Raw genomic sequence first — 50728 nt, 5'->3', positions numbered from 1 at the left:
TGAGACGGATAATAGCAATCCAAAGTGCTATTAAGAAATAATTTAGCTTAACTGCAAACCAAACTCTTTCACCCAGAACGTGTTTTTCTCTCTCTAAGATAAAAACCTTCTGAGACCTACATTCACACATCCAAATACCAAGTTTTAATACCAACGCTTTTATAAATTGTCATTTATGAATCGTCCTTTAAATTGTCATCTTTAAATTGTTGGTAATAAATTCTTAACTTTTTAAACCTGACTCTTCTTTGAAATAAAACACAGAGTGGTGCATTTGGTCACTGAATGAGCAAAGATCTCTTTAGATCTTCTGAATTAATAAATAAACCTTTGCTGTTAATTTAAATCTCTTAAGTTAAATATTTATCTTTTGATTAAATATAGACCAAGCCAGTTGGTGTATGAACTTCCATCAATTATATAAATATTCGTGGATATATATATATATATATATATATATATATATATATATATATATATATATATAAGTTTCATTGCTAATTCGTTTGATCTTTCTCAGAAATTAACAAAGCTGAAATAGCAACAGCGTTAAATTCTAGTTATGTAGATTAACAACGCTACAACCATTTTCATCTTTTGCAAAAGCTTTACATTCCTCCCTAAGCATCATCCTCACTCCCGACAGTTGCGCACTTGTTAGGTGGTCTAAAACTACCGGAGCAAGTACCGCTTTTGTCACTGGTGGAGACTAATGGGACTTCAACTGTGGCTGTTTTGTTTTTTTGTTGGGTTTCTACAGGTTGTAGGGCAGCTGTGTAAATTGCTTTGACACCTCCAATGTGCCCCAGGATAACACGCGGACCTACAGTAATGCTATGGCATGTGGTGTTAGTGACAGACACCGGGACCGTGGCTAATTTGCTTTTTTTTTGCCTTAAACATTACTTCCTGCAAATGAAGCCCCTCAGGACGGCTGGGGTTCAGGACGGGACAAAACAACATAACGGTGTCCTCGTCAGCCTGTATGCGTGTGCGACAGTGAATGGTAGTAGCTTCACTAGGACCCAATACAACTTTACCCTGCCCGCTTTTAACTTGAATCTTCTCAGCCTCTGTTTGATGTGTCTGTACCAACTAGATTAAAGTCGTAGCAGACCCAAAGTCAATGTCAAAAGCACTACTTACAACCTGTGCAGTACAGTCACTGTTTTTGTCACCCTGTACTTTAAGTTGCTCGTTGATGACTTCTTCTATCACATTGTATCCAATAATAGGATCCTGCACTACATTTGGGTCACTAGAGACCAATACAGGCACTAGGAGGCTCAAGCCGTTCTCCACCCCTGTCAGCCTAAACTCTACCGGGCCCACCCCATAAATGGTGTCTGTCTACACATTGGATCGTGCATGGGACTGTGTCATCAGTGAGGGGAGAGCGGGCAGCAGAGGGCGACAACGTCCTCTGCTGCCCGTGGATAAATGGAGTAGGAAGTGACGCCACCATCAGAGTCAGCTCTGAGGAAGTTTACAGCCACGAATGAAACTGTCAGCAAGGTTAAACAAAAACTTTTCTGTGTTTTAAAAAGAACCCAAAATACAACGTCATACTAAAACAAATCACTTTAGTGTTAACCCTCTCATGCTCAAAATAAGTTTTGATAAAAGGACAAACAACTAAGTCCTTCAGGGGAACTTCTGAGGTAAAAATGCTCATGAAGTACGTATGTGGAGTAACCAGGTAGGTAGGTTTTTACGTTGCTAATCTGCAACGCCTGCCTCCAGAGGGTTAAACAAATTATTAAATCTGAAATCAGCTTTAGTCTTCAGTTTGTTCTCAATGTGCATGGCATAACGGATGGTGGCCCTCGGTAGTTTAGAAACTCTGGATACGGCCCTGCTACGGGCCGTGTTCGAGTTGAGCTGCGCCTCGCCTGGAAAACAAACGAGAGCAGACGGAAGCAGCAGGGGGTGTGGCTGAAAGCCGGCGTTTAAATCGGACAGATTTCCCTACAAGTGTAGCTCGGGGGTGACGATGGCTGAAGATATCCCGTTAGAGTTCATACTTGTTTAATGTTTTATTTTAATTCTGGTGCCTGTTAGCAGCTGAAACACATCCTCACGTGCTTGTGGATATCATATATTGTATATGGAGACATGACTGTAATAATAAGTAAAGGTTATCAGCTGTAGCTTCAGTGTGCTCATAGGAAACGTGACAAAAGAACACAAAACACATTTCTCTTTATGGCCTATATAGTTGTCATCATCAACATAACATGATTTACAGAATACATGTGACCTACTATCACTGTTTTTCTCCTTGAATACGCTTTACTGAAAAAGCACATAATACAACTGCAAAGAAATAGCAAGCACAATGTCAGGAGGTTTCTATGGGGAAACAGAACAAACAATCTAACAAAGAATCACATGATATTGAACATGGAACATAAGTTTATGGTTTTGACAGCTTTCAAATTTTGAGAATGTTGTATGGTTTGAATTTTATTTGATTAATTTATTGATATTATTAGCTAAATTTCATATACATAAGTCGAAATTTTCTAATGCAAAAGCTTCCTTTCAGCGCTTTTTAAATGAAACCAGACAATATATAAAAACCATGTGACCAACTAATATTTCATGTTCTACCACCGGATGTTTGGATCAAAATATGAACCAATCAGATCTTAGATCAGGTGAGAGCCAGGCGTTTCCCGTCATCATCTTTTACAGAACTCGCTCCGTCTTAAAATTCCTTTATAAGCAGCAAAACGAGCCCGAAGGTGCAAACTTCTAGCTGTATGTGATGGAAAAAAACCTGAGCTCAAATAAGAGAACTCTTATTACTCCTACTTCCTCCCCGTCGAAACCTTCTGGTAAGAAAAGAGTGATGGAAACTGACATGGCGGAAAGCATTATTAAGACGCTCAAGATGGCTATCGAAGAGCAAGGAGCTAACATCAAGAAGAGTGTTAGCGACCTGAAGGTTACTATTAACTTTATCTCAGAAGATCTCAGAGAGCTAAAAGGAAAAGTGTCTCGTACTGAAGTAAAAGTGGATAAAGCAGAAGAGAAAATTCAAACGCGGGAAAACAAAGTGCTGGAGTTAACTCGGTATAAACGAAGATGGAACCTGCGACTTCACGGTCTACCTGAAAAAGAAGGAGAAGAATACGCAGTAAGGTTATTGAAATCTGCCAAAACATGGATCCTGGCCACCGAGATAAGTTCCCGGAGGTACTCGATTCAGTCCACAGAATCGGCCGACGACGCGAGTCCTCCTCTGCACCACTGCATCGCGCCATAATCCTGCAATTTACTATGAGACACTTTCGAGAATCCATCTGGAAGGCAGCGAAGCGATCTGATTACCTGAAGACAAGGAAGCTCCATTTCAAAGAAGATCTCTCTCCCGAGGACCGAGAGAGGCGCAACCAACTATGGCCACAGGTGGAGAAAGCACGTAAGGAAGGGAAAATTGCCTACTTCGTGGGAGCCCGTGCTTTCGTGAACAGAAAAGAAATTCACTGAAATCTCTTCCAGCCCAGTCGTGGATATACCTCAAGGTCTCGTTCCCCTATTGTTCTGAAGACTTATAGTATGCTGTTGCTGCAAAACTGTTTTGTGAAGCACTTTTTTAGACAAGAGTAGTTCTGCTCTCTCTGAAGCTTACACACTCTTCTCAGGGTAAAAACTTAATTTACTTTTCAAAATTTCATCTTTATCCTTTATTTCTTTTAATGCTCGAGGACTAAGAGACTATACCAAAAGGAAAGCTCTGTTTTTATATGCTAAAAGTTTGAATACTGACTATTGTTTCTTACAAGAATCTCATTCTGAACCTAAGGACGCTAACTTCTGGAAATCTCAATGGGGTGAAGATTTCTGGATGTCTCATGGCACAAACCATTCAGCGGGAACTCTGATCTTAAAACATAAATTTAATGGAAAAATTATATCGTCAGAAACTGATCCAAACGAACATTTTATTTTGCTGGTTGTTTTTTTTAATGATCAGACCCTCTTATTGGGTAACATTTACGGCTATAATAACAAACAGGAGAATATTGACCTAATACTTGTTATAAATGAAAAAATTGAGTCTTTAATAAGTAAATTTGCTAATCTAAAGATTATATTAGGAGGAGACTGGAATCATTGACTCAATGACATGATAGATAGATGGCCAAGTAAAAGTCAGGAAAGTAGTAATTACATGTTGGATTTTATAAATGAAAGAGACCTAATTGATATCTGGAGAATCAAAAATCCAACAATTAAGGAATTTTCGTGGAAAAATAGATCTGGCTCCTTACAGTCTCGTATTGATTATTGGCTAATTTCTGATCCTTTATCCGAATATGTTTCTACATCAAAAATGTTGCCAACACCCTTGACAGGTCATAAAACAATTTTTCTGGAGATGTTTGTGTGCTAGAAAATCATCTAAAAGAGTGAATTCATATTGGAAATTAAATAATTATCTCCTACTGAATGATTCTTTGGTAAAGGAAATTAAAACAAAAATAGATGAGTTTTGGAACAAGGCATGTGTTGAAAATACTTTTTGTAAAAATTGGGAGCTTATGAAATTTGAATTGAGGTCCCTTTTAATGAAAAGGGGAGCTGAAACAGTTAGAAATAAAAAAAAGAAGAGTCAGAAATAATTTCTGAAATTATTACCTTGTCTAGATCACCTGATAATTTATCGGAAGATAACCGGAACAGACTTCAAATTCTACAATTAAAATGAGGTAATATATATATTTACAAGGCAAAAGGTGCCTTTGTGCGGTCAAGAAGGAAATGGCTTGAAGAGGGAGAACAAAACTCTAGCTATTTTTTCAAATTAGAAAAACGCCATAATGCTCTTGCCAGCATGACTAAATTTCGTACAGACGGGATCATCACACAAGACCCTCAAGTGATTTCCAAGACTTGTGAACTTTTCTATAAAAATTTATATAAATCTAATCTTTCTACAGAAGCCATGGACATTTTTTTAACTCCTTAAGTAATATTAAGACAATTAGTGACAATAATAAAACCATGTGTGATTCCCCCATCACAATACTAGACATTGAAGAGGCTATTAATAAAACGAAGCTTAATTAGAGTCCAGGGAATGACGCTTTGACTTCAGAATTTTACAAATTATTTTCAAAGGATCTGTCATGCTTTTTACATAAAGTATATGTTGAAAGCATTGATAATAACAAGCTGCCTCCTTCTTTGACTCAGGGGCTAATTACTTTGATTCCAAAACCTCAAAAGGACACCCTTTTGATAGAAAATTGGAGTCCTATTTCACTGCTGAATAACGATTATAAAATAATTGCTATGTGTTTGGCTAAAAAGTTAAAATGTGCACTTAATGATATCATTGATGAAACACAGTCTGGTTTCATGACTGGCAAACACATAACTAACAATATAAGACTGGTATATGATATTTTGGATTATTCAGATTTAATCACGGATAATAGTTTCATTCTTTTTTTGTTTGATTTCTATAAAGCTTTCGACTCCATTGAACATGAATTCATGTTCAGAGCACTTGACTTTTTCGGTTTTGGAAATATCTTTAAGGAATCAATTCAAACTCTATATGCAGATGCAAATAGCTCAATCAAACTCCCATTTGGTACAACGAAAAGATTTGATATCAACCGTGGGATCCGGCAAGGCTGTCCACTTTCCGCATTTCTCTTCCTTCTTCCTATGCTGTTACTCTCTATTCACTTTGAAAATAGCAGAGTGGTGGGTCTCTCTATCGCTGGCAGAGTACTATCTATTACTCAACTAGCGGATGACACAACACTTTTTTTAAAGATAAATATCAAGTTGATGATGCTCTCAAAGTTGTCAATAATTTCTCAATAGCCTCTGGTCTTCAACTCAATATTCCAAAATGTGAACTTCTCCCTGTTAAATTCTGCACGGATACTATTATATCAGGTGTCCCTGTTAAAAATAAGGTTAAATTTCTTGGTATTATCATTCAAAAAGACCAAGATGCCAGATTATCTGAAAATTTTGACCCTCTTATAACTGCAATACAACATAAATTTAGTCGTTGGCTTCAAAGAGATTTATCCATTACCGGAAGATCCTTGGTAGCCAAAGTTGAAGGCCTCTCCCGAATTATTTATGCAGCTATGGCACTTGATGTTTCGAAAGAACTATGCACAACAATTGATAAAATATTATTTAACTTGATTTGGAAAAAGAGAATACATTATATTAAAAAAAATGTAATGATAAACAAATTGTGTTCTGGCGGTCTAAACTCTTTAGATTTCACCTCCTTAAACGCGTCTTTTAAAGTCAAATTAAGTATACTTGTAATTGTATACCTAACTTGTTCAACTTGTTATTACAAGATGTGGATTTTTTATACCCTTTCTATATTCTACAATACCATGTATGTTTGTTATTCAAATGTATAAATTTAAAAAAATAAAACACACAAATCTAACCGGCATGCACTGCGCGCCGATCACCGGCGATCCAATCTGCGCAGAACTGTCTCATCTCGAACACGGCTACTGTCTCTCATCAGAAGCGCACTCGAAGCACCGCAGCTAGAGAGGAAGAAGGCAGTGGCTTTTCAAAATAAGGTAAAAATGTAACGTTTCATGATATTTAAATTATTTCAAACTACGATTATGGTTAGCATAAGTGCGCAAATACAGGCTATATGTTTCACTTCTTACGTTGTTGTACAGTAGTGTAACGGGTTGCGATTTGTTGTGGTTGGACTTTTATGTTGAAGGGATGTTCTTGGCCGGCTGTGTGCAGAGTTCCGGTTCGGTTGTTTAGAAGAAAACGAGCTAGTGTGATCGGAGATCGTTAACGGTGTTTCTGCTGGAGTTAAGACGTGGGCTGCGGCCAACAGTAACCCGGAATAAAGATCCGAAACGGAAACAACAAGTTGGAGTCATTAGCATCTCTTAGAAAAGGCAACAAAAGTGTGTTTTATAGGTGTGGTGGCTTTTGTTGAGCCGTGGCGGTGCGACACGAACTAGTTTAGCCCAGCAGAAAGGCCCCGCGGCTGGCTGGACCCAGCTCGACACAGCAGCAGAGCGGTAAGCTTCATATCACTCTAAAATGTCGGCTAACTTTACTGTACACGTTCATTTACTGCGGTCAAGTGAGCCGCACCTACAATAGAAGTGCGCGTTTATACGGTAGTTTATGGTAACACAGTCTCGCTGCTGGAAGGAGCGACAGAATGGGCTGACGTCAGGATGACGCAGAGCTGCTAAATGTGCCTTTTTGATAAAGGATAGAATTGTGTTTTTAAAACGGACACTAAGCATCCTATACATACATACTAAGTACCACGAGTACTACCTGGTACCAAAGTATGAACTACTCTTACTGTGTACTTAAAAGTACGTACAAAAAGCTCAACGTGCCGTGTTTGAGTTAGGATAAAACAGTATTTGGGGAAAAAGGACACTAGGCCACCTATACTTACATACTAAGTACCTCGAGTACTACCTGGTACCAAAGTATGAACTACTTTTACTGTGTACTTTTTCAGTAATTTTCCTTCAAATTAAATGGAAAAATCCCAAAGCTTTTTCAAAAGTTAAGAAAAATGTAATTTCCAAAAATAGTTTATGCTAATTATTATAAAAACTCCGAAACTTTTCCAGTTTCCAATACTTCTGCAGTTTTAAACACCTTTGGCCACGACTGTATTATTTGTTCTTCTACACTGCAATGTATCAACCAAATCATAGCATATCACAGAGTAACAGTTACAGCAACGGAGAACCAATTACCTCACTATCTACAAACACACACCCAACAGGATAAAAGTCATGCACAATATACATTCCTACTTGCGGCGTTGGAGACACGCACCATCAACTCCATCTCCCATATTCGTCTATATTCTTATTTTCTTAAACATAAACCCATGATATTGCTTCAGGTCTTGACTGAGGTTACTCCACACCTGCACACCACAGAGTGGGCTGCACGTTCTCTACATGGTTTTTCAAACAGTCCTGGTTGAGAGTTTGATGCTTCCCTTGGAGTTATAATCCCCCTCTCAATTAATTCAATTCAAAAAAACTTTATTAATCCCAGAGGGAATTTGATCCCAAAAGTAAAAAGTAAGTAAGATAGAATTTTTATACGAATGACTTGGTAATTGTTTGTTTCTTTCTTTGTACAAGCTGGTCTGTTTGAAGTTCAACCAGATGTGGGAGTTTTAGCAGGCGTTTATAAATAACTCTTTAATGTGATTCTGGTAACCTGCCGTATTCTGATGGCTCTTTTCTGAAGTGAAGAGTTGTGTTTTCCCAAACTTCAACGCAAAAGTTGGAATGTGGCCAAAAAGTGACCAATATACAAAATGTAATGCTTGATTATTCAGTACAGATTTTGCTTAACTAAGGATTGAAATACTCCAAAATACTTTAGGTTGAGTACAGTATGTTGAAAGCGAGGTTTCCGGCAGATCTTGTGGTCTATCACCCATCAACTAGATTTCATTAAATCTTAAAGTACTTAAACCATCTATTAGGGCTGTCATGGTAACCGCAAAAATGAAATATCGCAATATGAAGAAGCCCACCGCGCTGCATCATGGGCCACCGCGATTACTGAACTTGGTTCAACTCAATGATGCATGTTGAGAAGGATGGCTGCACTGGTATCAAAACGAAACGTTACTTCGCTCCTTTGGGAGCACTTTGGTTTTCCGTACGTCAGCTGCTGCGCAGCCAGAGTCCTTGGCCGAGACAGAGCTGCCACCAGCGGCAAAAAATAAATAAATAAATCAACGCTCGGGGACCTGCTGAAGTCCCAGACAAGCACTGCTTCTGCAACCGTCCCGAAGAGAGTTTGAGCCGAGCTGGAGCTCACTCGCTACCTGCAGGAGGAATGCATCCACCCTAAAGAACCCCCCTGACATGGTGGAGCAACAACCGGGAGAGATTCCCTTTGCTCGCCAGAGTCGCACGCAAGTACGTGTGCGTGCAACGAGCGCACCATCCGAGAGGGTTTTCAGTGTTGCTGGAAATGTTGCCACCCCTCTCAGATCCTCTCTCAAACCGTATATGGTTAACATGCTGGTTTTCCTTGTGGGTAACAAGGACGTGACCGAGCTATAAATCACCGTCATTCGTGTGTGTGAAACCGTATATCAGGGGTGGACATTAACTTCAAAACCAACCGGCCAGCCGGGCCGGTAACTCTGAATATTTACCGGCCCCGCCAAGAATCTACCGGCCCGCTGGTCAGCTGCCAAAACGAGTCAAAATAACAACTGAACCGTTTTAAATGTAATAAACCTTTATTTTGTACACATTCACAAACATAATAACGTATTCAAGTTTGAATTTGTTTGTTCCCTCAACAAAACACGATTTTATCGTTGCATACTTCCGGCATACAACGCAGTACATCACCAACGCCGCTTTGCTGTACTCGAGCCATTGACTGTGTTCGAGATGAGCCAGTTCTGCGCAGATTAGACCACCGGTGATCGGCGAGCAGTGCATGCCGGTTAGATTTGTGTCCGACTTGACGCCGACTTGCTCTGACGTCATGCATACGTAGGCAACGATAACCTCGTGAGATCAAGGCGGCCGCAGATTTTGGAGCAAGGTGCTGCAGTTGCTCTCCCTCGGCTGTAAAACCTAGAGGATGACGGGAAACGCCTGGCTCTCACCTGATCTAAGATCTGATTGGTTCATATTCTGATCCAAACATCCGGTGGTAGAACATGAAATGTTAGTAGGTCACATGTATTCTGTAAATCATGTTACGTTGATGATAACAACTATATAGGCCATAAGGAGAAATGTGTTTTGTGTTCTTTTGTCACGTTTCCTATGAGCACACTGAAGCTACAGCTGATAACCTTTACTTATTATTACAGTCATGTTTTCATATACAATATATGATATCCACAAGCACGTGAGGATGTGTTTCAGCTGCTAACAGGCACCAGAATTAAAATTTAAAATTGAACAAGTGTGAACGCTAACGCGATATCTTCAGCCACCGTCACCCCCGAGCTACACTTGTAGGGAAATCCAAGAGATTCAACTGGCAGAAACAACTCGCTCTCTCTCTCTCACTCTCTCACTCTCTCTCTCTCTCTCTCTCTCACTCACTCACTCACTCACTCACTCACACACACACATAGAGGAAAAGAGCTGAGAAAGATAGAGAGGAAATGGCGGACAGGTAGTTAAAAGAAAAACTACAGCTGAGCCGAGGCGCGCCTCGAATGGGGCGCGTCTGATCTGAACTGAGGAGCGGCGAGCAGCGGCCGAATTTCGTGAGCCATTCGCTTCTCGGCGCTTCGGGCGCTTCCGCGGCTCGTGTGTCCCCGGCGAAATGCCGGCGTTCAGCCCCTCCCACTGCTGCTTCCGTCTGCTCTCGTCTGTTTTCCAGGCGATGCGCTGCTCAACTCGAACACGGCCATTCTCTGCGCCTCCCGTCTTCTTTAAACCGCCAAGAATCGTTCCACCTACGCACACGCTTCTCTGCTTCATACCGTTTCGAACTGTCTCGCTTCTCCTCACCAGTTTTAAAGCGTTTTGCCAGAGATTTCATCAAGAAATCCCATCCCTGTGGTGGCGCCATCTCCCTGTGTGCTTGTGTGTTTCTAGCGTGGTTCCACTTCGTCTTTAATACTGAACTTATAGTTCACGTGACTATAACTAGAATCGTGCACGTAGTGCACGAATCGTACAAGTGCAGTAGGTGGCTAGAGGCACTAGGGATGAGTACCGAATTCGGTACTTTTTAAGGTACCGACCGAATTCCATAGTACCGACCGAACACCGATTCACGTCATTTCAAACGGTGCCTCGTTTCGGTACTGCCAAGACAGTTGCGCATGCGCAAGAGCGTTATGTCGCCGGTCCCTGCGAGCGAGTTGTAAACAGAGCAGCATGGTAGAAAGAACGCACGCTAAAGCTTGGGTCCACTTCACTAAATGTGATGGGTAACTGGGTGATGAAACTAGCGACAGACAACGATCTAAGTGAGACATCCTCATCTTAATCTGCTCCAGTAGGTAAATAAAATGTTTAAGATAACGTTACCTTGATTTGTTAGCTTCCGTTTCGCTAATGGTGCGTTCGCTTTCTCCTCGGAACTCCGAATTTCCGACTAGAAGAACATGAACGCGCTCTAAAGTTTGGCTTTACTTTACTAAATGCGACGGGTGATTGGGTGAAGGTAAAACCAGTGACAACGATCTAAGTTTGAGGCATCATCGTTTTAATCTGCTCCAGCAGCTAAATAAACTGTTAAAGATAACGTTAGCTTGATATGTTAGCTTCCATTGCCACCGTTGTTATCAGCTAATGGTGCGTTCGCTTTCTCCTCGGAAATTCTAACTTCCCAGTAGGAAAAATCAAATGAAAAGTGACGGTAAAAGGAATGAAGATACACAGTAAATTTAGTTCACAGTAAAGATGTTTGCTTCAGTTTAATTATCAGCTTATAAAACTACAAGGACGATGTTAAAATACAAACTTGTATGTTATTTATCGTGATATTTATCAAATATGGTTACCGGTATATATTGAGAAAAATATATATTTAATTATAAAAGAGAATTAAAATAATAAACACTCAAAAGTATCGAAAATTGGTACCGTTAAGTACCGGTATCGACTCGTAGGTACCGGGAATTAGTACCGGATCGATTCAAATGTCAAAGGTACCCATCCCTAAGAGGCACGCAGGTTCACGCGCGCGAAACGAAAACGGCAGCTTCCTACAGGGCGGGGCTATGATGTAGGTGAAAGCCGGTGTGTAAATGACAAATAAAGCTTGGGCGCCACCCGGGCGGTAAGTCGTCAAGTATTTACCGCCCGACGAGAAAATTTAGCGCCATTGGCGCTCGGGCGCTTTAAAGGTCCACCCCTGGTATATGGTTAACATGCTGGTTTTCCTTGTGGGTAACAAGGACGTGACCGAGCTATAAAGCACCGTCATTCGTGTGTGTGAAAGTGAAAGTGAAATGATAGTGCCCCGCACCCGGTACATGTAATTTTTTATGCTTGATTTTAAACAACTAAACAAAATGGGGACTTGTTTCTTATTTGTTAGATGCTGCAGCCAAATTTGCATTTAAAAGTTTAACCTTCTCCTGAATTTTGTTGTTTTTAAGTTCAGTCGGTCTCCGACTGTCGGAGAAACAAACGTTACTGCGATCTGTGTTGTTACTGCCCTTTGATCTGCATTCAGTAAAGTGTTATAAAAGAAGGCACGACAATTTTTAACCTTTTTTAAATGTGTAAACATTATGTTTAGATAGTACTGCAATAAAAAAAAAGGACTGCAATAATATCGCACACCGCAATATTAAGCCACCCTGAATCACCGCAGGGGGAATTCCTCAACCGCGACAGCCCTACTAGATTGTTTAGGATGCTGGGCAGGTTGAAGCATTGCTAGTTTGCTTAGTTAATGTTAGTCTGTTAACATAAATTACTGTGAGATTATTACTGTGAAGCACCTTTTTTAAGGCACCATACAAGAAAAAACCCTCTTCATCTACTAAACACCTTGAAATGAAATGTTTCAAGTCTGACTGAATTATGGGAGGTTTTACAAGATGTAATTTGTTTATGTAGCTTTTAGAACACAACCCAAAAATCAGTCATTTCCAAATAATTCATCAGAGAGCAAAAATGAAACAAAAGCTGTTAGTAGTTGTAATAAATAAACTTAATATAACACTGAACACAATAAAATATGAAATCTAGTACTGATGATGGAGAACTACAGCTAATATCCTGCAGGAGTCCGTGCTGCATTTTCCCTGTTGTGCATCAATTTTAAAGACTGGTGTAACTTGGATAAAGATGATAGCCTGTATTGTAACACATCTATCAGTGTCATTATGTACAGAGCCTGGACCGTCCCAATGTCAGGTTTGGTCAGGACAAAGAGTGGAAGTGAAGGAAGAAGGGAGAGAGTGTGACAGCTCAGAAGACGGAGAGACCCAAAGTCAGCTGAATAAATGTGATAGGGGTTCCACCAAAGCAGAGTTAGAGTCCAGCGACCCAGGTTTGTGGCCACTGAATTTTAAGGACAATGAAATAGAGTATTGTAAGAAATTTAGCCAAGAGAGATGAAGATCAGGACATGCCAAACGATTCAGACGCAAAGCCGTTTCCTGAGTACTTCAAGTATATAAAGGCAGCCAATGGGAGAGAAAAAGTGAAGCGAGACTGGGTTACATACACAGGGTACCCGCGGAGTCTTGAAAAGTATTAAAAGGTGATAAATCAATTTAGGAAAAATTAAGACCCTTAACAAGTATTAAAAAGTCTTATCACGGCTTCATAAAGTCTTACATTTAGAGATTTTTTTCTGAATTAGATAGCCAACAGTTTGTTTTAGTTTTATTTTTTAACGAACCGAGGGAGGGAGCATAAAAAGATAAAAAAAATACTACGCCGTTGTGGGTGCGTTAGTAATTTATCTCTCAGAGCACCAGGGCGGACGGGGTGGAAGCTCAAAAGTGCAAAGAACGCTCTGGTGTTCCCGGTGCGTATTACGAACGCACCTACATGCTAAGACGGAAGAGAATGGTGGAGAACGTGAACGCACAACGAGAATGGGAAAGTGCAAGTTTGCAGCGTCCTGGCTGGATATCCCGGATTTCAAAGAACGGCTGCAGCCAGTCGAGGGGAGCGTGAGGGAGGCGTGCTGTACGATATGCAAGAAGAAAATAGGTATCGTGTCAATGGCCATAAACTCCTTAAGGTCGCACATGTGTTGTGCTAGCCACAAGGCTGCTGCTAGCCGCCGAGAGCGGCAGCTATCCATCGCTAGCTTCTGTGGAAATCGGGTTGAACCACCACAACACAGTCCCAACGTGTTCAAGCTGGTTTTTGTATGACCTTCTTCACCTCTCTCTCTTTATTCTGCTCTCCCCACCTATTCCACCTTCCTCAGGATCCACTGATTTCCCTCTTTCCTGTTCACTCTCTCTCTTTCTTAACATTTTTAATCACAATTGTCTTTTTTTTGCTCATTTTAAATATATTTTAACCATTTTCTAAATGCTTTTTTATATTTTTACATTTTTTGTTTTTCTGAAGCGCCTCGTGATTTTTATCTTGAGAGGCGCTATAGAAATGATATTTTCTTCTTCTAGAGTTACTCAGAGCCACAGGAGAAGGTCCAGCCTGAGTGAAGCTGTGGTAACTGGAGAGGAACAGAGAAACAGCTGTTCAAGTTTAATTCAAATAGAATATATAAGACATCAATCATATAATACTTTTATTTATATTTAACAGTCATGTTAGAGATAAAAAGCAGAATAGTTTATTTGAAAACCATTTTTACATGTTCTGGTTGCATTGAAGCATCCCGTCCCACCGTGAGTAGCCTCTGTCCCACTTTAGGTGAGTTGGGATCTGGTCATCCTGCTGAAAAACCATCACAGTCATTAGGAATACTTTCAGATGTTTATACGTTTGGTGTTCTGTGAATTAGTTTCATAATAATTGTTATTTATTATTAGATGATCTCTAATCATTATCTGATCAGTTCTGTCAGTTTATTATATTTAGCTCTCTTCAACAGTACGACTGGTAGAAAATAAATCACATAACATGTTTTTTATTATTATTCTCAATAAAATAAATGCATGTAAATGTAAAGAATAGAGTCTGCAGCACACGGGGACCTTGTTTGGGGGGGGGGGGTAAATTTACTTTTTTCACAGCCTCTGAGTCTGCAGGTATGAAAAATAGATGCATGCAAACTAGTAAAATAAGTATTTGTTCTTCTATGCGCACGGCTTGCATTTTTGTACCACGTGGCTTTACGTATGACTGCTACAGCCTCGCTGTCCCGGATGAACGTAACCCGTTATGAAGTAGAAAACGAAGCAATGCAGTATGTAAAAACAATACATGAGTGTTTAACCGCTGATTAGTTTTTTGTGATAGTCTTCATTTTATTTTTAGAAGGTCTTAAAAAGTCAGCCAATATCTCAGCCTTAAAACAAGAGAGGCAGGCTCTTAGAGTGCGATGGGAGTCCCTCCTGTCTGAGGCAACAATGGTTGCTACACAAATGGATGTCACACTTCAGTTCAACAGCGAGCACAGCCGCCATGATGAGACGGCTCAGGACAGCGCAGCAACAGTGTTTCGGAGCAGGGTGTTTGTCACAGCTGTGGACAATATCATACGTGATCTGGACACCAGGTTCCACACCACAGCAGAAATAGCTGAAGATGGCTATGCTGTTCTGAAAGTTGGGCAGATAAGTGAAGATAAAGTTTCTGCTGTGTGTCAACCACTTACCAAGAAGTATTCCAGGGATCTCACATCTGAGTTTGAAAAGCAAGTTAGACACCTGACCTCGGTGTATGCTGCCCCCCTAACATGTCCCCTCTTGGTCTCCTGAATGCAGTTGATGGGATGCAACTGCAGCTCATATTTGGAGAGGTGTGCATTGCTTTGCGAATATTTAGCACATTGCCTGCGACCGTTTCTGGAGGTGAGAGAGCTTTCAGTAAGCTAAAACTGGTAAAAAAAACTATTTGAGGTCCACTATGTCTAGGGATGAGTACCGAATTCGGTACTTTTTAAGGTACCGACCGAATTCCATAGTACCGACTGAACACCGATTCACGTCATTTCAAACGGTGCCTCGTTTCGGTACTGCCAAGACAGCTGCGCATGCGCAAGAGCGTTATGTCGCCGGTCCCTGCGAGCCCGTTGTAAACAGAGCAAGCATGGTAGAAAGAACGCACGCTAAAGCTTGGGTCCACTTCACTAAATGTGATGGGTAACTGGGTGATGAAACTAGCGACAGACAACGATCTAAGTGAGACATCCTCATCTTAATCTGCTCCAGTAGGTAAATAAAATGTTTAAGATAACGTTACCTTGATTTGTTAGCTTCCGTTTCGCTAATGGTGCGTTCGCTTTCTCCTCGGAACTCCGAATTTCCGACTAGAAGAACATGAACGCGCTCTAAAGTTTGGCTTTACTTTACTAAATGCGACGGGTGATTGGGTGAAGGTAAAACCAGTGACAACGATCTAAGTTTGAGGCATCATCGTTTTAATCTGCTCCAGCAGCTAAATAAACTGTTAAAGATAACGTTAGCTTGATATGTTAGCTTCCATTGCCACCGTTGTTATCAGCTAATGGTGCGTTCGCTTTCTCCTCGGAAATTCTAACTTCTCAGTAGGAAAAATCAAATGAAAAAGGACGGTAAAAGGAATGAAGATACACAGTAAATTTAGTTCACAGTAAAGATGTTTGCTTCAGTTTAATTATCAGCTTATAAAACTACAAGGACGATGTTAAAATACAAACTTGTATGTTATTTATCGTGATATTTATCAAATATGGTTATATATTGAGAAAAATATATATTTAATTATAAAAGAGAATTAAAATAATAAACACTCAAAAAATCGAAAATTGGTACCGTTAAGTACCGGTATCGACTCGTAGGTACCGGGAATTAGTACCGGATCGATTCAAATGTCAAAGGTACCCATCCCTAACTATGTCCCAGAACAGACTTTGCAGTCTTGCCATGTAATCCATTGAAAGTCAGTTGGCTAGAAAGATGGATTTCAAAGACTTGAAAGATGACTTTGCTCAGAAGAAGGCTCGACGCTGAAGCTGAAGAAGCCGGCAGCTGTCGGCGAAACGTAGCGTCAACAGGTAACAAAACCGTTTCTGTGTTTTAAAAAAAGAACACAATATGGAATTAAAGCTGCAAGCAGCGTCGTTCGGCCCTCGCAGTGAAGCAGCTCGTCCAACTTCCGCACCCCCTCCGCTCCATCCCCGACGCTCTCCAAACCCAGCTCTGCGCTTCTCCATCCTGGCCGGCAGCCGGGAGCACCAGGGCACGTCTGGCAGAACAGACAGTCAACCACCCCGACACCAGAAACCGTGAATGGCCTCCTCGTCCACACCTCACCCTGACTCAGCATCCCCTCTGAGCCCACCATTACACGTCTCACCACTAGGAGATACTCTATCTTTACCACACTGGTGATGTGATGTTCAGTCTCGGGCAAATCGGAGGCTGTTTGTGGAAGTTACAGTCAAACGTAAGGTCACAGCTTCACGCCAGAAATCGCCATGGCATCAAAGCCCCTCCCTTTCTGAAAAGCTATCAGATCTGAATGGTCATTACAACATCATGAAGACAGTGCATGACCTTAGTGTCATGTTGACTAAATTAGAGGGGACAAATATGGGCATTTCACCATAAAACAGTAGACTTCCTGTAGTCAGGGGGCGGGGCTTAGGTGATGTCAGCTGTCCACATTGTCACTGTCTTCAGATGTGGTCAGTGATCACACAGACAAAGTTTGAAATTGATCTGATCATGCACATGGGAGTTATTAAGTCAAGTAACGTAATAGCGACTGGTCAAAGTGTGAGGCTTAGCCACGCCCACACCTTTATACTTATTTAAAATCCGACGGTTGAATTTTTTCCTCTATGTCTTAAGAGTATATAGCAGGAGTTTGAAGGTGATCGGTGGAAAGGACGACGAGACATCATTCTCCTAATAACGTGTGGGAAAACCACTAAATCGAGTACTTGGACCAAAATGGCCGACCTCCTGTGCGACATTGGACTTGGCTCCAAGAGACTTTTTTGTAGGTCCTGAGACACTACATTAGTGTGCCAAATTTCGTGATCCTCAGTCAAAGCATGGCTTGGGGCTGATAGTTTTAATGGTCCTAGGGGGCGCTATTTCAGAAAATAGGCCACGCCCACAAACTTCAGCTGTCCAATTCTATTAGGGGTCAGAGTAAGATCACTCATCAGAAATTGTGTGGTGATGTAACAATGATTGAAGAAATGAGAGACAAACGTATTTCCATGGCGTGATGGTGAATTTCGCCATGCTCCCAAAGCCCCGCCTTTATTCGAAACCTGCCAGTACTATAAACCAAGTGACCTCAACTTGTCTGCTGCTATTTGCCAGTGATTGCTGGTGATTGGTTAAAAGGAGTCCAATAGGGAGCTGTGAAAAAAAGAGTGGCGTGGCGACAGGTCAAAGTTTGAGGCTTAGCCACGCCCACACCTTTATACTTATTTAAAATCCGACGGTTGAATTTTTTCATCTATGTCTTAAGAGTGTATAGCAGATGTTTGAAGGTGATTGGTGAAAAGGGCGATGGTGCAACACTCTCCAAACAACGTGTGCGAAAACCACTAAATCGAGTACTTGGACCAAAATGGCCGACTTCCTGTGCGACTTGGTGCTTGGCTCCAAGAGACTTTTTTGTAGGTCCTGAGACACCACATTAGTGTACCAAATTTCGTAATCCTCAGTCAAAGCCTGGCTTGGGGCTGACAGTTTTAATGGTCCTAGAGGGCGCTATTTCAGAAAATAGGCCACGCCCACAGGATTTTCACATCACATTTTTTGGGGGGCAGGACTAGGATCACTCCCAAGAAGTTTTGTGGCGATATCTTTAGAAATGACGAAATGGGAGGCAAACGTAAGGCCTAAGCGGTACGCCTGACTTCGCCGCGCCGCCACAGCCCCGCCTTCTGCAGAAAACTCCCATAAAGTGACGCCAAGCAACCCCAACTTGTCTTCAGTTACCTGCTACAAATTTGGGGTGATTATTTGAAAGGGCGAATTTTGGAAAATTTCCCAGTAAAACTTGACCTTTTAAGTCCTGAGGGGGCGGGGCTTGTGTGACATCATCTATCGACCATTCATTTGTCTTCGGGGGGCGATGGCAATTGTCCTTAGAAATTGTTTTAACTGTAATTCTTTCATTTGTGAAATTATAGCAATTTGAATTTTTTTGGCGAGTGCTCGAACTTTGAGGCCTGGCCCCGCCCCTTCAGTATTTACGAAAAGTCAATTTTATTGTCTCATTTGAATCGTCCATCGCTTCTGTTCGATTTCGCACTATTTTTGAGACGATGGTGCGAAAAATGACCAAACTGTTCAACCAAATATAGACCCTAGAATTGGCCAAAACGGCTAAAAATCCTCATTTCAACCCAAAATGGCCGACTTCCTGTTTTATATTGACCATGGTTGCAAGAGGCTTTTCTGTGCGGACTGTTGAGTATTATCAGTATACCAAATTTCATAACTGTACGATAAACTAAGCTTTATGGAGAGGGGTATTTTTCACTTTCTAGGGGGCACTGTCGAGCCACTTTTTTATGAACTTTCACATCGCCAGTGAAATACGTAAATTTCACGCACTTTCTATATTGAGCCAGAATTTGGTGACTTTTTGGATATGCTAAGACCCCCTAAAGGCCACCCAAAGACGCGGAAGAAAAAAGAATAATAATTAAAGCTGCAAGCAGCGTCGTTCGGCCCTCGCAGCTCCGCGCCGCTCCGGCCTGGCCGGCAGCCAGGGGCACCAGGGCACGTCCCCGGAACAGAAACGTCGACCACCCCGACACATGAAACCGCTAACGGTCACCTCGTCTGCACCTCACCCTGACTCAGCATCCTCTCTGAGCCCACCATTATATTACACGTCTCACCACTAGGGCATACCCCATCTTTGCCACACTGGTGGTGTGATGACAGTGACCAACTTTAATGCTATTTTGACCATGTTTTTTAAAGTTCCCGAAGGTTAAAGTTAACTAGGCGGCGCTGTGACCAACTACAGAAAAGTCCCATTGAGGTCAGCTTTGGTGACATTATATAACATTCACCAACCGTTTGTGCCTCACTGGCTAAAGGGCATGATTGTTCATTGCCATGTTCAGTCTCGGGCAAATTGGAGGCTGTTTGTGGAAGTTACAGTCAAACGTAAGGTCATGGCGTCATGGCAGCATTCGCCATTGCATCAAAGCCCCTCCCTTTCTGGAAATCTTTCAAGTCTGAATGGTAATTACAACATTATGAAGACAGTGTATGACCTTAGTGTCATGTTCACTAAGTTACAGGTGACAAATATGGGCATTTCACCATAAAACAATAGACTTCCTGTTGTCAGGGGGCGGGGCTTAGGTGATGTCAGCTGTCCACAATAATGTTGCCTTGAGATGTGGTCAGTGATCACACAGACAAAGTTTGAAATAGATCTGATTGTGCACATGGGAGTTATTAAGTCAAGTAATGTAATGGCGAAAGGTCAAACTTTGAGGCTTAGCCACGCCCACATCTTTATACTTATTTAAAATCCGACGGTTGAATTTTTTCCTCTATGTCTTAAGAGTATATAGCAGAAATTTGAAGGTGATTGGTGAAAAGGGCGATGGAGCATCACTCTCCAAACAACGTGTGCAAAAACCACTAAATCGAGTACTTGGACCAAAATGGCCGACTTCCTGTGCGACTTTGCACTTGGCTCCAAGAGACTTTTTTGTAGGTCCTGAGACACCACATTAGTGTACCAAATTTCGTAATCCTCAGTCAAAGCATGGCTTGGGGCTGACAGTTTCAATGGTCCTAGGGGGCGCTAATTCAAAAAATAGGCCACGCCCACAAACTTAAGCTGACCATTTCTATTGGGGGTCAGACTAGGATCACTCACAACAAATTTCGAGGTGATATCACGATAAATGAAGAAATGAGAGGCAAACGTATTTCCATGGCGTGATGGCGAATTTCACCATGCTCCCAAAGCCCCGCCTTTTTTCAAAACCTTCCAGTACTGAAGACCAAGTGACCTCAACTTGTCTGCTGCCTTTTACCAGAGATTCCTGGTGATTGGGTAAAAGGAGTCCAATAGGGAGCTGTGAAAAAAAGAGTGGCGTGGCGAAAGGTCAAAGTTTGAGGCTTAGCCACGCCCACACCTTTAAACTTATTTAAAATCCGACGGTTGAATTTTTTCCTCTATGTCTTAAGAGTATATAGCAGAAGTTTGAAAGCGATTGGTGAAAAGGGCGACGGAGCATCACTCTCCAAACAACGTGTGTGAAAACCACTAAATCGCGCACTTGGACCAAAATGGCCGACTTCCTGTGCGACTTTGCACTTGGCTCCAAGAGACTTTTTTGTAGGTCCTGAGACACCACATTAGTGTACCAAATTTCGTAATCCTCAGTCAAAGCATGGCTTGGGGCTGACAGTTTTAATGGTCCTAGGGGGCGCTATTTCAGAAAATAGGCCACGCCCACCGGATCTTCCAATCAGATCTTTTGGGGGGCCGGACTAGGATCACTCACAAGAAGCTTCGTGACGATATCTTTAGAAATGACGAAATGGGAGGCAAACGTAAGGCCACGGCGGTACGCCTGAATTCGTTGCGCCGCCACAGCCCCGCCCTCTGCCGAAAACTCCCATAAAGTGACGCAAAGCAACCCCCACTTGTCTTGAGTTACCAGCTACAAATTTGTGGTGATTGAGTGAAATGGGGCCATTTGGGACCTTTCACAGTAAAACTTGACCTTTTTGGTCCTGAGGGGGCGGGGCTTGTGTGACGTCATCATCCGACCATTCAATTTACTTTGTGGGTGGATGACAAATGACCACAGAAAGTTTGGTAACTCTATTCCATACAGATATGAAGATATAGCAATTTAAATTTTTTTGGCGAGCAGTCAAACTTCGAGGCCTGGCCCCGCCCCTTCAACATATACGAAAAGTCAGAATCCTTGTCTCATTTTTTTCACCCATCCCTTCTGAGCAATTTTACACAATTTTTGAGACGATCGTGCGAAAAATGATCGAGCAATCCAATCAGAAACGGACCCTGAAAACGGCAAAAACGGCAAAAAATCGCCATTTCAACCCAAAATGGCCGACTTCCTGTTTGATATTGACCATGCTTGCAAGAGACTTTTCTGTGCGGACTGTTGAGTACTACAAGTGTACCAAATTTCATAACTGTACGATAAACTAAGCTTTATGGAGAGGTTTTTTTTTCACTTTCTAGGGGGCGCTGTTCAGCCATTTTCTTTGCGATTTTTTTGGGACCTTTAAAATATCAAATTTTTCACCAGGCCTGACAAGTGTGCAAAATATTGTGAGTTTTGGGGTATGTTAAGGTCCCCAAAAAGCCGTTCAAAGCGGACACGGAATAATAAAAAATAATTAAAGCTGCAAGCAGCGTCGTTCGGCCCTCGCAGCGAAGCTGCTCGCCCTCTGTCCGCACCCCCTCCGCTCCATCCCCGACGCTCTCCAAACCCGGCTCCGCGCTTTTCCATCCTGGCCGGCAGCCGAGGGCACCAGGGCATGCCTGGCGGAACAGAAAGTCAGCCACCCCAACACCGGAAACCGTGAAAGGCCTCCTCGTCCACACCTCACCCTGACTCAGCATCCCTTCTGAGCCCACCATTACATGTCTCACCCCTAGGAGATACTCTATCTTTACCACACTGGTGATGTGATGTTCAGTCTCGGGCAAATCGGAGGCTGTTTGTGGAAGTTACAGTCAAACGTAAGGTCACAGCGTCACGCCAGAAATCGCCATGGCATCAAAGCCCCTCACTTTCTGAAAAGCTATCAGATCTGAATGGTCATTACAACATCATGAAGACAGTGCATGACCTTAGTGTCATCTTGACTAAATTAGAGGGGACAAATATGGGAAGTTCACCATAAAACAATAGACTTCCTGTAGTCAGGGGGCGGGGCTTAGGTGATGTCAGCTGTCCACATTGTCACTGTCTTCAGATGTGGTCAGTGATCACACAGACAAAGTATGAAATTGATCTGATCATGCACATGGGAGTTGTTAAGTCAAATAAAGTAATGGCGACTGGTCAAAGTTTGAGGCTTAGCCACGCCCATACCTTTATACTTATTTAAAATCCGACGGTTGAATTTTTTCCTCTATGTCTTAAGAGTATATAGCAGAAGTTTGAAGGTGATCGGTGGAAAGGGCGAGGAGATATAATTCTCCTAATAACGTGTGCGAAAACCACTAAATTGAGTAATTGCACCAAAATGGCCGACCTCCTGTGCGACATTGCGCTTGGCTCCAAGAGACTTTTTTGTAGGTCCTGAGACACTACATTAGTGTGCCAAATTTTGTGATCCTCAGTCAAAGCATGGCTTGGGGCTGACTGTTTTAATGGTCCTAGGGGGCACTGTTTCGGAAAATAGGCCACGCCCACAAACTTCAGCTGTCCAGTTATATTAGGGGTCAGAGTAGGATCACTCATCAGAAATTGTGTGGCAATGTCACAATGATTGAAGAAATGAGAGACAAACGTATTTCCATGGCGTGATGGTGAATTTCGCCATGCTCCCAAAGCTCCGCCTTTATTCGAAACCTGCCAGTACTATAGACCAAGTGACCTTAACTTGTCTGCTGCTATTTGCCACTGTTTGGTGGTGATTGGATAAAAGGAGTCCAATAGGGAGCTGTGAAAAAAAGAGTGGCGTGGCGACAGGTCAGAGTTTGAGGCTTAGCCACGCCCACACCTCTATACTTATTTAAAATCCGACGGTTGAATTTTTTCATCTATGTCTTAAGAGTATATAGCAGAAGTGTGAAGGCGATTGGTGAAAAGGGCGATGGAGCATCACTCTCCAAACAACGTGTGCGAAAACCACTAAATCGCGCACTTGGACCAAAATGGCCGACTTCCTGTGCGACTTTGCACTTGGCTCCAAGAGACTTTTTTGTAGGTCCTGAGACACCACATTAGTGTACCACATTTCGTAATCCTCAGTCAAAGCATGGCTTGGGGCTGTCAGTTTTAATGGTCCTAGGGGGCGCTATTTCAGAAAATAGACCACGCCCACCGGAATTTCACATCAGATTTTTTTGGGGGCCGGACTAGGATCACTCACAAGAAGTTTCGTGGCGATATCTCTAGAAATGACGAAATGGGAGGCAAACGTAAGGCCTAAGCGGTACGCCTGAGTTCGCCGCGCCGCCACAGCCCCGCCTTCTCCAGAAAACTCCCATAAAGTGACGCCAAGCAACCCCAACTTGTCTTCAGTTACCTGATACAAATTTAGGATGATTATTCGAAAGGGCGAATTTTGGAAAATTTCCTAGTAAAACTTGACCTTTTAAGTCCTGAAGGGGCGGGGCTTATGTGACATCATCAATCGACCATTCATTTGTCTTCGGGGGGCGATGATGATTGTCCATAGAAAGTTACTTTATCTGTAATTCTTTCATTTATGAAATTATAGCAATTTGAATTTTTTTGGCGAGTGCTCGAACTTTGAGGCCTGGTCCCGCCCCTTCAGTATTTACGAAAAGTCAATTTTATTGTCTCATTTTAATCGTCCGTCGCTTCTGTTCGATCGCACACTATTTTTGAGACGATCGTGCGAAAAATGACCAAACTGTTCAACCAAATATAGACCCAAGAAATGGCCGAAACAGGGTCAAAATGGCCACTTTAGTCCAAAATGGCCGACTTCCTGTTTGATATTGACCATGGATGCAAGAGGCTTTTCTGTGCATATTGTTGAGTTCTACAAGTGTACCAAATTTCATAACTGTACGATAAACTAAGCTTTATGGAGAGGGGTATTTTTCACTTTCTAGGGGGCGCTGTTCAGCCATTTTTTTATGAACTTTCACATCGCCAGTGAAATACGTAAATTTCACGCACTTTCTATATTGGGCCAGAATTTGGTGACTTTTTGGATATGCTAAGACCCCCTAAAGGCCAGTCAAAGACGCGGAAGAAAAAAGAAAGAAAGAAAGCGTAATAATAAACGGAGCAGATACAATAGGCCTTCGCAGCTTCACTGCTCGGGCCTAATAAACAGAGCAAAAACAAGAGGCCTTCGCAGCGCTTTCGCTGCTCGGGCCTAATTAAAGCTGCAAGCAGCGTCGTTCGGCCCTCGCAGCTCCACGCCGCTCCGGCCTAGCCGGCAGCCCGGGGCACCAGGGCACATCTGCGGAACAGAAACGTCAGCCACCCCGACACAAGAAACCGCAAACGATCACCTCATCCGCACCTCACCCTGACTCAGCATCCCCTCTTATCCCGCCATTATATTACACGTCCCACAACTAGGGCATACTCTACCTTTACGACTCTGGTGGTGTGATGACACAGACCAACTGTAATGCTTTTCTGACCACGTTTTTTGAAGTTATTGTAGGTTAAACTTATCTAGGGGCTCTGGAAAGCTTTCAGATCATGACAAACATGGGCATTTCACCATAAAACAATAGACTTCCTGTAGTAGGGGGCGGGACTTAGGGGATGTCAGCTGTCCACATTGTCATTGTCTTCAGATGTGGTCAGTGATCACACAGACAAAGTTTGATATAGATCTGATCGTGTACATGGGAGTTATCAGGTCAAGTAATGTTATGGCGACAGGTTAAAGTTTGAGGCTTAGCCACGCCCACACCTTTCTACTTATTTAAAATCTGACGGTTGAATTTTTCCTCTATGTCTTAAGAGTGTATAGCAGAAGCTTGAAGGTGACTGGTGAAAAGGGAGATGGAGCATCACTCTCCAAACAACGTGTGCGAAAACCACTAAATCGAGTACTTGGACCAAAATGGCCGACTTCCTGTGCGACTTTGCACGTGGCTCCAAGAGACTTTTTTGTAGGTCCTGAGACCCCACATTAGTGTACCAAATTTCGTAATCCTCAGTAAAAGCATGGCTTGGGGTTGACAGTTTTAATGGTCCTAGGGGGCGCTATTTCAGAAAGTAGGCCACGCCCACAAACTTAAGCTGACCATTTCTATTGGGGTTGAGACTAGGATCACTCACAACAAATTTCGAGGTGATATCACGATAAATGAATAAATGAGAGGCAAACGTATTTCCATGGCGTGATGGCGAATTTCGCCATGCTCCCAAAGCCCCGCCTTTTTTCAAAACCTTACAGTACTGGAGACCAAGTGACCTCAACTTGTCTGCTGCTATTTACCAGAGATTCCTGGTGATTGGGTAAAAGGAGTCCAATAGGGAGCTGTGAAAAAAAGAGTGGCGTGGCGAAAGGTCAAAGTTTGAGGCTTAGCCACGCCCACACCTTTATACTTATTTAAAATCCGACGGTTGAATTTTTTACCCTATGTCTTAAGAGTATATAGCACAAGTTTGAAGGAGATTGGTGAAAAGGGCGACGGAGCATCACTCTCCAAACAACGTGTGCGAAAACCACTAAATCGCGTACTTGGACCAAAATGGCTGACTTCCTGTGCAACTTTGCACGTGGTTCCAAGAGACTTTTTTGTAGGGCTTGAGACACCACATTAGTGTACCAAATTTCGTAATCCTCAGTAAAAGCATGGCTTGGGGCTGACAGTTTTAATGGTCCTAGGGGGCGCTATTTCAGAAAGTAGGCCACGCCCACAAACTTAAGCTGACCATTCCTATTGGGGGTGAGACTAGGATCACTCACAACAAATTTCGAGGTGATATCATGATAAATGAAGAAATGAGAGGCAAACGTATTTCCATGGCGTGATGGCGAATTTCGCCATGCTCCCAAAGCCCCGCCTTTTTTCAAAACCTTACAGTACTGGAGACCAAGTGACCTCAACTTGTCTGCTGCTATTTTCCAGAGATTCCTGGTGATTGGGTAAAACGAGTCCAATAGGGAGCTGTGAAAAAAAGAGTGGCGTGGCGAAAGGTCAAAGTTTGAGGCTTAGCCACGCCCACACCTTTATACTTATTTAAAATCCGACGGTTGAATTTTTTCCCCTATGTCTTAAGAGTATATAGCACAAGTTTGAAGGAGATTGGTGAAACGGGCGACGGAGCATCACTCTCTAAACAACGTGTGCGAAAACCACTAAATCACGTACTTGGACCAAAATGGCCGACTTCCTGTGCGACTTTGCACTTGGCTCCAAGAGACTTTTTTGTAGGTCCTGAGACACCACATTAGTGTACCAAATTTCGTAATCCTCAGTCAAAGCATGGCTTGGGGCTGACAGTTTTAATGGTCCTAGGTGGCGCTATTTCAGAAAATAGGCCACGCCCACCGGATGTTCACATCAGATCTTTTGGGGGGGCGGACTAGGATCACTCACAAGAAGTTTCGTGGCGATATCTTTAGAAAGGACGAAATGGGAGGCAAACGTAAGGCCACGGCGGTACGCCTGACTTCGCCGCGCCGCCACAGCCCCGCCCTCTGCCGAAAACTCCCATAAAGTGACGCAAACCAACCCCCACTTGTCTTGAGTTACCAGCTACAAATTTGTGGTGATTGAGTGAAATGGGGCCATTTGGGACCTTTCACAGTAAAACTTGTCCTTTTTGGTCCTGAGGGGGCGGGGCTTGTGTGATGTCATCATCCGACCATTTAATTTACTTTGTGGGTCGATGACGAATCACCACAGAAAGTTTGGCAACTCTATTCCATTCAGTTATGAAGTTAAAGCAGTTTAAATTTTTTTGGCGAGTAGTCAAACTTCGAGGCCTGGCCCCACCCCTTCAACATATACGAAAACTCAGAATTTTTGTCTCATTTTGTTCGCCCATCCCTTCTGAGCAATTTTACACCATTTTTGAGACGATCGTGCAAAAAATGATCGAGCAATCCAATCAGAAACGGACCCTAAAAACGGCAAAAACGGCTAAAAATCGTCATTTCAACCCAAAATGGCCGACTTCCTGTTTGATATTGACCATGCTTGCAAGAGACTTTTCTGTGCGGACTGTTGAGTACTACAAGTGTACCAAATTTCATAACTGTACGATAAACTAAGCTTTATGGAGAGGGTTTTTTTTCACTTTCTAGGGGGCGCTGTTCAGCCATTTTCTTTGCGATTTTTTTGGGACCTTTAAAATATCAAATTTTTCACCAGGCCTGAGAAGTGTGCAAAATATTGTGAGTTTTGGGGTATGTTAAGGTCTCCAAAAAGCCGTTCAAAGCGGACACGGAATAATAAAAAATAATTAAAGCTGCAAGCAGCGTCGTTCGGCCCTCGCAGCTCTGCGCCGCTCCGGCCTGGCCGGCAGCCCGGGGCACCAGGGCATGTCTGGCAGAACAGAAACGTCAATCATCCCGTCACCGGAAACAGCAAATGGCCTCCTAGTCCGCACCTCACCCTGACTAAGCATCCCCTCTGAGCTCACCATTAAATTGAATTGTAAGGTTACGGCATACGCAAGAATTCGCCATGGCATCAAAGCCCCTCCCTTTCTGGAAAGCTATCAGATTTGAATGGCCATTACAGCATCATGAAGACAGTGCATGACCTAGGTGTCATGTTGACTAAATTAGAGGGGACAAATATGGGCATTTCAGCATAAAATAATAACTTCCTTTAGTCAGGGGGCGGGGCTTAGATGATGTCAGCTGTCCACATTGTCATTGTTTACAGATATGGTCAATGATCACACAGACAAAGTTCGAAAAAGATCTGATCATGCACATGGGAGTTATTAAGTCAAGTAATGGCGAAAGGTCAAAGTTTGAGGCTTAGCCACGCCCACACCTTTCAACTTTTGAAAAATCCGACGGTTGAATTTTTTCCCCTATGCCTTAAGAGTATATAGCAGAAGTTTGAAGGCGATTGGTGAAAAGGGCGACGGAGCATCACTCTCCAAACAACGTGTGCGAAAACCACTAAATCGCGTACTTGGACCAAAATGGCCGACTTCCTGTGCAATTTTGTGCTTGGCTCCAAGAGACTTTTTTGTAGGTCCAGGGACACCACATTAGTGTACCAAATTTCGTAATCCTCAGTGAAAGCATGGCTTGGGGCTATTAGTTTAAATGGTCCTAGGGGGCGCTATTTCAGAAATTAGGCCACGCCCACATATTTCAGCTGTCTATGTCTCTTTGGGGTCAGACTAGGATCACTCACCAGAAGTTTCGTAACGATATCACGATAAATGAAGAAATGAGAGGCAAACGTATTTCCATGGCGTGATGGCGATTTTCGCCATGCTCCCAAAGCCCCGCCTTTTTTTGAAACCTTCCAGTACTGAATACCAAGTGACCTCAAGTTGTCTACTGCTATTTGCCAGAGACTCCTGCTGATTGGGTAAAAGGAGTCCAGTAGGGAGCTGTGAAAAAAAGAGTGGCGCGGCGACAGGTCAAAGTTTGAGGCTTAGCCACGCCCACACCTTTCAACTTTTGAAAAATCCGACGGTTGAATTTTTTCCCCTATGCCTTAAGAGTATATAGCAGAAGTTTGAAGGCGATTGGTGAAAAGGGCGACGGAGCATCACTCTCCAAACAACGTGTGCGAAAACCACTAAATCGCGTACTTGGACCAAAATGGCTGACTTCCTGTGCAATTTTGTGCTTGGCTCCAAGAGACTTTTTTGTAGGCCCTGGGACACCACATTAGTGTACCAAATTTCGTAATCCTCAGTCAAAGCATGGCTTGGGGCTATTAGTTTAAATGGTCCTAGGGGGCGCTATTTCAGAAATTAGGCCACGCCCACATACTTCAGCTGTCTATGTCTCTTTGGGGTCAGACTAGGATCACTCACCAGAAGTTTCGTAATGATATCACGATAAATGAAGAAATGAGAGGAAAACGTATTTCCATGGCGTGATGGCGATTTTCGCCATGCTCCCAAAGCCCTGCCTTTTTTTGAAACCTTCCAGTACTGGAGACCAAGTGACCTCAAGTTGTCTACTGCTATTTGCCAGAGACTCCTGCTGATTGGGTAAAAGGAGTCCAGTAGGGAGCTGTGAAAAAAAGAGTGGCGCGGCGACAGGTCAAAGTTTGAGGCTTAGCCACGCCCACACCTTTCAACTTTTGAAAAATCCGACGGTTGAATTTTTTCCTCTATGTCTTAAGAGCAGATGGCAGAAGTTTGAAGGAGATTGGTGAAAATGGCGACGGAGCATCACTCTCCAAACAACGTGTGCGAAAACCACTAAATTGCGTACTTGGACCAAAATGGCCGACTTCCTGTGCAACTTTGCACTTGGCTCCAAGAGACTTTTTTGTAGGTCCTGAGACACCACATTAGTGTACCAAATTTCGTACTCCTCAGTCAAAGCATGGCTTGGGGCTGACAGTTTTAATGGTCCTAGGGGGCGCTATTTCAGAAAATAGGCCACGCCCACCGGATGTTCACATCAGATCTTTTGAGGGGCCGGACTAGGATCACTCACAACAAGTTTCGTGACGATATCTTTAGAAATGACGAAATGGAAGGCAAACGTAAGGCCATGGCGGTACGCCTGACTTCGCCGCGCCGCCACAGCCCCACCTTCTGCCGAAAACTCCCATAAAGTGACGCCAAGCAACCTCCACTTGTCTTGAGTTAACAGCTACAAGTTTGTGGTGATTAAGTGAAATGGGGCAATTTGGGACCTTTCACAGTAAAACTTGACCTTTTTGGTCCTGAGGGGGCGGGGCTTGTGTGATGTCATCATCCGACCATTCAATTTACTTTGTGGCTGGATGACGAATGACCACAGAAAGTTTGGTAATTCTATTCCTTTCAGTTATGAAGTTATAGCAATTTAAAATTTTTTGGCGAGTAGTCAAACTTCGAGGCCTGGCCCCGCCCCTTCAACATGTACGAAAAGTCAGAATCTTTGTCTCATTTTGTTCGCCCATCCCTTCTGAGCAATTTTACACAATTTTTGAGATGATCGTGCGAAAAATGATCGAGCAATCCAATCAGAAACGGACCCTAAAAACGGCAAAAACGGCTAAAAATCGCCATTTCAACCCAAAATGGCCGACTTCCTGTTTGATATTGACCATGCTTGCAAGAGACTTTTCTGTGCGGACTGTTGAGTACTACAAGTGTACCAAATTTCATAACTGTATGATAAACTAAGCTTTATGGAGAGGGTTTTTTTCACTTTCTAGGGGGCGCTGTTCAGCCATTTTCTTTGCGATTTTTTTGGAACCTTTAAAATATCAAATTTTTCACCAGGCCTGACAAGTTTGCAAAATATTGTGAGTTTTGGGGTATGTTAAGGTCCCCAAAAAGCCGTTCAAAGGGGGCACGGAATAACAAAAAAAGAATAATCAGAGCAAAAACAAGAGGCCTTCGCAGCGCTTTCGCTGCTCGGGCCTAATAAACAGAGCAAAAACAAGAGGCCTTCGCAGCGCTTTCGCTGCTCGGGCCTAATTAAAGCTGCAAGCAGCGTCGTTCGGCCCTCGCAGCGAAGCTGCTCGCCCTCCTTCCGCACCCCCTCCGCTCCATCCCCGACGCTCTCCAAACCCAGCTCCGCGCTTGTCCATCCTGGCTGGCAGCCGGGGGCACCAGGGCACGTCTGGCAGAACAGAAAGTCAACCACCCCGACACCAGAAACCGTGAACGGCCTCCTCGTACACACCTCACCCTGATTCAGCATCCCCTCTGAGCCCAGCATTACACGTCTCACCACTAGGAGATACTCTATCTTTACCACACTGGTGATGTGATGTTCAGTCCCTGGCAAATCGGAGGCTGTTTGTGGAAGTTACAGTCAAACGTAAGGTCACAGCGTCACGCCATAAATCGCCATGGCATCAAAGCTCCTCCCTTTCTGAAAAGCTATCAGATCTGAATAGTCATTACAACATCATGAAGACAGTGCATGACCTTAGTGTCATGTTGACTAAATTAGAGGGGACAAATATGGGCATTTCACCATAAAACAGAAGACTTCCTGTAGTCAGGGGGCGGGGCTTAGGTGATGTCAGCTGTCCACATTGTCACTGTCTTCAGATGTGGTCAGTGATCACACGGACAAAGTTTGAAATTGATCTGATCATGCACAAGGGAGTTATTGAGTCAAGTAACGTAATGGCGACTGGTCAAAGTTTGAGGCTTAGCCACGCCCACACCTTTATACTTATTTAAAATCCGATGGTTGAATCTTTTCCTCTATGTCTTAAGGTCTTAAGAGTATATAGCAAGAGTTTGAAGGTGGTCGGTGGAAAGGGCGACGAGACATCATTCTCCTAATAACGTGTGCGAAAACCACTAAATCGAGTACTTGGACCAAAATGGCCGACCTCCTGTGCGACATTGCGCTTGGCTCCAAGAGAATTTTTTGTAGGTCCTGAGACACTACATTAGTGTGCCAAATTTCGTGATCCTCAGTCAAAGCACGGCTTGGGGCTGACAGTTTTAATGGTCCTAGGGGGCGCTATTTCAGAAAATAGGCCACGCCCACAAACTTCAGCTGTCCAATTCTATTAGGGGTCAGAGTAGGATCACTCATCAGAAATTGTGTGGCGATGTCACAATGATTGAAGAAATGAGAGACAAACGTATTTCCATGGCGTGATGGCGAATTTCGCCATGCTCTCAAAGCCCCGCCTTTATTCGAAACCTGCCAGTACTATAGACCAAGTGACCTCAACTTGTCTTGAGGCTTAGCCACGCCCACACCTTTATACTTATTTAAAATCCAATGGTTGAATTTTTTCATCTGTGTCTTAAGAGTGTATAGCAGATGTTTGAAGGCGATTGGTGAAAAGGGTGATGGAGCATCCTTCTCCAAACAACGTGTGCGAAAACCACTAAATCGAGTACTTGGACCAAAATGGCCGACTTCCTTTGCGACTTTGCACTTGGTTCCAAGAGACTTTTTTGTAGGTCCTGAGACACCACATTAGTGTACCAAATTTCGTAATCCTCAGTCAAAGCATGGCTTGGGGCTGACAGTTTTAATGGTCCTAGGGGGCGCTATTTCAGAAAATAGGCCACACCCACCAGATTTTCACATCAGATTATTTTGGGGGCAGGACTAGGATCACTCCCAAGAAGTTTTGTGGCGATATCTCTAGAAATGACGAAATGGGAGGCAAACGTAAGGCCACGTCGGTACACCTGACTTCGCTGCGCCGCCACAGCCCCGCCTTCTGCAGAAAACTCCCATAAAGTGACACCAAGCAACCCCAACTTGTCTTCAGTTACCTGCTACAAATTTGGGTTGATTATTTGAAAGGGGCGAATTTTGGAAAATTTCCCAGTAAAACTTGACCTTTTAAGTCCTGAGGGGCGGGGCTTACGTGACATCATCACTCAACCATTCATTTGTCTTCGGAGGCGATGGCGATTGTCCATAGAACATTTCTTTAACTGTAATTCTTTCATTTATGACATTATAGCAATTTTAATTTTTTTGGCGAGTGCTCAAACTTTGAGGCCTGGCCCCGCCCCTTCAGTTTTTACGAAAAGTCGATTTTTTTTTCTCACTTGAATCGTCCATCGCTTCTGTTCGATGGCACACTGTTTTTGAGACGATCGTGCGAAAAATGACCAAACTGTTCAACCAAATATAGACCCTAGAAATGGCCAAAACGGGGTCAAAATGGCCACTTTAGTCCAAAATGGCCGACTTCCTGTTTGATATTGACCATGGGTGCAAGAGGCTTTTCTGTGCGTATTGAGTTCTACAAGTGTACCAAATTTCATCACTCTACTATGAAAAAAGGTCAAAACGGAGGGGTATTTTTAATTTTCCAGGGGGCGCTGTCGAAACATTTTTTTTTACCAACTTCCACGTTGCCAGTGAAATATGTAAGTTTCACGCACTTTCTACATTGGGCCAGAATTTGGTGAGTTTTTGGATATGCTAAGACCCCCTAAAGGCCACCAATAAAATAACCACAAGCACTTACAGGCCCCACTAAAGGGGACGTAACACAGAGAGTAGTTTTAGAGGAACTGAATTAATTGATAGGTTATTTATTTACAAACGTAGATAAAGAAGACAATCTTGTATGAAAAAAGCATTAAAAATGTCAATAATCGAAGAATCGTGGCATCAGTAATCGAATTGAACCAAAAATCATTATAATCGAACAATCGAATCTCCCATATTCGAAATCGAATCGAACCGTGAAGTACCCTTTTTGGAACACCCCTATTTGTAGTGGAGATGAGTGGTACCCGGTGGGGTCTTCAGCTGTTGTAGTCCATCCGCCTCAAGGTTGTGCGTGTTGTGGCTTCACAAATGCTTTGCTGCGTTCCTCGGTTGTAACGAGGGTTAGGTTTAGGGTCTTCTATCAGCTTGAATTAGTCGGCCCATTCTGCTCTGACCGCTAGCATCAACAAGACATTTGGCCCACAGGACTGCCACATACTGGATGTTTTTCCCTTTTCACACCATTCTTTGTAAACCCTAGAAGTGGTTGTGGGTGAAAATCCCAGTAACTGAGCAGATTGTGAATTACTCGGACCGGCCCGTCTGGCACCAACAACCATGCCACGCTCAGATTAGCTTAAATCACCTTTCTTTCCCATTCTGACCTTCAATTTGGAGTTCAGGAGATGGTGTTGACCAGGACCACACCCCTAAATGCAGGGTGGTAGAGACGTATGGAGACGGTCGTTCTGAGACATGAGACTGTGTGTTTTTGGTGAACATTAATGCAGGAGTGTGTAAAACAGCTCATGTTTAATTAAAATTAAATAAAATATTTATTTAACTTGACATAAATTGTAATGCTTGACTGTTGTGCTACAGCCATGGGAGGAACATTTTGGGTCCCAGCCAGATTCTCTGCTTCCCTGCTGCTCTCTCCATCATCATGCTGCTCCTTGCTCTGCCTCTCCACTTGTCTCTCCTTCACACACCTCCTCCACTTCAGCCTACTTGTCTAATATATTAGCCACATGTTAGATTCCCTTCAATCACCAATAGGAACGTTGGGAATATCACACGTATCACGGTACAGATCACTCAGAGGGAACTGGGTCACGATAAAGAACAATGAGCATCTTCATCTAACGTTACCTCAACATCTTCCTCGGCTTCCTTCCTCTTCTTCTGAAAATGCGAGCAGAAATGAGTCTCGGTGGGAACATGACCCGACATGAAGCTGTACGCTGTTACCGATCTGGAATTACGCATTAACGACAGACCACATTGACTATGTTACTGTTCACGTGTAGCAGCGTGTGTTAGCATGAAGCTGGTTTTCACAGGTCTGAACTAAAAATGCCTTCTTCTAACGTAAGGTTCCTTTCTTCCACCTTTTCTCTCCCTGTAGTTTTCTTTAACTCGTGAGAGCAGCGCACCGCACAGAAGCCGGCTCCTTCGCACACGGGGAAAAACGGCAGTACTGGTTTTTCAAAGTAAAATACATTTTAAAGTTTTGTTATATTTAAATTCATTTTAAACTGTGATAATTCATTCTCTGCAGTTTTGTGTCAGTTTAAGGAATAAGGAAGAGCTCCTGAAGAACTGAGGCCTCCTTTGAAGCAGAAGGACATGGAGCCCCTCAACATGAAGCAGGAAGAGGAGGAGCAGCTTGATGAGATTAAAACTGATGCCACCAACATTTCATTCTCTGCAGTTTCTCATCAGGTTAAGGAAGAAGAAAGAGAAGTTCTGTTGTCACAGTTTGATCAGAACCAACCTAAAGACAGAGATCTTCCAACCAGCAGCACCACTGACCAGATGAAAGCAGAAAGTGGTAGAGAGGATTATGGAGGACCAGAAACTACCAGGAATCCAGATCTAAATCTTTATGAATATGATTCTAACTCTTCAGAGACTGAAGTCAGCAATGATGAAGATGATGACCAGGATGGCAACGATTCTGACTGTCAACTGAAACTCTTGTCAGATTCTGAGCCAAACACCAAAGATGATAACAAAGACTGGAAGGAGAGCAGGTCTTCTAAATCACATGTTAAGGCTGTCAAATCTTTCAGCTGCCCAGAGTGTGGTGAACAGTTTCTCCATGAGCGGTCTCTCCAGAAACACATGAGAGTGACAAGTCATTCAGGACTGAAGTCTTCAAGCTGTTGTGTTGATAAGAAACGTGTTAGAGTGAAGCAAAATGTAGACTCTAGCAGGAAAGTTCAGACAAAACTAAAATCATTTAGTTGTGACGACTGTGGAAAAAGTTTCAGCTTCATATCATATTTAGACATTCACATGAGAATTCACACAGGACAGAAGCCTTTTGCTTGTGAGCTCTGTGGACAAAGATTTAGTGTAAAGTCAAAATTAAACAGACACATGAGTGTCCATACAGGACAGAAGCCTTTTGCTTGTGAGCTCTGTGGACAAAGATTTATCCGAAAGGACCATTTAGGCACCCACATGAGAGTCCACACAGGAGAGAAGCCTTTTACTTGTGAGCTCTGTGGACAAAGATTTAGTCGAAAGGACATGTTAGGCATTCACATGAGAGTCCATACAGGTCAGAAGCCTTGTGCTTGTGAGCTCTGTGGACAAAGGTTTAGCCAAAAAATTTCTTTAAACAGACACATGAGAGTCCACACAGGACAGAAGCCTTTTGTTTGTGAGCTATGTGAAAAAAGATTTAGACTAAAGTCAAATTTAAACAGTCACATGAGAGTCCATACAGGACAGAAGCCTTTTGCTTGTGAGCTCTGTGAAAAAAGATTTAGTTTAAAGTCCAGTTTAAACAGTCACATGAGAGTTCACACAGGACAGAAGCCTTGTGCTTGTGAGCTCTGTGGACAAAGATATAGTGATAAGTCAAGGTTAAACCGTCACATGAGAGTCCACACAGGACAGAAGCCTTTTGCTTGTGAGCTATGTGAAAAAAGATTTAGTGTAAAGTCAAGTTTAAACAGTCACATGATAGTTCACACAGGACAGAAGCCTTGTGCTTGTGAGCTCTGTGGACAAAGATATAGTGATAAGTCAAGGTTAAACAGTCACATGAGAGTTCATACAGGTCAGAAGCCTTTTGCCTGTGAGCTATGTGAAAAAAGATTCAGTTTTAAGTCAAGATTGAACAGTCACATGAGAGTTCATACAGGACAGAAGCCTTTTGCTTGTGAGCTCTGTGGACAAAGATTCACACACAAGGGAAATTTAGGCAGACACATGAGAGTTCACACAGGGCAGAAGCCTTTTGCTTGTGAGCTCTGCGAACAAAGATTTAGTGATAAGTCAAAATTAAACAGACACATGATTGTCCATACAGGACAGAAGCCTTTTGCTTGTGAGCTGTGTGAAAAAAACATTTAGTGATAAGACAAGTTTAAACAGTCACATGAGATTTCACACAGGACATAAGCCATTGGCTTGTGAGCTCTGTGGACAAAGATTTATCCGAAAGGACTATTTAGGCACTCACATGAGAGTCCACACAGGACAGAAGCCTTTTGCTCGTGAACTCTGCGCACAAAGATTTGCTCAAAAGAGAAGTTTAAACTTTCACACGAGAGTTCACACAGGACAGAATTAATTTTTTTTTACTATCTCCCCCCCCCCCCCCCCCAAACATATAGGACATTTTGTAATGTACTGATGGAGTTGGGAAGAGGCAAGGTCAAGCACCTGTCTGTTGCCAGGGAAGAATAAGCTGGATGAGTTTCGTTTAAAATAATGTATCCATAATTTATCTAACAGGGGCGACCTCTGCTGGATCCATTCTATGGCCATCTTTTGACACCACTCTACCCAAGAACCTGTCCATAGAGCTCCGGACCCCACGTGACTCTCAGTAGACGCCATATTGGCAATCAAAAAAGGTAAACCAACACGGATCGTAAACATGAACGTGAACGGGATCGGCTTGGATTTTACTTTGTCGGAGTTTACTTCACACTTTAAAACCGAAGAAATCGTTTTATATAGTTAGAAATTAAATAGACTAAACATCTCCGACCCTTACCGTGCCCCTGGGATACTTTTTAAAAACGCCAGAAGCTGTCGGAGCGGACTTCTTACCGGACCTGGCCGGGGAACCCCTTGGGATTTCCCCGGAGCTACTGCCCCCGTAACCCGACTCTGGATAAGTGGATGAAAATTGATGGACAAATAACAGATTTACATGTAAGTAGTTTAAATCGAGTGCTGTGCTGTTTGAATGTATAAACTGAACGCCAAGAGAAATCACTAGTTTGATTTTTTTTTTTCTGTGAATAAAATAAATATGTCAGGCAGGAGCGTCTCAGGATCTGTCTGAGATCTGTCTCGGTGAGACGGATAATAGCAATCCAAAGTGCTATTAAGAAATAATTTAGCTTAACTGCAAACCAAACTCTTTCACCCAGAACGTGTTTTTCTCTCTCTAAGATAAAAACCTTCTGAGACCTACATTCACACATCCAAATACCAAGTTTTAATACCAACGCTTTTATAAATTGTCATTTATGAATCGTCCTTTAAATTGTCATCTTTAAATTGTTGGTAATAAATTCTTAACTTTTTAAACCTGACTCTTCTTTGAAATAAAACACAGAGTGGTGCATTTGGTCACTGAATGAGCAAAGATCTCTTTAGATCTTCTGAATTAATAAATAAACCTTTGCTGTTAATTTAAATCTCTTAAGTTAAATATTTATCTTTTGATTAAATATAGACCAAGCCAGTTGGTGTATGAACTTCCATCAATTATATAAATATTCGTGGATATATATATATATATATATATATATATATATATATATATATATATATATATATAAGTTTCATTGCTAATTCGTTTGATCTTTCTCAGAAATTAACAAAGCTGAAATAGCAACAGCGTTAAATTCTAGTTATGTAGATTAACAACGCTACAACCATTTTCATCTTTTGCAAAAGCTTTACATTCCTCCCTAAGCATCATCCTCACTCCCGACAGTTGCGCACTTGTTAGGTGGTCTAAAACTACCGGAGCAAGTACCGCTTTTGTCACTGGTGGAGACTAATGGGACTTCAACTGTGGCTGTTTTGTTTTTTTGTTGGGTTTCTACAGGTTGTAGGGCAGCTGTGTAAATTGCTTTGACACCTCCAATGTGCCCCAGGATAACACGCGGACCTACAGTAATGCTATGGCATGTGGTGTTAGTGACAGACACCGGGACCGTGGCTAATTTGCTTTTTTTTTGCCTTAAACATTACTTCCTGCAAATGAAGCCCCTCAGGACGGCTGGGGTTCAGGACGGGACAAAACAACATAACGGTGTCCTCGTCAGCCTGTATGCGTGTGCGACAGTGAATGGTAGTAGCTTCACTAGGACCCAATACAACTTTACCCTGCCCGCTTTTAACTTGAATCTTCTCAGCCTCTGTTTGATGTGTCTGTACCAACTAGATTAAAGTCGTAGCAGACCCAAAGTCAATGTCAAAAGCACTACTTACAACCTGTGCAGTACAGTCACTGTTTTTGTCACCCTGTACTTTAAGTTGCTCGTTGATGACTTCTTCTATCACATTGTATCCAATAATAGGATCCTGCACTACATTTGGGTCACTAGAGACCAATACAGGCACTAGGAGGCTCAAGCCGTTCTCCACCCCTGTCAGCCTAAACTCTACCGGGCCCACCCCATAAATGGTGTCTGTCTACACATTGGATCGTGCATGGGACTGTGTCATCAGTGAGGGGAGAGCGGGCAGCAGAGGGCGACAACGTCCTCTGCTGCCCGTGGATAAATGGAGTAGGAAGTGACGCCACCATCAGAGTCAGCTCTGAGGAAGTTTACAGCCACGAATGAAACTGTCAGCAAGGTTAAACAAAAACTTTTCTGTGTTTTAAAAAGAACCCAAAATACAACGTCATACTAAAACAAATCACTTTAGTGTTAACCCTCTCATGCTCAAAATAAGTTTTGATAAAAGGACAAACAACTAAGTCCTTCAGGGGAACTTCTGAGGTAAAAATGCTCATGAAGTACGTATGTGGAGTAACCAGGTAGGTAGGTTTTTACGTTGCTAATCTGCAACGCCTGCCTCCAGAGGGTTAAACAAATTATTAAATCTGAAATCAGCTTTAGTCTTCAGTTTGTTCTCAATGTGCATGGCATAACGGATGGTGGCCCTCGGTAGTTTAGAAACTCTGGATACGGCCCTGCTACGGGCCGTGTTCGAGTTGAGCTGCGCCTCGCCTGGAAAACAAACGAGAGCAGACGGAAGCAGCAGGGGGTGTGGCTGAAAGCCGGCGTTTAAATCGGACAGATTTCCCTACAAGTGTAGCTCGGGGGTGACGATGGCTGAAGATATCCCGTTAGAGTTCATACTTGTTTAATGTTTTATTTTAATTCTGGTGCCTGTTAGCAGCTGAAACACATCCTCACGTGCTTGTGGATATCATATATTGTATATGGAGACATGACTGTAATAATAAGTAAAGGTTATCAGCTGTAGCTTCAGTGTGCTCATAGGAAACGTGACAAAAGAACACAAAACACATTTCTCTTTATGGCCTATATAGTTGTCATCATCAACATAACATGATTTACAGAATACATGTGACCTACTATCACTGTTTTTCTCCTTGAATACGCTTTACTGAAAAAGCACATAATACAACTGCAAAGAAATAGCAAGCACAATGTCAGGAGGTTTCTATGGGGAAACAGAACAAACAATCTAACAAAGAATCACATGATATTGAACATGGAACATAAGTTTATGGTTTTGACAGCTTTCAAATTTTGAGAATGTTGTATGGTTTGAATTTTATTTGATTAATTTATTGATATTATTAGCTAAATTTCATATACATAAGTCGAAATTTTCTAATGCAAAAGCTTCCTTTCAGCGCTTTTTAAATGAAACCAGACAATATATAAAAACCATGTGACCAACTAATATTTCATGTTCTACCACCGGATGTTTGGATCAAAATATGAACCAATCAGATCTTAGATCAGGTGAGAGCCAGGCGTTTCCCGTCATCATCTTTTACAGAACTCGCTCCGTCTTAAAATTCCTTTATAAGCAGCAAAACGAGCCCGAAGGTGCAAACTTCTAGCTGTATGTGATGGAAAAAAACCTGAGCTCAAATAAGAGAACTCTTATTACTCCTACTTCCTCCCCGTCGAAACCTTCTGGTAAGAAAAGAGTGATGGAAACTGACATGGCGGAAAGCATTATTAAGACGCTCAAGATGGCTATCGAAGAGCAAGGAGCTAACATCAAGAAGAGTGTTAGCGACCTGAAGGTTACTATTAACTTTATCTCAGAAGATCTCAGAGAGCTAAAAGGAAAAGTGTCTCGTACTGAAGTAAAAGTGGATAAAGCAGAAGAGAAAATTCAAACGCGGGAAAACAAAGTGCTGGAGTTAACTCGGTATAAACGAAGATGGAACCTGCGACTTCACGGTCTACCTGAAAAAGAAGGAGAAGAATACGCAGTAAGGTTATTGAAATCTGCCAAAACATGGATCCTGGCCACCGAGATAAGTTCCCGGAGGTACTCGATTCAGTCCACAGAATCGGCCGACGACGCGAGTCCTCCTCTGCACCACTGCATCGCGCCATAATCCTGCAATTTACTATGAGACACTTTCGAGAATCCATCTGGAAGGCAGCGAAGCGATCTGATTACCTGAAGACAAGGAAGCTCCATTTCAAAGAAGATCTCTCTCCCGAGGACCGAGAGAGGCGCAACCAACTATGGCCACAGGTGGAGAAAGCACGTAAGGAAGGGAAAATTGCCTACTTCGTGGGAGCCCGTGCTTTCGTGAACAGAAAAGAAATTCACTGAAATCTCTTCCAGCCCAGTCGTGGATATACCTCAAGGTCTCGTTCCCCTATTGTTCTGAAGACTTATAGTATGCTGTTGCTGCAAAACTGTTTTGTGAAGCACTTTTTTAGACAAGAGTAGTTCTGCTCTCTCTGAAGCTTACACACTCTTCTCAGGGTAAAAACTTAATTTACTTTTCAAAATTTCATCTTTATCCTTTATTTCTTTTAATGCTCGAGGACTAAGAGACTATACCAAAAGGAAAGCTCTGTTTTTATATGCTAAAAGTTTGAATACTGACTATTGTTTCTTACAAGAATCTCATTCTGAACCTAAGGACGCTAACTTCTGGAAATCTCAATGGGGTGAAGATTTCTGGATGTCTCATGGCACAAACCATTCAGCGGGAACTCTGATCTTAAAACATAAATTTAATGGAAAAATTATATCGTCAGAAACTGATCCAAACGAACATTTTATTTTGCTGGTTGTTTTTTTTAATGATCAGACCCTCTTATTGGGTAACATTTACGGCTATAATAACAAACAGGAGAATATTGACCTAATACTTGTTATAAATGAAAAAATTGAGTCTTTAATAAGTAAATTTGCTAATCTAAAGATTATATTAGGAGGAGACTGGAATCATTGACTCAATGACATGATAGATAGATGGCCAAGTAAAAGTCAGGAAAGTAGTAATTACATGTTGGATTTTATAAATGAAAGAGACCTAATTGATATCTGGAGAATCAAAAATCCAACAATTAAGGAATTTTCGTGGAAAAATAGATCTGGCTCCTTACAGTCTCGTATTGATTATTGGCTAATTTCTGATCCTTTATCCGAATATGTTTCTACATCAAAAATGTTGCCAACACCCTTGACAGGTCATAAAACAATTTTTCTGGAGATGTTTGTGTGCTAGAAAATCATCTAAAAGAGTGAATTCATATTGGAAATTAAATAATTATCTCCTACTGAATGATTCTTTGGTAAAGGAAATTAAAACAAAAATAGATGAGTTTTGGAACAAGGCATGTGTTGAAAATACTTTTTGTAAAAATTGGGAGCTTATGAAATTTGAATTGAGGTCCCTTTTAATGAAAAGGGGAGCTGAAACAGTTAGAAATAAAAAAAAGAAGAGTCAGAAATAATTTCTGAAATTATTACCTTGTCTAGATCACCTGATAATTTATCGGAAGATAACCGGAACAGACTTCAAATTCTACAATTAAAATGAGGTAATATATATATTTACAAGGCAAAAGGTGCCTTTGTGCGGTCAAGAAGGAAATGGCTTGAAGAGGGAGAACAAAACTCTAGCTATTTTTTCAAATTAGAAAAACGCCATAATGCTCTTGCCAGCATGACTAAATTTCGTACAGACGGGATCATCACACAAGACCCTCAAGTGATTTCCAAGACTTGTGAACTTTTCTATAAAAATTTATATAAATCTAATCTTTCTACAGAAGCCATGGACATTTTTTTAACTCCTTAAGTAATATTAAGACAATTAGTGACAATAATAAAACCATGTGTGATTCCCCCATCACAATACTAGACATTGAAGAGGCTATTAATAAAACGAAGCTTAATTAGAGTCCAGGGAATGACGCTTTGACTTCAGAATTTTACAAATTATTTTCAAAGGATCTGTCATGCTTTTTACATAAAGTATATGTTGAAAGCATTGATAATAACAAGCTGCCTCCTTCTTTGACTCAGGGGCTAATTACTTTGATTCCAAAACCTCAAAAGGACACCCTTTTGATAGAAAATTGGAGTCCTATTTCACTGCTGAATAACGATTATAAAATAATTGCTATGTGTTTGGCTAAAAAGTTAAAATGTGCACTTAATGATATCATTGATGAAACACAGTCTGGTTTCATGACTGGCAAACACATAACTAACAATATAAGACTGGTATATGATATTTTGGATTATTCAGATTTAATCACGGATAATAGTTTCATTCTTTTTTTGTTTGATTTCTATAAAGCTTTCGACTCCATTGAACATGAATTCATGTTCAGAGCACTTGACTTTTTCGGTTTTGGAAATATCTTTAAGGAATCAATTCAAACTCTATATGCAGATGCAAATAGCTCAATCAAACTCCCATTTGGTACAACGAAAAGATTTGATATCAACCGTGGGATCCGGCAAGGCTGTCCACTTTCCGCATTTCTCTTCCTTCTTCCTATGCTGTTACTCTCTATTCACTTTGAAAATAGCAGAGTGGTGGGTCTCTCTATCGCTGGCAGAGTACTATCTATTACTCAACTAGCGGATGACACAACACTTTTTTTAAAGATAAATATCAAGTTGATGATGCTCTCAAAGTTGTCAATAATTTCTCAATAGCCTCTGGTCTTCAACTCAATATTCCAAAATGTGAACTTCTCCCTGTTAAATTCTGCACGGATACTATTATATCAGGTGTCCCTGTTAAAAATAAGGTTAAATTTCTTGGTATTATCATTCAAAAAGACCAAGATGCCAGATTATCTGAAAATTTTGACCCTCTTATAACTGCAATACAACATAAATTTAGTCGTTGGCTTCAAAGAGATTTATCCATTACCGGAAGATCCTTGGTAGCCAAAGTTGAAGGCCTCTCCCGAATTATTTATGCAGCTATGGCACTTGATGTTTCGAAAGAACTATGCACAACAATTGATAAAATATTATTTAACTTGATTTGGAAAAAGAGAATACATTATATTAAAAAAAATGTAATGATAAACAAATTGTGTTCTGGCGGTCTAAACTCTTTAGATTTCACCTCCTTAAACGCGTCTTTTAAAGTCAAATTAAGTATACTTGTAATTGTATACCTAACTTGTTCAACTTGTTATTACAAGATGTGGATTTTTTATACCCTTTCTATATTCTACAATACCATGTATGTTTGTTATTCAAATGTATAAATTTAAAAAAATAAAACACACAAATCTAACCGGCATGCACTGCGCGCCGATCACCGGCGATCCAATCTGCGCAGAACTGTCTCATCTCGAACACGGCTACTGTCTCTCATCAGAAGCGCACTCGAAGCACCGCAGCTAGAGAGGAAGAAGGCAGTGGCTTTTCAAAATAAGGTAAAAATGTAACGTTTCATGATATTTAAATTATTTCAAACTACGATTATGGTTAGCATAAGTGCGCAAATACAGGCTATATGTTTCACTTCTTACGTTGTTGTACAGTAGTGTAACGGGTTGCGATTTGTTGTGGTTGGACTTTTATGTTGAAGGGATGTTCTTGGCCGGCTGTGTGCAGAGTTCCGGTTCGGTTGTTTAGAAGAAAACGAGCTAGTGTGATCGGAGATCGTTAACGGTGTTTCTGCTGGAGTTAAGACGTGGGCTGCGGCCAACAGTAACCCGGAATAAAGATCCGAAACGGAAACAACAAGTTGGAGTCATTAGCATCTCTTAGAAAAGGCAACAAAAGTGTGTTTTATAGGTGTGGTGGCTTTTGTTGAGCCGTGGCGGTGCGACACGAACTAGTTTAGCCCAGCAGAAAGGCCCCGCGGCTGGCTGGACCCAGCTCGACACAGCAGCAGAGCGGTAAGCTTCATATCACTCTAAAATGTCGGCTAACTTTACTGTACACGTTCATTTACTGCGGTCAAGTGAGCCGCACCTACAATAGAAGTGCGCGTTTATACGGTAGTTTATGGTAACACAGTCTCGCTGCTGGAAGGAGCGACAGAATGGGCTGACGTCAGGATGACGCAGAGCTGCTAAATGTGCCTTTTTGATAAAGGATAGAATTGTGTTTTTAAAACGGACACTAAGCATCCTATACATACATACTAAGTACCACGAGTACTACCTGGTACCAAAGTATGAACTACTCTTACTGTGTACTTAAAAGTACGTACAAAAAGCTCAACGTGCCGTGTTTGAGTTAGGATAAAACAGTATTTGGGGAAAAAGGACACTAGGCCACCTATACTTACATACTAAGTACCTCGAGTACTACCTGGTACCAAAGTATGAACTACTTTTACTGTGTACTTTTTCAGTAATTTTCCTTCAAATTAAATGGAAAAATCCCAAAGCTTTTTCAAAAGTTAAGAAAAATGTAATTTCCAAAAATAGTTTATGCTAATTATTATAAAAACTCCGAAACTTTTCCAGTTTCCAATACTTCTGCAGTTTTAAACACCTTTGGCCACGACTGTATTATTTGTTCTTCTACACTGCAATGTATCAACCAAATCATAGCATATCACAGAGTAACAGTTACAGCAACGGAGAACCAATTACCTCACTATCTACAAACACACACCCAACAGGATAAAAGTCATGCACAATATACATTCCTACTTGCGGCGTTGGAGACACGCACCATCAACTCCATCTCCCATATTCGTCTATATTCTTATTTTCTTAAACATAAACCCATGATATTGCTTCAGGTCTTGACTGAGGTTACTCCACACCTGCACACCACAGAGTGGGCTGCACGTTCTCTACATGGTTTTTCAAACAGTCCTGGTTGAGAGTTTGATGCTTCCCTTGGAGTTATAATCCCCCTCTCAATTAATTCAATTCAAAAAAACTTTATTAATCCCAGAGGGAATTTGATCCCAAAAGTAAAAAGTAAGTAAGATAGAATTTTTATACGAATGACTTGGTAATTGTTTGTTTCTTTCTTTGTACAAGCTGGTCTGTTTGAAGTTCAACCAGATGTGGGAGTTTTAGCAGGCGTTTATAAATAACTCTTTAATGTGATTCTGGTAACCTGCCGTATTCTGATGGCTCTTTTCTGAAGTGAAGAGTTGTGTTTTCCCAAACTTCAACGCAAAAGTTGGAATGTGGCCAAAAAGTGACCAATATACAAAATGTAATGCTTGATTATTCAGTACAGATTTTGCTTAACTAAGGATTGAAATACTCCAAAATACTTTAGGTTGAGTACAGTATGTTGAAAGCGAGGTTTCCGGCAGATCTTGTGGTCTATCACCCATCAACTAGATTTCATTAAATCTTAAAGTACTTAAACCATCTATTAGGGCTGTCATGGTAACCGCAAAAATGAAATATCGCAATATGAAGAAGCCCACCGCGCTGCATCATGGGCCACCGCGATTACTGAACTTGGTTCAACTCAATGATGCATGTTGAGAAGGATGGCTGCACTGGTATCAAAACGAAACGTTACTTCGCTCCTTTGGGAGCACTTTGGTTTTCCGTACGTCAGCTGCTGCGCAGCCAGAGTCCTTGGCCGAGACAGAGCTGCCACCAGCGGCAAAAAATAAATAAATAAATCAACGCTCGGGGACCTGCTGAAGTCCCAGACAAGCACTGCTTCTGCAACCGTCCCGAAGAGAGTTTGAGCCGAGCTGGAGCTCACTCGCTACCTGCAGGAGGAATGCATCCACCCTAAAGAACCCCCCTGACATGGTGGAGCAACAACCGGGAGAGATTCCCTTTGCTCGCCAGAGTCGCACGCAAGTACGTGTGCGTGCAACGAGCGCACCATCCGAGAGGGTTTTCAGTGTTGCTGGAAATGTTGCCACCCCTCTCAGATCCTCTCTCAAACCGTATATGGTTAACATGCTGGTTTTCCTTGTGGGTAACAAGGACGTGACCGAGCTATAAATCACCGTCATTCGTGTGTGTGAAACCGTATATCAGGGGTGGACATTAACTTCAAAACCAACCGGCCAGCCGGGCCGGTAACTCTGAATATTTACCGGCCCCGCCAAGAATCTACCGGCCCGCTGGTCAGCTGCCAAAACGAGTCAAAATAACAACTGAACCGTTTTAAATGTAATAAACCTTTATTTTGTACACATTCACAAACATAATAACGTATTCAAGTTTGAATTTGTTTGTTCCCTCAACAAAACACGATTTTATCGTTGCATACTTCCGGCATACAACGCAGTACATCACCAACGCCGCTTTGCTGTACTCGAGCCATTGACTGTGTTCGAGATGAGCCAGTTCTGCGCAGATTAGACCACCGGTGATCGGCGAGCAGTGCATGCCGGTTAGATTTGTGTCCGACTTGACGCCGACTTGCTCTGACGTCATGCATACGTAGGCAACGATAACCTCGTGAGATCAAGGCGGCCGCAGATTTTGGAGCAAGGTGCTGCAGTTGCTCTCCCTCGGCTGTAAAACCTAGAGGATGACGGGAAACGCCTGGCTCTCACCTGATCTAAGATCTGATTGGTTCATATTCTGATCCAAACATCCGGTGGTAGAACATGAAATGTTAGTAGGTCACATGTATTCTGTAAATCATGTTACGTTGATGATAACAACTATATAGGCCATAAGGAGAAATGTGTTTTGTGTTCTTTTGTCACGTTTCCTATGAGCACACTGAAGCTACAGCTGATAACCTTTACTTATTATTACAGTCATGTTTTCATATACAATATATGATATCCACAAGCACGTGAGGATGTGTTTCAGCTGCTAACAGGCACCAGAATTAAAATTTAAAATTGAACAAGTGTGAACGCTAACGCGATATCTTCAGCCACCGTCACCCCCGAGCTACACTTGTAGGGAAATCCAAGAGATTCAACTGGCAGAAACAACTCGCTCTCTCTCTCTCACTCTCTCACTCTCTCTCTCTCTCTCTCTCTCACTCACTCACTCACTCACTCACTCACACACACACATAGAGGAAAAGAGCTGAGAAAGATAGAGAGGAAATGGCGGACAGGTAGTTAAAAGAAAAACTACAGCTGAGCCGAGGCGCGCCTCGAATGGGGCGCGTCTGATCTGAACTGAGGAGCGGCGAGCAGCGGCCGAATTTCGTGAGCCATTCGCTTCTCGGCGCTTCGGGCGCTTCCGCGGCTCGTGTGTCCCCGGCGAAATGCCGGCGTTCAGCCCCTCCCACTGCTGCTTCCGTCTGCTCTCGTCTGTTTTCCAGGCGATGCGCTGCTCAACTCGAACACGGCCATTCTCTGCGCCTCCCGTCTTCTTTAAACCGCCAAGAATCGTTCCACCTACGCACACGCTTCTCTGCTTCATACCGTTTCGAACTGTCTCGCTTCTCCTCACCAGTTTTAAAGCGTTTTGCCAGAGATTTCATCAAGAAATCCCATCCCTGTGGTGGCGCCATCTCCCTGTGTGCTTGTGTGTTTCTAGCGTGGTTCCACTTCGTCTTTAATACTGAACTTATAGTTCACGTGACTATAACTAGAATCGTGCACGTAGTGCACGAATCGTACAAGTGCAGTAGGTGGCTAGAGGCACTAGGGATGAGTACCGAATTCGGTACTTTTTAAGGTACCGACCGAATTCCATAGTACCGACCGAACACCGATTCACGTCATTTCAAACGGTGCCTCGTTTCGGTACTGCCAAGACAGTTGCGCATGCGCAAGAGCGTTATGTCGCCGGTCCCTGCGAGCGAGTTGTAAACAGAGCAGCATGGTAGAAAGAACGCACGCTAAAGCTTGGGTCCACTTCACTAAATGTGATGGGTAACTGGGTGATGAAACTAGCGACAGACAACGATCTAAGTGAGACATCCTCATCTTAATCTGCTCCAGTAGGTAAATAAAATGTTTAAGATAACGTTACCTTGATTTGTTAGCTTCCGTTTCGCTAATGGTGCGTTCGCTTTCTCCTCGGAACTCCGAATTTCCGACTAGAAGAACATGAACGCGCTCTAAAGTTTGGCTTTACTTTACTAAATGCGACGGGTGATTGGGTGAAGGTAAAACCAGTGACAACGATCTAAGTTTGAGGCATCATCGTTTTAATCTGCTCCAGCAGCTAAATAAACTGTTAAAGATAACGTTAGCTTGATATGTTAGCTTCCATTGCCACCGTTGTTATCAGCTAATGGTGCGTTCGCTTTCTCCTCGGAAATTCTAACTTCCCAGTAGGAAAAATCAAATGAAAAGTGACGGTAAAAGGAATGAAGATACACAGTAAATTTAGTTCACAGTAAAGATGTTTGCTTCAGTTTAATTATCAGCTTATAAAACTACAAGGACGATGTTAAAATACAAACTTGTATGTTATTTATCGTGATATTTATCAAATATGGTTACCGGTATATATTGAGAAAAATATATATTTAATTATAAAAGAGAATTAAAATAATAAACACTCAAAAGTATCGAAAATTGGTACCGTTAAGTACCGGTATCGACTCGTAGGTACCGGGAATTAGTACCGGATCGATTCAAATGTCAAAGGTACCCATCCCTAAGAGGCACGCAGGTTCACGCGCGCGAAACGAAAACGGCAGCTTCCTACAGGGCGGGGCTATGATGTAGGTGAAAGCCGGTGTGTAAATGACAAATAAAGCTTGGGCGCCACCCGGGCGGTAAGTCGTCAAGTATTTACCGCCCGACGAGAAAATTTAGCGCCATTGGCGCTCGGGCGCTTTAAAGGTCCACCCCTGGTATATGGTTAACATGCTGGTTTTCCTTGTGGGTAACAAGGACGTGACCGAGCTATAAAGCACCGTCATTCGTGTGTGTGAAAGTGAAAGTGAAATGATAGTGCCCCGCACCCGGTACATGTAATTTTTTATGCTTGATTTTAAACAACTAAACAAAATGGGGACTTGTTTCTTATTTGTTAGATGCTGCAGCCAAATTTGCATTTAAAAGTTTAACCTTCTCCTGAATTTTGTTGTTTTTAAGTTCAGTCGGTCTCCGACTGTCGGAGAAACAAACGTTACTGCGATCTGTGTTGTTACTGCCCTTTGATCTGCATTCAGTAAAGTGTTATAAAAGAAGGCACGACAATTTTTAACCTTTTTTAAATGTGTAAACATTATGTTTAGATAGTACTGCAATAAAAAAAAAGGACTGCAATAATATCGCACACCGCAATATTAAGCCACCCTGAATCACCGCAGGGGGAATTCCTCAACCGCGACAGCCCTACTAGATTGTTTAGGATGCTGGGCAGGTTGAAGCATTGCTAGTTTGCTTAGTTAATGTTAGTCTGTTAACATAAATTACTGTGAGATTATTACTGTGAAGCACCTTTTTTAAGGCACCATACAAGAAAAAACCCTCTTCATCTACTAAACACCTTGAAATGAAATGTTTCAAGTCTGACTGAATTATGGGAGGTTTTACAAGATGTAATTTGTTTATGTAGCTTTTAGAACACAACCCAAAAATCAGTCATTTCCAAATAATTCATCAGAGAGCAAAAATGAAACAAAAGCTGTTAGTAGTTGTAATAAATAAACTTAATATAACACTGAACACAATAAAATATGAAATCTAGTACTGATGATGGAGAACTACAGCTAATATCCTGCAGGAGTCCGTGCTGCATTTTCCCTGTTGTGCATCAATTTTAAAGACTGGTGTAACTTGGATAAAGATGATAGCCTGTATTGTAACACATCTATCAGTGTCATTATGTACAGAGCCTGGACCGTCCCAATGTCAGGTTTGGTCAGGACAAAGAGTGGAAGTGAAGGAAGAAGGGAGAGAGTGTGACAGCTCAGAAGACGGAGAGACCCAAAGTCAGCTGAATAAATGTGATAGGGGTTCCACCAAAGCAGAGTTAGAGTCCAGCGACCCAGGTTTGTGGCCACTGAATTTTAAGGACAATGAAATAGAGTATTGTAAGAAAT

At 42.2% G+C, this 50728-nt stretch overlaps 1 protein-coding gene across 2 annotated transcripts; it reads left to right on the top strand.

Annotated features, from left to right (window-relative positions):
• Positions 1 to 31675: 31675 nt before the first annotated feature.
• LOC139065577 (oocyte zinc finger protein XlCOF6-like) lies at positions 31676 to 37891 on the top strand. Of its 2 annotated transcripts, none has more exons than XM_070547913.1 (2): positions 31676 to 34824; positions 34904 to 37891. In XM_070547913.1, exon 2 carries the CDS (start codon positions 34961 to 34963, stop codon positions 36698 to 36700), a length of 1740 nt encoding a protein of 579 aa, XP_070404014.1. In that variant the 5' UTR covers positions 31676 to 34824; positions 34904 to 34960; the 3' UTR covers positions 36701 to 37891. The 2 variants fall into 2 exon arrangements, with proteins under 2 accessions (XP_070404014.1, XP_070404015.1); XM_070547914.1 differs by having other exon boundaries at positions 34893 to 37891.
• Positions 37892 to 50728: the final 12837 nt, after the last annotated feature.

Source organism: Nothobranchius furzeri, unplaced genomic scaffold, assembly GCF_043380555.1.
Source record: "Nothobranchius furzeri strain GRZ-AD unplaced genomic scaffold, NfurGRZ-RIMD1 Scf158, whole genome shotgun sequence".
NCBI lineage: Eukaryota > Metazoa > Chordata > Actinopteri > Cyprinodontiformes > Nothobranchiidae > Nothobranchius > Nothobranchius furzeri.
The sequence above is the reverse complement of the archived record's forward strand: the minus strand, read 5'-3'. Positions and strand labels throughout refer to the sequence as shown.

Excerpts from the sequence above, each read along its gene's own strand:
- LOC139065577 (XM_070547913.1), top strand. The coding sequence starts at position 34,961 with ATGGAGCCCCTCAACATGAAGCAGGAAGAGGAGGAGCAGCTTGATGAG.